The 67889-nt window shown below is 48.9% G+C and overlaps 5 protein-coding genes across 10 annotated transcripts; all 5 read right to left on the reverse strand.

The window, feature by feature from the left end:
• Positions 1–253: 253 nt before the first annotated feature.
• Positions 254–6548, reverse strand: LOC104369264 (keratin, type I cytoskeletal 14-like). The gene is made up of 9 exons (XM_033002094.2): positions 5880–6548; positions 5163–5245; positions 4392–4548; positions 3840–4001; positions 3384–3509; positions 2955–3178; positions 2055–2380; positions 1456–1557; positions 254–570 (listed from the first exon to the last, which is right to left on the reverse strand). Exons 1-9 carry the CDS (start codon positions 6504–6506, stop codon positions 545–547), a joined length of 1833 nt encoding a protein of 610 aa, XP_032857985.2. The 5' UTR covers positions 6507–6548; the 3' UTR covers positions 254–544.
• An 8520-nt stretch (positions 6549–15068) lies between these two features.
• LOC104369263 (keratin, type I cytoskeletal 19) lies at positions 15069–20444 on the reverse strand. Its single transcript, XM_009976746.3, has 8 exons — positions 19840–20444; positions 18856–18938; positions 18129–18285; positions 17535–17696; positions 16961–17086; positions 16560–16786; positions 15916–16046; positions 15069–15370 (listed from the first exon to the last, which is right to left on the reverse strand). Exons 1-8 carry the CDS (start codon positions 20326–20328, stop codon positions 15345–15347), a joined length of 1401 nt encoding a protein of 466 aa, XP_009975048.1. The 5' UTR covers positions 20329–20444; the 3' UTR covers positions 15069–15344.
• Positions 20445–25333: 4889 nt separating this feature from the next.
• Positions 25334–30667, reverse strand: LOC104369265 (keratin, type I cytoskeletal 19). Its single transcript, XM_033002095.2, has 8 exons — positions 30009–30667; positions 28948–29030; positions 28222–28378; positions 27811–27972; positions 27259–27384; positions 26912–27138; positions 26480–26625; positions 25334–25684 (listed from the first exon to the last, which is right to left on the reverse strand). Exons 1-8 carry the CDS (start codon positions 30591–30593, stop codon positions 25659–25661), a joined length of 1512 nt encoding a protein of 503 aa, XP_032857986.1. The 5' UTR covers positions 30594–30667; the 3' UTR covers positions 25334–25658.
• Positions 30668–37083: 6416 nt separating this feature from the next.
• On the reverse strand, positions 37084–41592 carry LOC116963965 (keratin, type I cytoskeletal 19-like). 3 transcript variants are annotated; one of them, XM_033002074.2, is made up of 8 exons: positions 40986–41592; positions 40531–40613; positions 40097–40253; positions 39838–39999; positions 39374–39499; positions 39011–39237; positions 37931–38033; positions 37084–37387 (listed from the first exon to the last, which is right to left on the reverse strand). In XM_033002074.2, the coding sequence occupies exons 1-7, from the start codon at positions 41517–41519 to the stop codon at positions 37946–37948; spliced, it is 1377 nt and encodes a 458-aa protein (XP_032857965.2). In that variant the 5' UTR covers positions 41520–41592; the 3' UTR covers positions 37084–37387; positions 37931–37945. The 3 variants fall into 3 exon arrangements, with proteins under 3 accessions (XP_032857965.2, XP_032857964.1, XP_032857963.1); XM_033002073.2 differs by having other exon boundaries at positions 37921–38033; XM_033002072.2 differs by having other exon boundaries at positions 37916–38033.
• A 5846-nt stretch (positions 41593–47438) lies between these two features.
• On the reverse strand, positions 47439–62020 carry LOC116959076 (keratin, type I cytoskeletal 14). 4 transcript variants are annotated; one of them, XM_042787263.1, is made up of 9 exons: positions 61681–62020; positions 51852–52194; positions 49987–50069; positions 49537–49693; positions 49116–49277; positions 48896–49021; positions 48563–48783; positions 48149–48198; positions 47439–47645 (listed from the first exon to the last, which is right to left on the reverse strand). In XM_042787263.1, exons 1-9 carry the CDS (start codon positions 61980–61982, stop codon positions 47548–47550), a joined length of 1542 nt encoding a protein of 513 aa, XP_042643197.1. In that variant the 5' UTR covers positions 61983–62020; the 3' UTR covers positions 47439–47547. The 4 variants fall into 4 exon arrangements, with proteins under 4 accessions (XP_042643197.1, XP_042643195.1, XP_042643196.1 ...); XM_042787261.1 differs by having other exon boundaries at positions 51852–52147; positions 61673–62020; XM_042787262.1 differs by lacking the exons at positions 48149–48198; positions 48563–48783; positions 48896–49021; ... (2 more) ...; positions 49987–50069; positions 51852–52194 and adding exons at positions 49725–49744; positions 53478–53484; positions 58150–58370; ... (2 more) ...; positions 59384–59540; positions 60099–60181 and having other exon boundaries at positions 47439–47638; positions 61473–62020.
• Positions 62021–67889: the final 5869 nt, after the last annotated feature.

Here is a 67889-nt window from a genome sequence, read left to right on the forward strand (position 1 = left end):
TAGCAGAACAGAAATGACTGTTAGTTCTCCCATTGCAGGGAGCACTGGAGCATTGTGCCTGGTAGTGTATTCTTCAAAGTTTTGCCCCGTTAGTCTTAAATGGTCAATATGTCGTTGCAAACTTTTGGGTCTTATGTGAAATGTGACATGTTATTGTGAATTCCGCAGGTAGGGCTTGATATTTGTAACTGATCCAAACAAAAATGTCTGCTAAAGGCAATTTCTCCCAGACATGGCTTTCTGGTTGCATCAGAGAGAAGCAAAGATTTATTAGCTTTTTTTTTTTTTTTTTCCCCCCCAGAAATACCAATCATGGTAGAGATTAACTTAGGTAACAATGATTAAGAACAGAAATTCAGATGAAAGAAGCAAGTAGGCCATCCAGAGAGTTCTGATGAGCCGCTGGAGTGAACAGCGCTGAGTAACTTGAACGGGTGTTTGCTCTCGCTCCTCGCGGGGGCAGGCTCGGGCATACTCGCTGCAGTCTTGCTTGGTCCAAAGGCCACTTGGAACGTCCTGCAGTGGAAGACGCTGGTTTTGCCAATCAGTCCTCAGACTTTCTAAAACTCCCTGTTGAAAGATGAAGGGAAGCAAGAATTTCTTTGAAGTGTTGTCTCATTCAGCATTTTTAATCTTTTTTTACTTCATAATTATAGACTGTGCAGTTTGTTTGTTTGGTTTTTTCCCATCATTCTGGAAAGGTTAAAACAGCGTCAGACTTAATATTTGTACAAGCATGTGTGTTTGAAGCTTTATCATATTAGGTACGTGGACCTGCTCTATTCTGAACTGTATGTGTAAATCACTCTTTAAATATAGAGTGATTGTAGCAGTGTAAATCAAATATAGATGAACTTAGGACCTGTATTTATGTGTGTATGGATATTTACAACAAATTTTTATAAGTTAAAGATGGATAGCATATAAAATATTTTAATCTTACCTACCAAGCATTAGTATATGTAGAACTGTTGCAAGTCAGGTAGGATGTTTGATAAAGGAGTAAAATTTTACAGAGGAGTTTGCAAAGCCTATTAATTTTTAAAAACTAGATCTCATCTACACCAAATCTTACCAAAACATTGTACTGATTACGCAAAAGCCTTCTGAATTCACTGCCTTTGTTTTCAGCATCAAAAGAGTCTGTGGTATTCTTACTTTCTATATTGATGGTTTCAGGCCTTTCGGTCTATAGCGCATACTTTCATGGCCAACTGTCTGTCTGTGATGGAAAATAGCATGTTTGTGAGACAGACTACATCTCCAACTATTATTAGTATCCCTGTTATTTCCTAGATAAGAAGGAATAAATGGAAGCTTCAAAGTAGGATCATTGTCCATCTTTTATTTAAAAATTCAGAAGTGGAAGAAAACCTTCTAAAAATTAAAGCTTCCTGTTCATTTTCAACATTTCCAGGCATTTGTCTGAGATGCTGTCAGGACCTGGAGCCTTACCCAATCTCAGCGTTTTTATGGCTTCGGACACTTCCTCCATTGTTGCTCCTCTCTCCAATGTTTTATTCCCTTCCAGGCAGAGCCTCATGTTTTCAGCACCTCCTGGAACCACAGCCGTGAAATCAGACATGGAGAATACCTTTTGGTCACTACCCATCTTTTGCTACTTCAGGATTTTGCAGCTAATATCCCTTATATTTAAAATGTCTTGAGTGTTCCAGATACCAGTTACATTTCTAACATTTGGCTTCATTCCAAAACTACTGATTTCTCTGGTTCCCTGCATGCTTTGGATTGGGCATTATTTTTTCTATTCCCCCTTCATTTCCTCTTTACAGAAACATCTGATACATCTCTTCTGATACAACTTCTGATACAACTCTTTGTAACATTCTATTCATTCAAATCACTTGTGAAAATACTATCATGATGATATGTTACTGTATAAGAACAAATGTCAGAGTGGACTTAAAACATGATTGGGAAAAAAAATAGCAAAAATATCTCCAGATTTCCAAATCAAGAAGTTGTCATATCTTTTCCTGCTATTGAGGGAGAAAAGTGAACGGGAGAGTATACTCTTTTATTCCAATTTTTACCTTGGCTTTCACAAGACTTGGCAGACTCAGACTGGGAAGATGAAGAGTGGGAAAGGCAGGATTTGCTCTCTCCTCCTCCACCACTGCCACCTCCTCCACCTGAAGTTTTACCACAGGTTCCACCTCCTGCTCTTCCTCCGCTCCCTCCTCCTCCACCTCCAGAGTAGGAAGTTCTTCCACAGGATCCTCCAATTTTTCCTCCACTGCTTCCTCCACCTGAGGACCAACTACTTCCTCCTCCACTACCTCCTTTTCCAGAAGACCAGCTAGTTCCTCCATGACCTCCTCCTCCTGAAGATCCGCTTCCGGCTCCTCCCTGTGAAATGCTAGAAGGAGGAAAGAGCATGTATATATAAGATTTATATCAACCCGACCACTGTCTGCAATCCTGTCAACTGTCTCAAGGCCACTGTCTGACTCCCTCTGAGCTCCTCGTATGACTGAGAAAGTACTATTGTGAGAAACATGTTCTAGAGAACTGTTTTAAAGTATCCTAATGAAGGACAAATTAACTGATCTGCATGAAGAAGAAAAAGAAAGATAATGGATGGCTTTAGAAGTCTTTCAAAATATGTATCTTGAGTATTTATAAAATACAGTTATTTTCTTGCTTACCTTTCATTTTCATATATAACTGTACAGCCTGATTATACTTAGGAGAAGAAATGGCAAATTATAGTTCTAATTACTTTTGTAAATTTTTTTGTGCAGTTCATAATAAGTATAGAATAATACAGCTTTGTACACTGCCAGATAAGATTTAGATTCCATATGAATTCTTGTGATTGTGGTAAACATGTTCATGATGAATTAGTTGCGCTAGTTCCTAATATAAATATTGCTACTTTCATCCTCACCTGTTTGCAAAGGTGGCATTTTAATAGATCTCACTGTACGTACCTAATATGTTGCCCTTCCTCAAGCAGTGCCCGGTACTGAGCGATCTCCTGTTCCAGGCGGGTCTTGATGCCCAGGAGCATCTTGTACTCTTCGTTCTGACTCTCCATCTCGCAGCGGATGCTGGCCAGCTCCTCCTCCAAGGGGCCGATCATACTCTGGATCTGCTGCAGCTGCATGTTATAGCGGCGTTCTGTGTCTTCCAAGTTGGATTGCAAAGAGTCTACCTGTGAATGGAAACCAAAATACAGCGTTTGTGGGAATGTGACAGGATTAGATCATTCTTATGCCCCAAATGAGAAAAATGTTACGTGGTGTCAGACACACCAAGCATCTTCATTAAATGGAGTGCTGGCTATAGGTGATCTCCTGTCAGTCCAGTGACTCACGTGCCTTTTACATACCGGAGGATCCGAAGCAATCGTTACCTACCATGCTGATCTGCGACTGCAGCTCAATTTCCAGGCCCTGGTAGTCACGTCTCAGCACAGAGATCTGCTGGTTGCTTGATTCCACTTCCTGGCCACTCGAGTGGACTTGCTGACTCACTTCCTCCATCTGAAAAGTTAATATACAGAATTGGAGTTTTTGAGTTTAACTTACAATGTCAGCGTGGTAGTTTATCATGGAAACATCTGGCAACACAAGAAGCTGAAGCATTTGGGCCACTTGTGACACGGAGGCTGTTTAAACTTGTTTCTGCAGCTCTGCCAGTGCAGTTCAAGCCCACTTGTGATTTTCTTCATTTTAATCAAAGGGATCCTACTGTTATACCCTAAAAACAATGAATGTCGTTGTTCAAAGTGTCATTCACCTACAGGACGTTCTTACCAAAAGTTGGTACAGTTTTTCTTTTGTAATGTGAACATTCAGATTGTAAGTATTTACCTTGCTTTCATACCACCTTTCAACCTCTTCCCGGTTCTTCTGAATAATATTTTCATATTCCTGTCTCATATCATTCAGTTTTTTCAGCAGATCCTCTCCTGGAGCAGCATTCACCTCCACGTTCACATCACCACTGGACTGTGTTTGCAGAGACTTCATTTCCTGCAGAGAAAACCCAGGCCCAAGGCAAATAAACAAAAATGGTGAAACTACTTCGTGGAAGAGTTTTGAAGTCAGTTAATTTGCTCTGATATCATATCGTGGATCCTTTCAACAACATATATATGTATGCTGGGGTTTTTTCTTGCAATTATTTGGCCTTGACTTCCCAGGCGTTGCTTGGTGAGCGGGGCCGTGCTGCGAGGTGCCCTGGCACAGCCCGGGGCTGGCAGTCAGCCTGTCTCAGGAGGCCCCTGGCCAAGGTGCCGCATGTTAGGAGGGCAGGGACAGCTGTTTAGTGCCCAGGATGTTACCTGCAAAGCCTGCCCGCATTTCCGATACTGTACGTGTTCCTGTTCTCTGAAGTTTGCGTTTCAAGGAGCTGGCTCTTACCTCCTCATGGTTCTTCTTGAGGTCAATCATCTCCTCCTTTAGAGACTCAAATTGCATTTCCAGGTCAGACCTGCTCAGAGTCAGATTGTCCAACAAGGGTCGCAAGCTATTAATGTCAGCCTCCACATTCTGCCGGAGGCCGTGCTCCGTCTCGTACCTGCGCCAGGGACAGTGCGGAAAGGTCAGCCCGTGTCTTTTGTTGCCAGTCCTTCTCCTACTGACTTCATTTATGAAAAAGTTCATGTATTCCAGTGTCTCGGTGTCTGCTTTTGTGTCTATACTTGGTAGAACATAGCATCTCTCAACCAGCAGAATTATGAAATCAGCAGCCAGTACTTAAAGTTTAATATTAATATTGAAGTTTCATAATATAAAGTATCATAAAGTTAAATAATATAATAACGTTTAATATTAAACTTTAATATTAAAATGTACTCTGTGGTCTTTTTCATTGTCTCTTCTTACTGTAGAGTTTGTGCAGGTTTCATCTGACTTTCCAGGAGAGAAACCCACAATTTTTATTTCCTTAAAAATAAAGCTGTTTTTAAGCTTTGACTTCGCAGCCGTAGGAGGTACTCCCATTGAAGATCATTATAGAAGTAATGAAGAATTTTGAAGGCTTACAAATTATATCAGTTATGCTGCCATGGAAGCAGGAGGAACCCTAGTCTCTGTGGATTGATATTTGTTTATGGAATGAAATTATGAAACTAAGTTGAGGAAAGTAGGAGAAAGGAAGTCAGTGCCTGAAAAAGATGAATATATATTTACTTTATCCTGAAGTCCTCTGCAGTCATCCTTGTGTTGTCCAGGTCCAAAAGTACCCTGTTGGTTTCCACAGCCGCAGTCACAAGCTAGAAGAGAAGACAATAAGCTGAGGAAGATTTTCCCTGTGAGTCTCTCAGGTTTGCACAAGGGACAGAAATATGAATACGATTGTCTTGTTATAATTCCCTGATCTGAGTGTCTGAGGTATCTGAGAGGAACAACATTTCCTACATACAGAGGCCTGGAAGGGTCATCTACAGTGCAAACCAGAGAGGTACCACTGTGAAAATAGCATCAGAACTGCAAAAATTGTTTTGTGAGCACAAGAGTCCTGTCAAGAGGCTTGGTGTCACCACCACAGCTCTGTCGCACCCTCCGTGCCCACGGGCCAAGGGCTGTACCCAGATGTCAGACACTGCACATCCCAGAGGGTAATTTTTACCATTAGTCCTGTGCTCTAAAACCCACTGCAGGCGCTCTGAGAGTCTGCACTTGCTGCCAGTGAACGGTCTGTGGCCTGTGCTGCAGGGGGTGTGCATTGTTTCTCCACCTGTAGTTGAAAATAGTTGGGTGCACGCACAGAAGGCAAAATTTCAAGCACAGGAGCCACATTCAGAGAGACAGTGAGGTGAGAAGTATCCATGCTGGGTGCCTCAAACATTTTACACAATCACAAAAAGTCTGTCAATGCTTAAACTTCTCTGACAAAGAGCATCCTACCTGATTCTGAAGGTCCTCGATTTTTCTGTAATAGTGGCTGTAGTCCTTTGCACCAGTAGGACCTTGCTTCTGGTACCACTCCCTGATTAACTGCTCAAGCTGAGCATTTTCCTTTTCCAAATTTCTGACCGTACCCAGGTAAGAAGCCAGGCGTTCATTAAGGCTCTGCATGGTCAGCTTTTCATCATTGGAGAGAATTCCCACATTCCCTCCATGAAAGCCACCGCCGCCAAAGCTGCCACCGCCGAAACCAGCACCACCTCCACCAAAGCTGCCTCCATAACCACCACCAAACCCACTCCCACCTGAGCCACAGCCCATTCCCCCTCCGTAATAACCACTGCTCATTGCTCCTCCGCAGCTACCGCCGCTCATTCCCCCTCCGTAACTACTGCGCCTGATCTTTCCATAACCACCACCGCTAGCTCCCCCAGCATAGCTGCTCCTGGAGCTTCCTCCACCACAACTGCTGCCAGAAGTCCTGCCACCACCACTTGTCCGAGAAGTGATCCTTCTTGAGGAGGCAGAGGAATACTTACTGCCCCCTCCACCACCACCGCTGCCAGCACTGCCACCGCTGCTCCCTCGCAGGCAGCTTTTAGAGGTCTGCTTGGAGCCACAGCTCATCGTGGCAGCAGCGACTGACTCAGGTTAAAACTCAAAGCTGGTCTTACAGTTGTTCTGGAATCATAGCTCCAAATTCCACCCTGCCTGGTCTGCATTTATACCTGAGACAGTGGGTGTCACCGTCGAAGGGAGTACCTTCTTTCCACGTGCATTCGCAAGCCATAGTTTTTCTGCCAAGGGTAATTTGCCAAAGGGAGATGTTTGACAGTGTCAGGAAGCTTAACCCGTACTCACAGTGTTCATGACCGTTTGTTTATTAATACAAAACATGTAATTTCTATTGGGTGGCTCTGAATCAGGTAGATCTTTTCTGTGATCTAGTCCACTGACTTACAGTCATCTGAATTAAACTCATCCCACTCACATCGTCCTGTTCACATCTCTTTCAGCACAACAATAAACTGTCATAATATGGGACAGCAATGAATGTTACTATTTCTCGTTTAATGTAATCATTCCTCGTGCTTTTTCCCCTTTCAGATATTTGTCAAGGAATCCTGGCTGATTTTTTTATACTGAAGTGATATTTTAATAGGTTCTGCTTTGTGGTTGCCTCATGCTGTATGCTCCTTATTTTTAGTCCTTTATTGCTTTATGCCTTTTGGAAACATATCGCAGGATGTATTTTGTAGGTGCACTGAACCACTCTGACATCTTTGTAATCTCTCATAAAAACTTAATGAACATTGGCAAATATCATATGTCAGCAATTTATTCCAAACATATATCTACAATTATGTTTTATAAATAACAATTGAACTATGAAAAACTGTATGACAACAACTACAAAACAGCTCTGTGTAAGACTGTCAGGAAAGGAAGTGTGACGGGATGTTGCAGGGAATAACTCTTCATGTTCTCAGACCAGACGCAGTTACAGGAGGGTCAAGAGACCTGGGAAAGCACCCTGGCTCTGGGCTAGTCCCTCCTGACATGTCTGTGAATATGAGAGGCATGTTCTCACTCCTGCAGGGATTTCAAAATTTCAGTCAGGATGTTTTCCTTCTACAGTGCAAATACAAACATACTTGCTCGGAGAGGAAAGGTTAAGTTCCCGGTTTTGGGATTAAGTCAATAAACTACACATCAAAATAGCATTTTCCCTTCAGTTTTGTTTTCCATTCATGGACACAGCATGACCTAAAGTAGGAAATATTTGCTATCTTGTATCTTCTTTTAAGATTGTCTCTTTTTCAAATACATAGCATTGGATAGTTCAGCTGAGAATCCGTCTTGTGAGCTCTTACAGCAACCTGAGCCTCAAACATTTGAAATTTCTTTCCTGACTGTCTCTCATGTCTGTCCTCCTGCCCAGGCACATAATCTTTAGCAAAATGCAGTCTGCTAGCTGTCATTCTGTGTAGGCTGAACTAGTCGTGTGATAACCCATTTCCTGTATTGATTTGGTATATTATTATTTTCTCAGTCAGCCTTTGTGATTTGGTTGTTGCTAATTTAGACTTTTGTTTGTTATGGCATATAGCAACTGTTTGTGGAAACATCTTTTTATAAATGCCCCTCCCAGCACACCCTCGCCCACACAGTAGGCCACACCTGAAGTTTCATCTTCTGCTAGACTTCATTTCTGAAATGTCCAAGGAAGCAAGGCCGCCTCTCGTTTGTAGAAATTTAAATGGTTCACTACAAAACGTAGTGGAGTCTAAGTCATAATTTCAGCTTTTTCCAGTGAGAAATCCTTTTCTCTTGAAGTGCATGAAATTTTCTTTTACACTAACAGCTACTTTGACTCATGAAACTTTTGGGTTATGTTCTGTTTAACGGTTGGCTTTCAGTTGCTGACACCCATGTTATAAGGACATGGATATGTTTCTGTGTTGTTCTGTGTAATTCTGTGGAAGGGTAAGGTTTTGCTTTTTTATTTTTTTCTGGAAAGATGTTTATTACATCATTTGTATGAGTCGTTCCTTTCAGGTGGACTAAGCTTCATGTCTTCCATTCACAAAAAAGAACATGTTTGGATAGTTTGAATATCAGTGAGGATGCTTGTGTGCAACATACTTCACAGCTTCATGCTTAATTCATGAAAGAAAGATTTAATGCCATTTTTTCCCTAGAATTCATGCAGGCAACATACCTCAAGCGTGAAGATTAGCTCCTTAAAACTGAAAAAGCCTGAATGATTCAGCGTATTTGGAAATGACTGGCCAGGATCAGAGAAAAAAGTTATGGAACAAATGGTTCCTCAAACAATATTTTATTTCAAAGTTTGCTGTAAGATGGGAGCTGTTTTATGAGATGGTAGTTTTCTCTGCAGTTATTTCTCATAAGATTGTCAAGGCATTTGCAAGCATACTAGGTTAACTGATGATCTTAGATAATGTTTCCATCAACATCTAGAGATAATGCTGCAGAAGAGGACCTGGAGGGCTGGGAAAACCTTAACATGAGAGAGATTTCAGTAAACTCTCAGGAACTGCAAGGAACCCCAGTAGTACCTGTGAGATGGGACACAGAAACGTTAGGAAGTTTCAGGCTGGTGTTGCTTACAGCAGCATCGAGCTGCTGCTCCACAAACACACCAAGGCACGTCCCCCCTAAGCTGGTGTGCCCTTTGCCATCCCACCCTGCGGCGCAGTGAGGACGGCCCGAGGAGCTGTGAGGGCTTCCTCTAGCACTGCCCGGCATCGCTCCGTGGTGCGATGCTCCTAACCAGCTGAGCATCTGAATTCACTTCACTCGCCTGCCTCAGTGGGCTTGCCAGTGCTGGAAACAGGCACTGACACATCTGACCACGCTGAGGGCGCTTCTCAGTCACGGGCAGGTGAAGAGAGCTGAGAAAACATCAGTGCCTGCGGCAGGGGGGGCTGAGAGGCAGCTCTGGCGGTGCCTGGGGAGCAGCCGGGCAGTGTGGCAAGGCAGGAGGCTTCATTTATTACCTGTGAATGTCTCTCATAGACTCTGTGTTGTGCATCCTGGGCCCTGGCTGCTCACAGGTGTTCAGGCAGAGTATCAAAGAGCCCTTCTGGATTCTCTCTGCTTGAGACACCTCTGAGAGGCTGCTCCAAAGAATCTGTGATCCTCTGTGTCTCTCACACTGGTATTAAAAAAAAAAAAGTGTGAACTGAACTGCAAGGTGAGATCTAAAGTGTGAACTGAACTGCAAGGTGAGATTTAAAGCACGGGACTCGTTTTGAAAGAGATTTTTTTTTTCACTCAGTATAACCAATGAAGAGAGCATAGAGTCACAATGTACCCTCAAAACTGAGAGATTAATGGCATTCAGGAAAATCTGCCCCTGCACATTGACTGGCATGCCTCAGGGCGCAGCCATGATAGGAGGGGGTGGAGGAGGAGGAGGAAGATGCCTTGGGGGCTGATGACACCATAGTTGTTTGCAATGAGGCCTCTTCCCCTTTCCTGTGATGAAACTGTTAGGAGCTCCTGCCCAGGGCAGGACGGTGGACTCTTTAAGCCTGAAAGGCTCACCCAAGGTGGGCATGAATTCACCCAGTGCACTTGAATGGCAGAATTATCGCGGGCTCTGCAGCAGCCCCGCTGAGTGTTGGCTGAAAGCAGAGGCCGGGGGGAATGGAGTCGTCTTCCCTCGGGCTGCGCGTGGCAGCACTCAGGGCTGAGGCTGCAGTGGCCTCGGTGACGGGCTGCGGCGATGGCACGGCCGTGGGTGTGTGGGCTGAGCACACCCACGTCAGCTCCCGTGGCACCACCTCTGCTGAGCTCTGCATCCGCTGCCTCCTGTGGACGGATGTGTTTGGGGCAAACTGCTGGGGCTGCCGAGCACGTTTGTGGGGGTACGACTGGACCGTTGCCCACCCTTTTCAGTACTTCAGTCATGATGAATCCTCTTCCATCCTTCCTACTTCTGGTCAGGCCTTGTCAGAAAAATTCAGTTTGCTTGTGTTGCTACACAGAGAAAAAGTGTGGAAGATCTGTCTGGGGAATATGACTCATTCTCATAATTACACATTATAAACTAACTTCCATTATATAATCATTGAGCAGTTTTGTTAACACCAGATAATCTTATAGGACAATATTTTTCTGTAGTAAAGAAGAAACCCAGTCCCTGAAGTATGACTGTGCCGGAGAGAGAATGCTGTTCTTGTTCTGAGGATATACACTGCTCTTCCTTCCATGGACATTCAGCTGCCTAATACTTTGCATGAAACTATTTTCCTCTCCACTAAACTTTAAATAACAAGGGTTTTTTTTCTTATCCTGATAAAAATATATATTTTTGAAAACTTCAAAATCTGAGAAAATTTGATTCAGACTAGTTGAAACATATTAGGTCTTAATCATGTTTATTATTTTAATACTGGATTAAATGAGAGTTCTAAAACAAAAGTAATTCCCACCTAAGGATTCCCAGTTGTTTACTCTCTAATGAGGGCACAAGGTGATTTGGAATCTTTTTTTCCCACTAACTCAGCTCTTGGTGCCTGGCAGCCATTTCATCCAGAAATATTTGAGGTTGAAGATGTTGTCAGTTCCAACTATTTCCAGTGAAAATTAGGATTTTCTCTAAATTAATTCTGTAATTAGAAATACTTCTGTCAAAAAACTGTGCCCCGTTCTTCTCCCAGCAGTGGGACACTCGACCAGTGGACTTGGGCTTGTTCCCAGAGCAGTTTGTACAACTGTCCTGAATCTCCAAGGCCCAGCAGGAGCATCTTCAAATATGTTTAGTATTACTTGGTGGAACAGTACACAGGATGTATTGTTCATTCTGTTTCTTCCTATGTATATCTATGGCTACATGTAACAAAATAAAGCAGTGTGGTTTTAGAGCTCAGTGAAATTCTATGTAAACCATCTGCTTATGATCATTCCCAGCATGCCAAAACATATTTGGGCTTTTTTATAAGTGCAGGTTTTGAAAATATCTGTTTTGAAGTGAGAAAGTAAGTCCCCACCTCTGCTGCACTCTTCTGCAAGACAGGGTGTAAGTCTTGGCATGTGCCCACACCCCAAGATTCGTGGTCACAGGGAAGAGCCCTGACACGTATCCTTGTTGTGACTGATGGTCCTGACACAGCACAGTCACCCACCCGACAGTCAAACCGGGGCTGCAGTGCGGGGAGGTGCTCTGCTGCCCCCCGGGTAAGGGCAGTCAGTAGTACCCAATCCAGCAAATATCTCTCCTTTAGGAAAAAAAATAATTCTTGCATACATTATGCTTGATCTGTTACTCATTCGTTATTGCAGAGACTAGTACTGATGAAACATTAAAGGCCACCTTCAAAAGATCCACCACCCAGTGGAATGATGGTGATTATGATAGGAACCATAATTAGGTGAGTCAGAGCTGTAAGAGACTTTTAGAGTACAAACCCTTTGGTTGGGAACTTCTTCATTCTGGATCAAAACAGCCCCTTGCGCAGCTGAGTCTTTGGGGTCTCAGCTAATGCTACTTCACTTTGTTGGCAAAGGGTCTAAACTGCATCTCTGCCACTGTAACGCAATTACAACCCCCACAGAGCCCGGGCTTCACTGCGCTCCTGCCTAACAGCATGATGCAAAACATTCCAGTGCCATTTGCAAAACATAAACAGGTATTAGCAAATTGGCGTAGCGAGTTTCAGCCTGGCGTCCATTCTGTGCACTTACACACAGGAGAACGCAGCTGGGGTCTTCCAAGAGGCAGGGAGGAAGCCTGGATCGTCTCCTGCAGCAGTCGCACGCACAGCATCAGGCCATGCCCACCTCACTGCGAATGGGGCCGCTGAACACGGGTGAGCGAGCTGGTGCAAGACGTCAGGGCTGACTGGTAGCTTGTTCCGTGTTGTCGGCTGGCAGGGTCTCCCCAGCACATACCGCAGACACTACTTCATCTGTTCAGCCAAGTATTTCTGTTAGAAGAAAATTAGCCAAGCAATTGGCGCTGGGTGCGCACGCCTCCGCCCCCGGCACCCTTCGGCAGGCTCAGCGAGAGCCGAGTGCCCTCTAGAGAGCAGGCTGCAGCCCGGGGCGCAGGGCCGGTGGTGTCCGTCCCTCCTGCATCCGCAGATATCCCGGGCAGCGACGCGCAGGACGTGTCTGCGTCGCTCCCCACCGCGGGCACGGGGGTGGGCAGCGCCAGGGCAGCATGCTTCCCCTCCCCGCTGCCCCCAACCATTTCAAACGCGTGCTAGAGGACTGCCCAGTGCAGGTGGCCCTGACAGTACTGACATTACTGCGTGTTACGTATCCTTACGTTTTTACAGGATATTATTTTGGTCACATATTATTGTACTTTTGTTGTACAGTCTAACAGCAACTTCCGTTTAGCCACAGAGAGCACCAGCCAAACTCATCTGCACCTCCTGGCCTCTTAGTAAAACATAAGTCCCCCTTCAAGCAGAGCGTCTGAGCTCAGTCCCGCGTACGGCAGTAACGCAGTGTTCGCCCTCCGTGGGTGGGCAGAACGAGAGCAGAGGGGACCGTGCCAGGCGGGGCACTTGGCAGCAAGGGACTGGCAGGTCGGCATTTCCTTGGGATCTGCCGGTTAACAACAGCTGACACCTTACGGAGAGACCTGGAAAGTACCAAGATCTGCCAGTATTTACCAGGCGCTTCCTCCATTTCCTTGGTCTTCAGCACAAGCAGCACTTGCATGTAATGATAATTTATTATTCGAGCTCCTCTTAAGTTTTCATTTGAAACCAAATACAGTGCTTGTGAAAAACTGCCTGAGCCTTGGTACAAGCTGGATGGACTGCCAGGTTTGCCCTTTCTTTGCAGCCAAAGACATGTTCAGTTTCTCTTTCCTCTGAAAAAGCAAAGCAAAGCAAAACAAAACAGTATAAATATTTTCACAAGTGCTTTAGGTCAATATTTCCTTGTGTGGTGGCAAGAGGGAAGTGCCAGTGCCATGGCAGTTAGAAAGTGAAAACTCAGATGCCAAACTGACAGGATTTTAGTTTTGATGAGAAACCATCTCTCACTTCGGGGAGGATTTCATTCACGGTGTTTAGCCGAGATCCTCAGCTGGGAGGTGCGAGTGGCGGTGGCACCTCTCAGGACGGGTGTTTTGTACGAGGGTTTGTGCCATGGTGGGAGCTGCTGGGGAGAAATCACAGTCTGTGAAGAGCAACATGACAAACCCAGCACAATACCAGATGTGATCAGCGCTGTATTATTTGCTCCACTGACTTTGTCCCCAATAAAACTTTTTTTTATATATACGTGGGCTTGTTTCTCACACAGAGGAGGTGTGTGCTGCTGGCATTAACCTCTTCCTCCCCCGGTGCACATCAGCCAGAAGCCCTGTGTCAGCCTTTTCTGCTTGCAGGCGCTGGATGGAGCCAGGAGAGGCCGCCCTGGGAGCCAGCCCGGCCTCTCCCAGCTCTGCCTCCCCTTCATCCCCAGTGCTGCTCACGGCCCTGCCCACCAGGGATCAGCCTTGTTGCTTCTCTGCTTCGAAGCCGAAATACCATTCGCCATCTGCTCCCCGTCTCTTTGCTTGTTGCAGTGCATAAACCGACCATGAGCAGAGGCAGAAATGCTCTTTTTCCAGGTGTGTGGTGTATTCAGGAGTGGGATCTGGGGAAACATTCTTGCTTTTATGCTTCAAATATTCTTTCATTTCATAGCAAAGGACTCCAAAATATTTTACATATGTTTAGCGGTGCAAAGTGTTTGTGCTATGCTACACAGGCTATAAAAAGGGCTTCCAGCCCATCTGCTTTTTCCATCCTGTGGGTGTCTCTGCACAGCTACAGATGTCCAACCACCCCTTGGTTATCTCAAGAGAAGAGGAGATTCATGACAAAATTTGAATGCTGTCAGCTCAGCACCTGCCCTCAGCTCTGCTTACAGCCACCCAAGAGCAGGGGCACTTGTGCTGCACGGTCCCGCTCCCCAGGCAGACGTCTGGCACAGGCGAGGTGGGACCTGCTCGGCAGGGAGGCAGACTCACGCGGCCGTGCTTACATTACAGAAGCCCAGAAGACAGGCGAGGTCAGAAGACACCTCCCTGCCCCCGGATGACTGCAACGCAGATGTGTTGAGACGTGTACGACTGACATCATTCTCCCCAGCAGCCAGCACATCTCACAGTCTAACGCCTTACACATCTGCGGAGCAGCTGGAGATGGGCACCGGGGATGGCAGCTAAGCCGATGGCTGTGCATGGGTATACGCCAGCCGGAGCTTGCTTTTTCATGGAAATTTCTGTCACTGATCTCTCTGCTCTCCTTTATTTTAGGAGCTCCAGCTCCACTTCCTTCCTCCTTTGCTGTTCTGCAATGAATTTTAGCAAAATGCTTAAATGTGGGAAGCACCCAGGCATCTGCCTGAACTGGCTCTTCACGCAGATCCTGGAGGATGCTGTGCAGGAACGGGCAACGTGCGCTACAGGCTTTGACAGGGAGGAGGTGGACAAGACCTGCACAGTCAGCGAGGTCGTTCTCTGGCTCCCACTGGCAAAGCAGCTTTGTTCCCAGCGCGGTACCATCCTGGCCAGTTTGGGTGACCCTTGTGGGGGGGTTTCCAGCTTTTCCTGGTGGGGCCGTTGCGGAGGCTGGCGAGCCTGGCTGAGGGTGTGGTTTGCACCTGGGTCAGCACCTGATTTTCTAAAGGAACTCAGTTTCCAGACACAAGTTTCTTGATTGCATCAGGCAGAAGCAAAGTTTTATTAGAGAAATTTTTTCACCAGCAGGTACATTAGTGATCCTGACTAACTCAGGTAACTTCTAGAGATTACAGCATTACAGAACAGAAGTAGCAGAACAGAGAAGAAGGTGGCCCCCAATGAGCCCCTGTAGAGACATGGCAAAGCATCACTGAGTTACTTCTACTTTCTCTGCATAGAGGCATGCAGTGAACATCAAGTGTTCTGTGGGTTTCTCTGTATGTCATCTTCTGGTCCGTTCCCCCTTAATCACAAATTCTCCTGCAGGTCACTGGGAAAAAAAAAAAAAAAATCCTTCAAATAACAAAAATTTGGTCTGTATAGTGCCCTTGTTTCATGAATAAACTCTGTTAAACAGAGCAGTTGGCAGACAACCTGGGAAACCCCAGAAACTCACTAAATAATTGTCTTTTAATGGGAATTTGCACTTGTAAAGTTACGGATTTGCTCTTCTTTTCACTCCTTCCAGACTTTTTTGCTAAGCTTTGTTTGGCTGCCATCTTATTCTACTTCCACAGCTTTTCTTTATGCCTCATTTCCCCAGCTTTCTCCACTTACTTCTACTGCTCCCTCTTGTCTCCCATTTGCTTTTTGCTACTCCATATTCAGTCAGTGCTCTCTTTAAACCTACTTCCTAGTGACACAGCCAGTTTTACACTGCAATTGGATCCACAGTAACAGATCGTACCTGTAGCATAGTAACTCTCTGAGAAGATACCAGTAACGTCTCCTAGGAGAGCATGTTGTCTCCTGGCCTTACTTCAAGGGAACAAACTTGAAAAAACAGTTTTCCTTTTGTGAAAACACAGCTCTTACCTTGTATATCTCCAGTCTTGCAGGGTGGGACTTGGGGCTGGCAATGGGAAGATGAAGTTGTAGTATAGGTGTGGCTTGTCCTAATGACTCCTCCTCCTACACCAGTTCCTACTCCGATTCCTCCTCCGTGACTAGTGGGAGAAATTTGGTGAGAGAAATAAGGAATTTTAGAACTTCACGTGAATCTGCTGACTGACTACATGAAGCAATGTATAAAACTGTGTCTTTTATAGGGGTTAGAGTATTTTACATTGTGTTCTTTTTTCACTTTCACAGTTGCTCTGCATTTGTGCTCTCCTTTGGCATGGAAATGCAATGCAGAGCGTTACAATGAATTCTTATTTTGACAGTTCTTGCCAGTCTTACTATAGAAAACAGATTGTTAAAAATGCTGATGTAATACTACTAGTAGTTACAATGTTGTACCTAGCAGTTCACAGGTTTGGTTTCTCTGCTTTGCAGATCCCAAAGAGGGATGTTTGATTCGGATTGTAATGTTCATCACAGTAAAGTTGCTCATGAGACAACTTTTTCATCTCAAAGAAGGCATTAAGATGGACTAAAGATTATGTCAGACTCCCAGTCTGTAATACAGATCCTTGATATTTTCATTTATTCTGTAGTGGATTTAGAGAGCTACATACATAAGGTCCTGCTGTCCTCCTTCCAACAAGCACCGGTAGGTCTGAATCTCCTGCTCCAAACGGCACTTGACGTCCAGTAAGGTCTTGTATTCTTGGTTCTGGCACTCTATTTCTGCTCTTATTTCAGCCAATTGCTGCTCCACACATGTGATTTGGTTCTGTAGCTCACCAAGAAGGGTGTTGTACTGGCACTCAGTCTCAGCCAGAGAGGATTCCAAATTATTTCTCTGATAAACAAGGCAACCAAAGAAACAGCATTAATTTAAGTGTCACCCTGGATTTTATTATTTCCAATCCAAAAATGAAAGAGCTATTCACCACCATCATGCTGGCTGGTAGGACTCACTGTTCGTGCTGAGAGATCCAGCACAGCAGCAGCTGTAAGCAAGCTCACCACCCACCTGGCTGAGCTGAGCCTGCAGATCGATTTCCAGGGCTTGCAATTGGCGTCTCAGTTCAGTAACCTGGTTGTTGCATGTCTCCACCTCCTGACCGCTGGTAATAACCTCCCGATTCACCTCCTCAATCTGAAAATCAATCCAGAAGAAAGACCTTCAGAGAATGTCTGTGCAAATGGGACTTGCTTTTACGGAGCAGAATACAATGAGTAGCTAGCAAAGAGAAGAGCGAGTGGGGTGAGTTCTCTGTGCACTGGGCGTTAACCGCCAGCTTCAACTGCTTACTCTTTTTACAAATCGCATTAACCTCATGGCTATTAAGTCTCTTTAATCCAAATGTGGGCTATCTCAATTCCAACAACACACCTTGCGGCAAATGCTGCTGTTCCAGATGAGACATAACAAACTGGTCAGACAGGCCCGTGTCTTCTGTGGAACACAGGCTATAAAGAATGCTGATCTTGAGCTTTACTCTAAAGGGAGAACTGCTTCTTGTCTCTGTGCCTGTTTTCTGAAATGCCTCTGTGCCCTGCAATGTGCACACCAGGCTGTTTCACAGCAGGCATGTGTTGCTTACCTTGCACTCGTACCAATCCTCCACTTCCTTGCGGTTGCGCGCTATCAGTGTTTCATACTGGCATCTCAAATCCTCCAAGATTTGCCTGAGATCTGGTCCAGGGCAGGCATTGACCTCCACACTCACATCTCCAGTTGATTGTTTTCTCAGACAATTCATTTCCTGGAAATATAATCCAGATCAGGCACATACTGGCTTTTGAAAGACAACATGGAAGAGCGGAGCGTGGTGGCTAAGAGCAGCAGTCCCTGCGAGAGGTGCCTCCCAGCTATGGCTGTAAAAGCACTGGAAGATGGTGCAAGTGTTTTCCCCAAGAAAAACGCTTGTTGGGTAATTTCTTTTCTCACCCACTGGAGTCAGCAGCGACTCCCACTCCCCTCAGGCACCCCCAGTGCTGGCGCAGCCCTGAGAGCACTGGCCGCCTCTCTGCCAGAGCTCCAGCGCCACGCAGACAGCTCTGAACCCCAGAAGTGTGGCATGGGAAAGCTGTGGCGTGATAAGGGTTGATCTTTACTTTTAAATTTAGAGCACACTCACGTAGGCAAAGTTTTATGTCAGGGCCAGGGTGCTCCTAGGGAAAGGGCAGGACCCTACCTCCTCGTGGTTCTTCTTCAGGCAGCAGAGCTCCTCCCGCAGCGACTCCAGCTGTGCCTCCAGGTCAGACCTGCAGAGCGTCAGCTGGTCCAGGACTTGGCGTAAGCCGTTAATGTCAGCCTCCACGCTCTGGCGCAGGGCCAGCTCCGTCTCGTACCTGGGTTGGGCAAGAAAGCCGAAATTCAGAACCGTAACCTCTCTCCTGTGCTCGGTTTATGCAAAGCTCTCCCTTCCCGACTGTGCTCTGAATTGCATTTTGTCGTCCAAGCTGAATGCACTGTGCATTAGATTTCTCCACTGCTCTTCCACTTCATGTCTGTTATGTGAAAGCTTTTCTTCCTCATCTTTTTTTTTTTTTTTTTTCCCTGCTCCTGATCACTGGATGTTTGATATCACTTATTCAGCTGTGTTTCTGTTTTGCTGATCCCAATCTGCACTGGTCTGTGGTGGAAATGCGCCAGCTACACCACCAAGGACCGCTCCCTGCAATGTCAGACCCCAGCCCTCCCCAGCAAACACTGTTGCCAAACGTTTTACCAGAGAATTCTAATTAAGGGAGGGCTGGTGACCACAAGCGAAACGCCTTTCATCACTCTGTCCTGTCCTAATGTGGGGTTGCAGTGAGACTTGCCCGCGGTCTCTGTAATTAGTGAGCTGAGACTCACAGGTGAGATGTAAAGGAGCAGGGAGGAGGCAATGGGATTCATCTGCACAGAGGGGCACTCACTTCACACGGAAGTCGTCGGCAGCCATCCTGCTGTTATCAATGTCCAGAATGATCTTGTTGTTATCAATGGTTGCACAGACAATCTGGAAAAGAGCAGACCATGAGAGATGTCTCACTTCTCTCTGCTGTTACACTCTGAAGGTCTACCTAGACTGCAGTTAGGTAGTAACTCCTCACAGTTTCCTTTTTCTGTTACCTTCTTACTTAAGCAACCTTGTTCCTTGAGCAGAGCAGTTGCAAGGGGTAGCTTTGCCTCATTAACTCACAGTCAGTAACGAAAAGAGGTCAACTGTGTAGAGGTTGGGAGTTACAGAGTTGTGAGATGGCACTTCCCCATTTTGAGATCTGAAGGCAAGCTCCAAAGATGCTTCACAAAAAAATGAACCTAAAGAACCTTCTTTAAGACATTAAATCTCAACTGACGTTCAAGCTGGTGTGTTCTGGGCTTCAGGCTTAAGGATCCTTAGGGAATATAGTTGGAAGGTGTCTCTAAGCCTTACGATCAGACATAGCCTTCATTCTGGACATGGTCGTGTCAAACTGTTATGCCGCTGTGGCAATCAATTTCAAACACTCAACTTTTCTCACTTAGAATTTATAATGCTTTGTTTGATACAGCATTTGATATGTGTGTTTTGCTCTTGATCTATAGTTCTCTTTGCTTTGCTTTTCCTTCTGGGCTGACACCACTACATTTCCTCAGAGCACACTTGGTAATATCATATTTATAACTGTATAGTCAAAACACAGCGTAACAAAGCATCCTTTTCATTTTTATCAGTATTCTCCCACCTGTATCACCTTGCAGCATGCATCTTTGATATGCATGCACACTCAACAGTGTCATGGGGGAGCTTGCCAAAATTTATGATTGTGAAGACATTTAACAGCACCAAAGTTACCTCTAACAATTGCAGTAGGTTCTAAATACAAATTTAAAAATGCACCTTAAACCGAGGAAGAACAGCTGAAAACGGGGGTTACCTGATTTTGAAGATCTTCAATTTCTTTGTAATAGCAGCTGTAGTCCCGGGGCTCGCAGGAGAGGCCCTGTGTAGCATACCACTCCCTGATTCTGCATTCCAGTTCAGCATTTTCCTTCTCCAAGCACTTCACCTTGTCCAGATAGGAAGCCAGGCGGTCATTGAGATTTTGCATGGTGACCTTCTCATCGCAGGATGAAAGCAAACAGTCGCCACCAAGACCACCAACAACCACACCACCTCCAAGGCCAAACCCAAGGCCATTGCCATAGCAGTTGCCACCTCCATAGCTCCCACCAGCCAAGCTACCAACACTCAGTCCCCCTCCATAATTCACTCCACCGCAGTAACTCCTTCCAGAAAAACCTCTGCCACTGCCTATCGCATAGGAAGAAATCCGTGCTCCACCACCACCACCAATGATACAGCTGCCACCACTGCTCCTGCCTTTGCTAGACACAGTAATAGTCTCCTTAATGTTGCAACTCATGGCGACAGCAGTTGGAAATGCAAGCAGAAGCCCAAAGCAAGATGCACAGCTTGATATTAAATCAGACTGCGAGCTGCCTGCTGCCACGAAACTCTATTTATACCTTCCACAGTGGGTGTCACCACTGTTTCTTCTTCCCATAAGGCTGGCTACTCGAGCCATTGGTGCCAAGAATAATTTCTCAAAGGGAAGTTTCCTTTCAAGAATCCTGGTAGACAAGGAAGATACTTTACATGTCTCTTGCTAATTTCAAAAATACATTAGCAATAATGTTTTATGAATCATCAGCTTTTTGTTTATGATGCAAACTTTACAACATTAAGCCAGGAACAACACTGTCCTAAATTATATACCAGGAAGAAATCATTAAAGGTTATTGCATCAAAGAGCTCTTTATCTCTCATTAATTTATTTTCATTTTATTTTGAGTTGAATAAGCAGTTTTCATGCAAGGTGCTGATGTTGGAATACGTAAGATGAAAAAGAAAGAATAAATATGAAGTTTGACTCTCGAATGATGTATGAGGAATGATGTAAGAACTTTGTGGAAAGATCAGAGAAACAGAGATTAACCTTTAAGTCTCTCCATTGGCAAAATGACAAATCCAGAGCACTCTGCTAGGAGACAAGTGAGCCTGAGGAGTGATCTCTTAATGGACGTGGATGAAACGTTCTTCATACATGATCATGGCTCTCCAGTAATTCACAAAAGATTTGTTTCTTTGTGTGGAGAGTGTAAAGTAAGGTAAAAGTACTTTAAATATTTCCTGTTGTTCAGTGAAAGATATTTCTGCAGTTTTCATCGTTATGGGTAGTGATTGTTGCTGGGGAAGGGTGGGTGGTTCTGAAACAGTGAATGGGAGTGGAAACATCCGATGGGCAATTTCGCTGTTAATATGTGCTGCATTCTAATAAGAGGTGTGGGACTGCTGTCTTAGGAAATATAAAGACAGAATTGCTGCTAAAGCTGGCAGAGCAATTGCTGCCCAGTACAGCTCTACACTGGCTTGCAGAAGATGAGTTAGGTACAAACTAGAGGTTCTTCTCTGTCACTAATGTCTCCAAGTCTTAGCTAGGCAGAGAAATTAAAAGATACAAATCCATTCACTCTTCTGACATTCAGGCTAAGCCAATTTTCATGAGATGTTTTGCTAGGACTCAAGAGCAATGGCCTTCTCTTTAGAGAGAACCTGTTTCTACTGGCCGTTGAGCAAGAGACAGGCGTTCCACAGCTTTCTGAAGCTGCTTGCTGTAAGAAGTCCTCCAAGCCTGCCTCACCAGGGAACATGTGAGCTCAAACTCTGGCTCAAACCCTCACTCCGTGTCAGGATAGTGGATTGGAATAGTTATTATTATGGCAAGTAAATAATCCCATTTACGGAAGAACTTGAATTATCCCAGTATTCATGGATTTGCCCATCATTTTTATTGTTCTTATTCTCCTTATTTCTGTGGAAAAGACACGTCCCCTTATCTCTGCACCCTTGGATGTTACTTATCCAGTACAATGAAAGTCAGCAGCATTCCGGTGCTATCTCCAGCAGGCTGGAGACAGGGGTGTGGAGAGACTTGCTCCAAGTGATTTACTCAAAGACAAAGAGCATGCCTCTGGCAGAGTCTGCAGCTGAACCTGCATCAGACTGCGGTGCCTGGATGTCAGCCTGCCCTTCCTTCTGAGTTGTGCTCTACTCAGTCCCTAAATACAAAGGAGCAAACTCAGAATAGGTAAAAACTCCAGTAAAGTTATTGTGTATAGGAAGGACTACCCCGATTTCACTACTAGGACTAGAGAACATAATTGGAGTCAGGGTGTGGTGGTGAGAATGAACCGAAACCAGTGTGATGCTGCAGTGCTCGAAGCGTCGCCTGGCTGCCCAGGACTCCACAGGAGTTTCCCAATCGCTGTCTGCAGCAAGCATCTTTTCTGAGTGAGCACACATTCCTTCCTCTGCTCCACAGTTATCATTTTAGCACATCAGAATAATGCAGGCAGAAACATGGAATGACTTACTCCTTTGTGGGAGTGGAGGATGTCTACATGCCGATTGCGGTAATTATTGCAGAGAGCAGAGGGGATGGCTCCTGCTCTTCTGAAACACCTCGGGCCCCTGTGGGCCTGTCGCTTCATCCATTAGACCCACCTCTTTCTGCTGCGGGCCTTCAGCACGCACCTTTGCCCAGGATCCTTGCGTGACACATGCTTGCCCTTTTTCTTGCTATTTTTCCTTTTTGTCTTCAGGAAATGTGTGCACTAGTTAAGCTAAAATAAAATAAAATTATTGTTTTGAAGACCTTAAAAAAATAAATTAAGCTTTCCCTCCTATTTTCATTTGGTTATTTGAACTCTTAAGCTTCCTGGGTCTGTCTCATTAGCAAAGAAATATGGAAATCTCATGGAAATGTAGTTTCCAGCCCAAGGTTTGCAGCTCCATAATTTGCAGCTCTTTAATATATGAGTTGTTTCCAGGGTGTTTTCTGCTGGGGAGCTGTTTATCACAAGCTACCTTCTCATGCTTTCCAGACACATCCTAACTTGTAGGTCCACAAACAACGTCACAGTGTCTTAGGAGCTGAGGCTGTAGCCCCTGGGGGCTTTCCAGAGGCATATTCATAAAGTCTGGATCATTAGAGTTCTTCTGGCCATGTCATTAGGTCTCTTTCACCTCTCAGGAATTTAGGCCAGCTCCTTTGTGAAAGTGCCTGCGTTGTGGCTGCCGGTGGGAAGGGTGGGAAGGCCTTTGGTACCACGCAGGGAGGCAGGTGGAGCAGCTAGATGTCAGCAGCAGTTTGCAAGAGAAGGGAACTAGCCCAGACCTGGTGGGAAGCAGCCAGAGCCCCCAGAAGAAAACAGCAAGCTTTTCTATATTGTAGGTAGCCTAGCGTTTCCAGAAGACTGAAAACTGGAAGAGCATCCATGCAGTATCTCTATAGTTTTAGAAATGAGAGTGCGAGTACTGATAGGTTGGGAAGGACTGTGGCCAGAAAGGGCAGCAGTGGGTTATCTTGCCGTCTGTCTTTGCACGGAACAAGGCAGGAGAAGGCAATGGGAAAGGAAAAGGGAACAATTTGCTTTCTGACTTCTTCTCAGTGAGAGCTCTGAGAACAACTGGGGTACACACAGAGGAGTCCAACCAGTGGAAATTTGCCATTATAACCATGAGAAGTATCTCTTTTGATTTGTGAAGCGCTGGCCTTACACATCTACTGAGAGAGAGATTTCTGCATCAAGTCTGGGACTTTTTGTGGGGCTGGAACTGATCTTTAAAGAAGTCTTCGTTTAAAAAATCTACCTATGGCCACTCTTCTGCGTCATTATTGCAGTTGTTCCAGTGCTGCATTTTCTTATTGTGCTCTGGCCCCTGGATACTGTTGGGTTTGGTGTCTGGTAGATGAAATGAAAGAAATACCACTGAGACATTTTCTCCCCATGGTCTTTTACAACAGGAGAAGGGCACCTCTCACCCGCTCCCTGATATATTAATGATTGAGCTTCTTCAGACACTTGCTACCTGCAGGCCTTGGAGATGCTGCTGTCCTGGAGGGTGTTGGGTTGTGTTAAGTCTATTTCTGTAGCAACATAGAAATTCGTGTCTATATAAAAGGACTGACGCTAGAAAAGTGTGCCACACTATACTGTACATATGGTCCTGAAATGTTTTTGTGTTTGTACCCTTTCTCCTCCTCCGAGTCTGGCTGTTCCATAACCTCCAGCTTTTGACAAAAACGGAGTAACCAGGAGTTTTGGTTTTCCAGGTCATCTCGTAAGTGAATATGACTCTTTCTGTAAGAGCCACATCCCAGTGTAGCAGAAATAACAGCAGCCATATCCAGAGCTGCTGTTTAGGCTGGAAACCTGCGGGGTGGAGTGGACATGTAAAACCGATCACTGCTTGGTTTTCTGGGCCATCAGACAATTTAATCCCCAAAACACCCTCCAGATCATCATGGCTTTTAACTGAAAATTCTCCCAACCCAGAATGAGTCTGCAAGCTCACCGTGGCTGGTTCCCATGGCTGCACCCCCCAGAAGTGCTCCAGGGCCCTCGTGTCTCCAAGCAGGTCAGTGGCAGGACGCACGCACGCTGCCCGGCCTGTCCACGCTGACTCAGCATCAGCTACGGGGCTGCTGCTGGAGGCCCAGAGCAGGGGGTGATCTCTGCCTCTCCGGTGAGGTTTGAGACCTAGTGGCTCTGTGTATCCAGAGGCCCTACCTGGCTTTTTGCTCCATTGTGTTTTCTGTTGAGCTGCACTTTTTTGGCCCCCATCCTGCCCTTTCCAGTTCTCCAAGGAACTTATGTTTAACGTAAAGATGATCTTTCAGCAGTTCCTGATGTTCAGGTTGAAACTCTTTGAAACAGAAGGGTGACCAGTAAATGACTCGGGCACTATGTGGAAATAGATAAGAAATAAACCTTTTGTCTCCAGTCCTTTACCCAATGGGAAGATTCCTATAAAATGAAAGGGATAGGTTGGAATATAAGCCATGTCAGCAAAATTGAATCAGTTGTGGAGATCAAGATTTCCTCTTCATCCTAGTCATAGTGCCCGGGCTGGATGATGAAGTATGCACAGCCCAGATACGTCTGCACTAGACTGGGGCCAAGGCAATCGGCCTCCAGATGTTCCATCACTGACTTCCAAAATTTTTCTAAAATTGTGTTTTAGCACAATGTTCTGTGGGAAGCACCCAGGCATCTGCCTGAACTGGCTCTTCACGCAGATCCTGGAGGATGCCGTGCAGGAACGGGCAACGTGCGCTACAGGCTTTGACAGGGAGGAGGTGGACAAGACCTGCACAGTCAGCGAGGTCGTTCTCTGGCTCCCACTGGCAAAGCAGCTTTGTTCCCAGCGCGGTACCATCCTGGCCAGTTTGGGTGACCCTTGTGGGGGGGTTTCCAGCTTTTCCTGGTGGGGCCGTTGCGGAGGCTGGCGAGCCTGGCTGAGGGTGTGGTTTGCACCTGGGTCAGCACCTGATTTTCTAAAGGAACTCAGTTTCCAGACACAAGTTTCTTGATTGCATCAGGCAGAAGCAAAGTTTTATTAGAGAAATTTTTTCACCAGCAGGTACATTAGTGATCATACTACTGGTTAACTCCAGCAATAGTTATGGCGGTTGGGCACACACAGCAATACAGACTAGAAAAAGCAAATAGCAAAATAAAGCCGAAGGTGGCCCAACGTTCTGCTTGTCCCTCTGACACATTGCTTAGCATTGCTGAGTAATACAAATGAGCATGCTCCTTGCCCTTTGCAGAGGCATACAGTAAATATTCTCTCTTCATCCATGGCTCTGCTTCAGGGTTCTCTTGTTGGATATTATCAATTCTCTGCTTAATCACAAATCCTTCTGCAAGGCACTGGAGAAATCAAAGGAAATATTACTTTGTTTATAGCAAAAATAGATTCTTTCCCACACTGTCATTCTATACATGTGATCATTTCACAAGCCAATTCAATTAGAATTTCAGATAAATACTGTCCCTTCCTGGAAAGCTCTGATTGTTGCCTGCCAGTCAGGCAGATGGGATTTGTAGCTAGCTGGAGCATGGTTTGCCCTTTTACATAAAAATGCCAAATGGTGGGAGCTGCAGACATTGCACCAGCAGCAATCTGGATGAGGGACCAGCACCAGGGTCCTTGCCAGAACAATGCCCCTGCTCACACTCATTCTCCTGGACCAACTGTCACCAGATTTCTTTCTTTCTTTTTCAGTTTGGCTGGAAGTTTCCCCTTGAAATAGCACTGCTGGTTTTCTGACAGTATTCCCATGATTCCTGCTGCTTTTTTTTTTTTTTTTCTGATTTCTGGGGACTCGTCTTTCTCCTACTCTTTCCTTTGTCTCAGATTTGATGTCAGTCCCTTTTCATGTTCTCTGTAGCTTGCCTGCCTACTGACTCTGTCCTTCTCCTTTCTATTCCTCTTTTCTCTCCTCCATTTTTGCAGTTCTCATGCTTCCTAGCAGACTCACAGCTCCTGAAAGCACTTGTAGCCACTCCTCTGTGGCCTCCCATCATGTATTTCCCAGTAGCCTCACAATAAAACTTTCAAACAGCACCTGTAAGCTACATGGGAAAAATCTTTGTTGCTGCCTGTCCTTGCAGCCTTAGAATAGAGCAGACTCTGGAAAACTTGTAGAGGGTTGCAGTTCTTACCTTGTATCTCCGCAGCTGTGCAGGATGGCATCTGGGAAGATGAAGTGTACGTGTGGCTTGTTCTAATGATACCTCCTCCTCCTATCCCACTTGTTCTTGCAACTCCTCCTCCTAGACCCGAAGACTGACCAATTCCTCCTTGCTGACTAAGGGGACAGGAAAATAATATTTTAGCGAAGGAAATGACCCTCAATCTGTTTCCCTTTTTGGCAGAAAATTAGCATAAGATTGCAGTGACCTCTCCTCTTGTGGCAATGGCTGGCGCAGGGTGGCGAAGCAGATTATCACCACTGACTGCCAGGCAGCCCGGGCAGGTGAGTAAGGACGAAGGAGCTGTGCAGTGCCTCCACCTGTTGTCCACTTTGCTGTTATGTTAAAATACCCAGGACACGGGTGTTAATGTATCTTTTGGTGCGTCTCAGGCCTACTTACATGAGGTCCTGCTGTCCGCCCTCCAGCAGGCAGCGGTACGTGTGGATCTCCTGCTCCAGGCGGCATTTGACATCCAGGAGGATCTTGTACTCTTGGTTCTGACACTCCATTTCTGCTCGCAGATCAGCCAGTTGCTGCTCCACGCACGTGATCTGGCTCTGGAGCTCAGCAAGGTGGTTGTTGTAGCGACACTCTGTCTCAGCCAGCGAGGATTCCAGGTTGTCCCTCTGAGCAGTGACATGTGGCACAACACAGATACAGGCGTGAGAACCGCTGCGCCCACTGCGAGTTGTCACATCGGAGCGCGACCGTGCGACCACCGAGCTTTACAGCAGCTCACCACCCACCTGGCTGAGCTGAGCCTGCAGATCGATTTCCAGGGCTTGCAATTGGCGTCTCAGTTCAGTAACCTGGTTGTTGCACGTCTCCACCTCCTGACCGCTGGTAATAACCTCCCGATTCACCTCCTCAATCTGAAAATCACCAATCCACAATAAAGGTGTTCAGAGAATGTGTTATATAAACCAGATTAAGGCAAGAGCGGAGAAGCGAGCAAAAAACATGAAATGAGAAAGGTTTGGGTGAACAATCTCATCCTAATGGAGTGTAAACGCTGCTCGTCATTCCTCTTGCTCTTCTAACAGTACTCCTGTCCAGTTCTTCTCATTACTCACTGCTTCGTAAAGAGTTCCTGCCTCAAGTCCCACTAACATGTAGCGTGTCCCGTCACCCCATGAAAAGGACACAGCGTGGCAGTATCCCCTGTGTCACTCAGTCAGTTTAAACTAATGCTAAATGCTGTTGCAGTATGTTGTGCGGTTTTTACGTGTAATAAATCACTGTGGAACCGTCGCCTGGGTGTTAGCTGGGGAAAGTCAGAGCTGCGTAAATTTGCTCACCTTGCACTCATACCAATCCTCAACTTCTTTGCGATTGCGTTCGATCAGCGTTTCATACTGGCACCTCATCTCCTCCAGGATCTTTCTGAGGTCTGGGCCGGGGCAGGCATTGACCTCCACGCTCACATCTCCAGTCGATTGTTTCCTCAGACAGTTCATTTCCTGGAAACACCACCCGGGTCGTGTCATTTTTTAAAAAGAAGGGAGAAACTGAGGGGGCTAAGTTCCCCTGTGGGGAAGAGCCGAGCGGCTGGCAGAGCCCCTCTCTGCTGGACGCCCGCAGCTCCTAGGTCACACGTATCCTCTCCATCGACCACTCCCCCCCCGCGCCAGCACCCCGGGGGGGGACGGACCATGCGGAGGGACCCTGCATGAATTAACACTTATGACACGAGAGGGGCAGGACCCTACCTCCTCGTGGTTCTTCTTCAGGCAGCAGAGCTCCTCCCGCAGCGACTCCAGCTGTGCCTCCAGGTCAGACCTGCAGAGCGTCAGCTGGTCCAGGACTTGGCGTAAGCCGTTAATGTCAGCCTCCACGCTCTGGCGCAGGGCCAGCTCCGTCTCGTACCTGGAGTGAGAACAAAAGCCAGAAAGAGTAGTCAGTGTCTGACACCACCGTCTGCGCTTTGATTTTTTTTTTTTTTTTTTTTTCATTTGGCCATCCATTTTTCTCACAGCGTTTTCCTAACTAGCCTCACAGGATGCTAGCAAAAGCAGACTGGGCTTGCTCTGTCAAATCTGCTCTCAGTCTGCCTTCTCTGGAGCTTCTTCACTGGGCGGAGGTGTCACTCCCCACATTTCTGTGCTCCAACAGGAAAAACAAAAGCCTCCCCTTTGAAAGACACCACGTGCCAGAACGGCAGCTCAGGTGAACCCACGCTGCTCCCTCTCTGCACATCCCTTCTGCTTTCTGAAGAAGTCTAATATCCACTCAAAAATATCTTGTCCCAAATTTTCCATCCTGGAACTGTCACTAATTAGGGCAGCTCTAAAGGCAATGGATGAAAGAGCTTTTCTGCAGAGCCTCCAGCCTGTCCTGAGCAGAGGATCACCAGAGACCTGTCTGAGAGCTCCCCCCCCCAGCCCTGCGAGCGGGAGCGCAGTGGCAGGGGAAGGGGACAGCCGGGGGGTACTCACTTCACTCGGAAGTCATCGGCTGTCATCCTGCTGTTATCGATGTTCAAAATGATCTTGTTGTTGTCAATGGTTGCACAGACAATCTGGAAAAAGAATATTTACTCCTAAGGTCTCTTCCCTGTATCCGCAGGGTCAAGTGTACCCATTGACCACTGCTACCAGACCTAACGTCTTTCTCTCTCTTTTTTACTTTTTTAATATTGTGTAGCAGGCATGGGGGAGATGAGGAGTGCAGCAGTCACAGGGTGTCTGCAGTGAAGTACAGTGAAGGCATTAAAATGATAATAAAATACATGGTTCAGGTGCAGAGAGTCAGGGAGTGTAATTAGTGCTGTCCAGCACCTGCCACGATCCACCTAACCTTTTAAATATAAATCTTACTTTCATGGATAAGAGGTTTAAAAGCTTTGTTTCAAGACTTAATTATAAGTCTGCCTCCTTCTGTTTCCTGGATTCTTTTCACTTTATTCTTCTTTGTGCGTTGACATTCTAGAATTTTTGCCAAACTCACTCTGCAAACGTTTTTAATTTTAAAATGCATGCTCCAAATGCATTATGGCAGTGCTCTCTTTGTTCTTATTTTTAATTAGATGTCCTATGTTTCCCAATTCTGTATGAAAGAGTAAATCTGTAATAAAAGGAAATAACATTTAACTGGAGTTCTGCAAGACTGATGACAGAATAATATGAATTCAGGCAAATTAATGCGATTCATTATTTATTATTTATTTCTCTTTTAGTTGCGTTCTTGGCATGTATCTACTTAAACACCTTGGCATAAACCTAATTCAGAAAGACTACTGAACCAGTCCAGATGTATTTAATGAAGATAACATTTTCCCCTTTAAAAATATCTGATGAATAAAAGCAATGGAAACAGTCCAAACACTCAGGGTTTTTACCTTTGAGCTCTAGGGCTTTCTACAGGCAGTTGTCTTAATGGCTGTTTACAAAAAGCATTTTACAACAGTGAAATGTTACTCTTGATAACTGCATTAAGCTGTGAGCCAACACTGTGGGAGAAGCTTACAAGGGAGAAAGCAGCTGAGAAATGATGTTACCTGATTTTGAAGATCTTCTATTTCTTTGTAATAGCAGCTGTAGTCCCGTGGCTCACAAAAAGGGCCCTGCTTGGCGTACCACTCCCTGATTCTGCACTCCAGGTCAGCATTTTCTTGTTCCAGGCACCTCACCTTGTCCAGGTAAGAAGCCAGGCGGTCATTAAGGTTCTGCATGGTGACTTTCTCGTCACCAGAAAGAAGAATGCCATCACCAGCAAAACCACCTCCAACTACCCCTCCACCAAGACCAATGCCAAGGCCACCTCCAATGCCACCGCCAAAGCGAGCACTGCCACCGCTGAATCCAATGCCTGAGCATCCTCCGAGGACAGCGGCTCCTAGGCCACCTCCATAATTTCCACCAACCAAACTGCCAGTGCTCAGTCCTCCTCCATAATTCACACCACCACAGTAACTTCTACCAGAAAACCCTCGGCTACCACCTATCCCGCAAGTCGTGTATCTTCCAGAAGAGACTGAGGAGATCCGTGCTCCTCCACCACCACCACCGCCACCAATAACACAGCTGCCACCGCTGGTCCTTCCCCTGAGAGAGCCAGTTGTCTGCTTAATACTACAACTCATTTTGAGGACAGCTGCAGATCCAACCCAAAGCCCAAAGCAAGATGCACAGCTTGATATTGAATCAGACTGCAGGTTGTTTGTTGCCGCAGATCTCTATTTATACCTCCCAAAGGGGGTGTCACCTATAGCGTGTTTCTTCTTCCCACGGGGCTGGCTAGTCTTGCTGTTTATGCCAAGAATAAACAGCCCATAGGCAGTTTCCCTCTAGAAATCCCAGTTCACAAGGAAGATACTTTACATGTCAGCACCTTATTCCAAAAAGTAAAATAATGTTTTGTGAGTCATCAGCTTTTTGTATGATGCAAACTTTACAACTAGTCAAGAAAAAAAGTTGCCCTCGATTATGTACAAAGAAGAAACATTGGTATTTATAACATCAAAGTGCCTTTTATCTTTTATTAATTTGTATTTATTTTATTCTTAGTCCAATAAACATTTTTTATATCACATGCTATGGTAGACTATGTGGAACAAAAATGGAAAATTAACATAAATTCTCACTGCTGAAGTGTGAATAATAGGGACCGTAGTAGTGAAAAGACCAGGGATATCGAGGCGTAGATGTCTGTCACCTGGCACAAGGACAGGCAGTAGGTCTAATACATGCTTTACTGTGAGATTTCTTAAATCACTGAGATAATTCCCCCGTGGGTTTGGTTCCCCATTTGTGGCTTATATTTCTCTGGTCATGCGAACACAGCTTGCTCACAGTCTGTGAAGATCAGGCCTGCTAAATGTTGGGAGTCCTCTGTGTCCGGGTGTTACGGAGTTGATGGAAGCTAAAGTGTGTGAAGTACCACTCTGAAGTTATTTTTCAATTACTTTAATTGCTCTCCATGCTGCCTCAATTTGTGGTGATTGTAGATACAGAAGGAGGTGACAGGAAAGGGAACATCCATGGGCGATATATCCAGTTCCCTGGATGGACTGAGATGTGCTCCCGCAGGTCTTTGCCGTTACTTAGATTGTGGCCAGCACAAAACAAGGAGGAGAAAAACTTTCCACATTTCTTAACTGAGTTTGTGAGAGTAGTAGCAGGCACTAGCACAGCCTGGCTAATCGCGATCTCCAAAGCCTGGCAAGCAATAGCCAGAGGAGTGGTTGGAGAACTGGCTCCGCCAATGCAAGTATCTTTCTCCAGCAGACTGTTGTAATGAGAGGATATTCCGCTCTCCAGGGGACGAAGGCTTCTGTTCCCTACAGGGTGGATTTTCCAAGCAACTCTTACTCACAAGTAACCTTTGACTCAAGTATGTCCATGGTTATAGGAGCAGTTGTGATAAATCCTCTTTGGTGGTGAGTGTGACACCTGACAGGGAGCCCTGAGAGCAGCCATCACCTCCGGGAAGGAAGGCAGAGAAAACCTACGCTCATCTGCTCAGCCACCTCTCATTTACTGGTGGGCAGTTAGGTGCCTTCTGTCACCGCGGTAGGAGAGTGTCCCCAAGCATGTATAGATGTGATCATCGTCTCACCAGCTTAAGTTAGGACTCTCCACTCTCCAGTGAGATAATTTATTTCTTTACTTAGATCAGAAATGATAAAAAGACGCCTACCCAAGGCTGGCAGCATCCTAGAATATTCATTATTCATATGGTGCAGTGAAATAACTTGCTCAAGGACAGAGCCAGAGTCTGTCAGAGCTCAGATTCCTAGTTAAGACTGCAGTGCTTGAAATACAAGTCCATCCTGCCCCTAGAAACACAGCCCCTCAGCTCCCCACAGCCTAGACTCACAATAGCGAAAATCGTGAGCAAAAAGGAGGACAGGGAGTAAATCTGGCTTTCATCCGTCATTTTGAGGAATATAATTGAAGGCAGGGTGTGGCTGTAAGAGCCAACAGAAATTAATATAATGTCTGAATTGCTTGAAGCTTTGCTTCTGCTGTGTAGGTTTTCAGAAGGAGTTAGCTAACAGCAATCTGCAGAGAGCAGAGCTCTGGGTTGAGGTTGCCTTTCTTTCCCTTTCAGAATCCTAGGTTTAGGAGGAGACGCTGCAGATATTGGACATTTCTCCACAGGCAGGCAAAGAGCACCTACACCTCCTTCTTTCAGCAATTACCTACTAGGAAGAAGGAATAGGTTTTGCTCCACAAAACAAACTGGTTTGCAGCATTGTACAACTGTTTACATATGTCCTGGCAGAAGGGTCCACGGGCTACCGAATCCCATTTTACCAGTGAAGATTAGAAACGATCATACAGTTCCTCCAAAGTACTCATATTTGGGATATAATGAAATTCTCTGGAGCTTTGCTGTGCTCCTGACGGTTTTACTGGGACACAGAACGAGGGACTGGGACAGCAAATGCATCCAAAAGCCAGTCCCTGACCGACCAGCCTCTATTTGCCGGCCGGTTGGATGTTTTCCTCGCTGTGCGCGGGGCGGTTTCCCTCCCAGCAGTGCGGTGCTGCCCCGCGCCGATCGGCACCGAGGCCGAGCCACAGAGCCGCAGGGCTGTGTGCGTGTTTGCTGGCTCTATGGCTCTCTGCTTTCCCCGGCTGTGAGGCACCATCTTGTTCTGAAACATCTGGCAGTACCGGCTTTTTTTCCCCGCTAAACTGATTTCTCTACCTCCACTGTTGTTTTTATTTGTATTCCTGTAGTCTAAGGGCATAGCCCTGGGGCAGAACACTGTGTAGGAAAGGACTGTGCATGTCTAAGACATAAAAATGTCCCAGAAGGATTTACAACCGAAATGTAAGACAGGAGGAAGCAAATGCTTCCATACAGATGGAAGTAAAGGAAGCAATGACAGGCTATTAGCCAGAGTGATTAGCAGTGGTCTCAGCACAGTGTCAGTGCAAACGCCGTTAAGTCTTGTGGGCGTTATGGCAAAGAAGGGAGATCTGAAAGTGGACAAAAAGGTAATAAGTGTAAATATTGACACGCAATGATGGGCAGCTCGGGAGGAGGCAGGGAGGTGTTACGGTGTGGGCAGTGGAGTTTGGTCCTGTGGGAACTGCGACTGTCCTGGTGCACAGCCTCTCTGCAAAACGTCAGCCTGTCTCTTCCACGCTCTGCTCACTTTTCTTATCAAAGTTGATAATGTTTTCTTGTGTCAACTACAAGAAGGGTGTGTCTAAATTGACAGGACTTTGCTTTCATAAGCATTGCTTCAGTGATGTTTGTGCAACCACACTGGAGTATGATTTTATCTTGTCACTTGTAATTACCTTTAATAATTTGCATAATGGCCATTGGGCATCACTGATTAAACATTTCTTTGATGTGATACTGAGCCGGCACCAGACCTCATGCTCCCATCTTTCAAACGTCGACCATGACTTTTTTCTGGTTAATGACTCATTGGTTTATACCACCATGTTTAGCAAAATTCCTGTAAGGCAAGTGAAATAATTATCACAACAAGTTTGGAAACAGCATGAGCCTCGGTCTTAAATACGCCTCAGAGACCAAGGTGATTATTCTGTTTCAGTTTCTTTCTTGCTGACTGTTCACATCTTCAGACTACCTCTGAACATTTGCTAGCGATAAAGTAGAAGTTCAGCAGAACATGGAGGTGGGCCGAATGCGATTTCTTCCTACTGAAGCTCACAATCTTCCCTGATTCATTTTGTGAAGGATTTTAATTTCCTTCCACCACCTACCAGATGATGACAGTGCAGCCAGACTTCCCGGCATTTGCATCTCTGGAAGCACTACTCATTATCATGGCAAGGAAAAGTACCAGTGAATTTGTATTGGGACAGATGGGAATACTGGTGGGTGAATGAAACTACAGCAGTTTCACTCCTGCCTGGACAGCTGAGTGCAGCACAGGTAGGGAGGAAACCCAGGGCTTTAGCCTGCTGGCAGAGCCGCCTGGGTCAGCCCCGAACCCGAAAGCAGAACTGGAGCTTCCAGGTGCTTCCTGCACTCCGATACCCCAGAGTGGTACAAAAGAGACGGGCAGCCAAAGGTGTGGGCCAGCCAGAGCCTCCCTGGAGTGTCTTCTTTTTATCTTCATTTCCTACTTGTACTAAAAAGTCTCTTAATTTCAATACACTTTCAATATGTGGTTCATGCTGGCAGTTTAAATTCTTTTACTCAGTGTACTGAGCCAATAAATCTCCTGCTTGATCATAGTAGTAGTTTGCTCATCTGTATAATTCTTTATAAATGTTACACAAGCCAGTAAACAAAAATACAAACCCCACAGACAGCTACTATGGGTGTGAGTGAGACTGTACCTGTCTGCGTACTTTATAAGATAGACTTTTATAGAGAAATTATAGTTTATATATCACACCAGAATATAGGCTACTATTTAAAATGCATAGTGCCTGTAATCAAGTATAATTGCTTGTGCAGTGCAGTCCTTAACTCACGGCTGATTTCCAGCATTGGCCATTTGCAAAACTAGTTGTTTTCTGTTTCTTCACTGGTGTCTTAAATGTATGTATGTTCACTCCTCGGGGACTTTTCCTGATGGTGTTGGAATTCACATGTGTCTGCTCTCTCTGTAAGACAGAGACTGTATCTGCTATAGAGTAATCACAGTGCATCTCATCTACAGCCGCTGGTGGTGACACTGAGACCTTCTGCCCCCCGGTCCGAGCGCTGATGTAACTCCCTCTCTCCTCTCTGGGGCACCCACCCTTGGTCTTTTTATCCTTAGATTCCTCTCCCAATCTTTTACACTCAGCCTAAGCCTGAACCTTCAGTCTAAGGTCTGTCTGTCTGAGATACTCATTCTTGCTTTGCAGGATTCATACATTAAAAGAGAGAAGAACAGGCTCTTAGAAGCTCCCTGTGTGCTAGCGCGAGTGGCTGGAATAGAAGTTTGCCTGCAGTCAGTGTCCCAGCTCACCTCTTGTCCTGCCGTCCCATGCACTGCGTCCTCTGCATTTCATTTATCTTCTCTTCCCCGTCTCTTCCTGTGCTCTTTCCACAGTCGTCATTTCCCATCACTGTCCAGGTTATAAACTCATTGGGTAGGGAAGGCATCTTTTTATTTCTGCATAGCATTTAATGCGGGGACCTGAGAGAGGCTGTGTAAACACTGAGGCAGGTTAAACAACACTGAAATGCACAGTGTAATTAGTGTTGCAGAATGGGAGATACAGGACTTAGCAGAGAAAGCATTTAAAGCGGAGCCTTGACCAGAAGCTCGTTAGAGCAATTACCCCCACAGGGCTAAAGTGTCTGTTACTTGGCCGTGCCCCAGAGCTGGAGCCCTCCCGGACCGCGTGGCCCCTGGCCCTCCGTGCTGGTGCAGTCCCGCAGACATGACGTGCGCTTGGAGTTGACAGCTCAGAGCAGGAGGTGGCACGTGAGCAGACGAGGGTTTTCTGCAGAGCCACAGCATGAAACAAAAGTCCCATCTCTGCTGCAAGTTTTGCCAGGAGAATAGCTGTCTGTGGTCAAGCTTTGGCTTCTCCCCTGTTGCCATTCCAGACACACCTGAGCTGTTTCTTCCCTTTAGAAGTGGACGCTGATTCAGACTCATTGTATCCCCTAAAGTCTTTTTGTTAGAAGCCTTCACGCTAGACCTCTGTATAAGGTTAGTTGTCAAACACCCTCTGATATTTCATTACAGGAAGAGGCTAAAAGAGCCACATAATGAGGAGCAAAGATTGGAAGCACCACTCACAAATGTCTGACACGTTAGACACTGCTGCCGGTGAGAAGGGGCAGGCTGGATCTTGAGTCTTTGCTTGCACAGGCAGCAAAATGCGGCTGTGTTCCTGAATGTGTCTGTAATTCCTTTCGCTGTGGTAATAAAATACCAGCATATTTTTTTTCCTGGCTGTTTATTGTATCTTACTTTTAAAAAAACTCTCTCCCACATAATAATTTGTCTCACCCTTTTATCTTCCCACATGTTGCCAGCTGGTTCTTCCTGTTTGCCTTTTTTTTAAATCCATTTAGAAGCTCTTTATTTAGCATTTTCTCTGGGAATTACTTTCCTCCACAAGAAGGGTGTGTCAAGTCCAGCAAAGCCTTGCTTTCAAAATTACTACTTCAGTATTATTGGGGAAAACTTGTTGTTCTTGTTTTTATCCTGTTACTGCACATTTATAATAACTCAAATGTGTTGTGTATTGTATTATATTAGCACACACCTACTTTAATGAAAAGTCGATTTTCACTCAGCAGGCTCTTTCAGTGTAAGACTGTCAGTCAGCCTGCCTTGAAATTCCTTCCCCGCACTCTGTCCAGCCTCCCTCAGTGTTTCTCTCCTCATCACCTTCTACTCCATCTCTTAGTTCATGCTTCCTCCTCTGGCAGCCAACATCCCTTTCCACAGCATCAGCTGGTCCCTTTCCTCCATCCTCCTGCAGCCACTGAACTCAGCAGGAGCAGCGTGTCAGATGGGAACATTGCTTATTTTTCTTTTACCTTTGTAATGATTGCTTTGTGGATATAGATCAAAGGTGGGTTTCTAACCGAAGGTGTATGATAAATATAACTATCTGTGTAACAATTTTTTCAATACTCGTGTATTAATTTACTTCTAGAAATTATTTCTCAGGTTCAAGGCTATGTCAGTACTAGCAAAGTTTTATTAGAGACAAGCTTTGGTAGTTGTGAGACAGCTGACCGCAAAACAGATTAGCCCAAGTGAAGACTAGTGATTAGATCAAAGCAGCACCAGAGGATGAAGGCAGCAGGCAGCGTGGGTGGCAGGATGGCAGCCGTTCTGCAAAGACCCTTCCGACTGGTGCTATAAGCAGAACTGAGAACTGTCAGGTTATTTTTGTCTTGCTTTTTCCAAATGGTTTGTTCCTTGAGACTCCTCAGGGGGACGTGCAGTGGGGCTGGCAGAGAAGCTTTCTCGTCTGCAGTGACCTGCCAAGGGAGATCAGGAAGCATTGCTTTGTCAGGCCTTTCGTCTGCACACCACGCCTTTCTCTTACATCCCCCTTGCTCTGGTACTGACCCTTCTTTTCCCTCTTCTCCCTAGCTTGCTTAATTTTATATACTTGTTGAAAGACTTGTGACTGTCTGATTCCCCCTGCCAGTTCCTCATTTTTGTGTGCTGAAAGTCTTATTTAAACCCATTTACTACTAGTAGACCCCCAGTGTCAAACAATTTCTGTGCATAAATTCATAAATGCCCCATAGCTGCATCCCTTGCTACTGCTTTCTACCATCGCTCACTTCATCCCCGGGCTCCACCTCCACCTCTCACAACTGCGATCCTGCACGGCTGACTCCCTGCACTGCCTCTCTCCAGGAGACAGACTCTCTCCAGCCCCTCTTCACCACACAGAAGAGCCTGGAGATAGATCTCTCATCCTCCTCTTCCCCAGGTACGCAGTGGGTCGAAAGAAGCAACTCACGGTCCCGCTCAGAGGCTGCTAGAGGACACGTCACCTTACCCATCCTCACCCAGAGCGCCCGGGCTTAGGGCAGGCATGGCTGACACAGGCTGGCTTTCAGCCCCCCGCTTCTCCCGGCTGATGCCGCAGGGACTCCTCTTCCCGCCGCCCCTCTGTGGAAAGGAGAGACAGCTCCGGTGACCAAAGCCCCATCACTCCCCCCTGGAGATCTGCCCCGTGACCTGGAGCTGCTCCTAGCATGGGCTTTCGCTCCGTCTTCGCTCCCTGTCGGACTTTTCCCCTTTGAACCACGAGGGTCATGAAGAGCAGCAGTTCGCGCGTCCTCCACGCTGCCCGTCTGTGACAGCTATTGCTTTTCCATCTTGACACGCTCAGGATTACCCCGGGCTCTGAGACAAGCTCTGACAGTCTCATTTCATCCATTGCAACTGGCATTTTGGCACAAGAACTGATTTTTCATGTAACTAATTTAGGACTGGATGGTCCAGGAGAGCCCACCTCGGGGCACCACCATTAAAATACCTCTTTTTCCAAACTAATGGAGCAGGTGGGTGCTCCGGCTGGTTATGTGTGTATGCAGCCATTTATGAGATTAACAGCATGCCTCATTGTTTCAAAATCTCAGGCACTGGGAGGCAAGGAAGAGCCAACTGCTTTGCATACAAATTAAATTCCCCAAACTTTAATTAAATTGTTGTGTGAAACTGAAAATGTTTAGATAATTTATTGTTTCGGTTAATTTAACTGCCAGTCCCTAATCCTGTCTAGCTGTGGCAAAGCCAATAAAACTCAGTTACATGACAGTGTTCATAAAAGACCTTGCCCAGCTCCCGGTGGAAGCCGCCCTGCAAGGAGCTGGGAGCTGCACCCTGCCCGGGGGCTGGGACGGCTCTGGGGGCCTCTCCCGGCCGCCCTCCCTGGCCCAAGGAGGGGAATGGTCCCCAGCTTGCACTCTGGACATAGACCAGAGCCAAATCCTCCGACGCCTCGTGGCACCTGTCTGGTAACAGGTCAGTACTGGTCCCTCACCACAGTGTTGCTTTTACCATTCGTATCACGGATTTTCATATCCCTGTAAGTCAAAGCATAGAGATTTTACTGCGCCCGGGTCTGTCTGTAGTCTGCGTACATGATGTCGTGCTGTCCGCCCTCCAGCAGGCAGTGGTAGGTCTGAATCTCCTGCTCCAGGCGGCATTTGACATCCAGGAGGGTCTTGTATTCCTGGTTCTGGCACTCCATTTCTGCTCGAATTTCAGCCAGCCGCTGCTCCACGCAGGAGATCTGATTCTGCAGCTCAGCCAGGTATTTGTTGTAGCGACATTCGGTTTCCGCCAAAGAGGATTCCAGGTTTTCTTTCTGAGAATGGAAACAGCACAAAGGTACGTGGGCATGCTGCAGTCTTAGCCCAGCTGGTTATGGCTACGACTCTGTCAGGCAGGTTCCTAAAGAGAGCTGCGGAGTCTGCGAAGTGAATCGCAGTGGCATCACCTACCATGGTGAGCTGGGCCTGCACATTGATTTCCAAGGCCTGCAGCTGGCGTCTCAGCTCAGTGACCTGTTTGTTGCTTGACTCGATCTCCTGGCTGCTTGTGACGACCTCCAGATTCACCTCCTCCACCTGCAAAGTTAGAAAAAAGCACCCCTTTCCTCACCTCGCCACAGCATCTCACTGGGCAAGGAGCTTCACTGCACTGCTTGTGCATGCCCTGCAGTGCACCTGAATATTTCCAAATCTGACGCCCCCCCATTTATTCCACTGTGCCCCTGTGCCATCATGCAGTGGCCCCTCTGCCATGAACAGAAGAACACCGAAATTGGGCAGTACAGTCCGATGCTGAGCCCATCTGCTACACAATTGCTGATATTAAGACATCTCCAGCAAGTATTCTCATTCTCTCATTTTTCCCTTTTCCCCTAACAGGCAGAGTAGGGTACAGCTCTGCACACATATAGTACCTTGCAGGCATACCACTGCTCAGTCTCTTTGCGGTTGCGCTCCATCAGCGTTTCATACTGGCACCTCAGATCCTCCAGGATCTTCCTCAGGTCTGGGCCGGGGCAGGCATTGACCTCCACGCTCACATCTCCAGTCGCCTGTTTCCTCAGACAGCTCATTTCCTGCAGACAATACGTGCACCGTATCAGTAATACTGACACTCGGAGGACTTCCCCTCTTCTTTCCTCTTAATTCTCTAAGAGTAAGGGGCAATCTAACCTCCTCGTGGTTCGTCTTGAGACAGCACATCTCTTCGGTCAAAGCCTCACACTGTAGCTGCAGGTCGGTCTTGCAGCTGGCCAGCTGGTCCAGGACCGGGCGTAAGTTGCAAATGTCCGTGTCCACGTTTTGCCGGAGACCACACTCGGTCTCGTACCTTAAGCCACAGGCAACAAAGAAAGGTCAGCATGTCAGTAAGCCATGGCAAGCCCTTGAGTCGAGTTTACGGGGAAAAAATTTAGAATCAAGTTCTTCTTTTGCTTCAGGCATGCAATGCTGTGAACATTGTCAATGGTATCCACACCTTTCACAGAGATCTGCATTTTAATACAACAGCATGACAAGCCGAGGGCCAGGGTCTCCCCACCACCACCGCTCACCTACCCTTCCACGGGCAGTGTGAACCCCTCAGACCCGCACAGGACCGTACTCACTTCACTCGGAAGTCATCAGCAGTCATCCTGTTGTTATCAATATTCAAAAGGATTTTGTTAGTCTCCATGGCTGCACACAGGATCTAGAAAAAAAAATGTAGGAGAGAGATTTGGGCTTGCAGCGTCCTCGAGCTACAGCAGGCTCTGGAGGAAACACCTAGGTGGGATAATGCAACCCACTCATTTTGTAGTGATTCCATATATTGGGATTATTAATCAGTTAGATGGCATTACAGTGGGGAAACCCATGTGCCAGCTTGGTGGAGCAGGCTGTGCTGAAACTTCAGCTCTCTGGACATGCAGTGTCCTCCCTCCTCAAACCATCCGTTTCAGGTACAGCATTGCTTCATCCGCACGGCCAGAGACACAGCTGTTGCCTCTGCCATTTGACACTGGTCTATCCACATGTGAAAGCAAAGCCCAAAGAAATATTTTCTTGAAAAACAATGGTTTACCTGGTTTTGAAGGTCTTCGATCTCCTTATGAAAACAGCTGTAGTCCCGTGGTTCGCAGCTGGGCCCTACCTTGGCATACCACTCCCTGATCTTGCACTCGAGGTCGGCGTTGTCCCCCTCCAAGAGTCGCACCTTGTCCAGGTAAGAGGCCAAGCGGTCGTTGAGGTTCTGCATCGTCGCCTTTTCGTTGTTAGCAAATAAGATCCCATCACCGCAGCCAGCGCTGGCCCTGGTGAAGCCGCCACCAGCGCCTCGAGTGCAGATGCCTCCACCGCCGAATCCAAGGGCGGAACAAGCCCTCTGCGTGACTCCGAAGCTCCCACCAGCAGCACTGCCGGCGCTCAGCTGCTTCCCAAGCAATCCCTCGCTTAAACTGCCACCGGAAAAACTGCCAACCACACCGCCTAAGTCATAGGCAGCGTGTCTTCCCGAGGAGGCGGAGGAGACCTTTCTTCCACTACCAGCTGCAGAGCTGCCCACGCTGCTCCTGCCCTGGGAACAGGTAGGAACAACCTGCCTGACGGCACAGCTCATGGTGAGAGCGCGAGGATCCACGCGGCAAGCTGCACGGGTCGCTGCGGGATCCGATTGTGATCCCTCTGTCCCCATAGTCCTCTATTTATACCATGCCTTGTGGATGCTGCCACCGGAGAAGGGCTGTTTATTCTTCCTCCTTGTGACCTGGCTAGCACTATTTTTTTTTTTTTTTTTGCAGCCGGAAATATTTCCCCAAAGGCATCTGTCTCTAGAAATCCCACAACAGAAAGATGCTTTGGTTAACAGAAGCGTGTTTCAAAACTACATCAAAAATGTTACTTCCTGAATCATCAGGTCTGACTTGTGATGACAACTAAACAGTGACACAAAAAACAACGATACCCGAGAGTGCCCGGGGAATGAAACATCATAGCAATTATCCATCCCTGACGTAGGCGAGTCTACGCGGAAAGTGAAAGCTGTGGGAAAGTCGTCCTATCTGACAGAGCCTGTTGGGGCCCTTTGTGAGCAGAAGCGAGGTGCCCCCTCCTCCAGCTGCCCTGCAGGCGGGGGCCGGGGCCGGGGACCCCCTGGACCGTGCTGCCCTGCAGGCGCCCCCGGCGAGGGCCCGTCCCGCTCCACGGGGCCCTCAGTCGAGGGAGAACCTGCCCAGGTCTGGCTCACGGGCCCGCGAAATGCTCTTCTCTTGGAGAGCACAGTGTTGCACCTGAATGTGCCACTGATTGTTTGTTTTTTCCCTTTCTCCTGCACACGTCAAAACATCCCCTTTCAGAGGGGAGATCCCATGATATTTGTTTTGACTCTTTCAAGGGCAGACAAAATATTCAAATATTTATCCAAAATAAAAGAAAATAGGATATTTCCTGAGACTCAAATGTTGCAGTTAACTATAAATATTCAGTGTCAAAAGAGAACAGCCACATAAAATGTTTCGTGAAATCTGTAGAACAATAACGTGGAGAATTTCAGAAGCAGCCTGATCTGTATAGGTCTGACCCAATTCCAACCAGCACCATGGAAATTCTCCAAATCTAATCTAGAGGAAATGTGTTACATTTAGAAAAGACACTAGAAAATATAATTTTTAAAAAGATATTAAACCTATTTTTTAGACTTGGAATTCTGAACTGAGGAAGAAGGGAAATAATTAAAATGTTTTGTCATCTGAATCTTTCATTTTATTAATGCTGTTAACACAGCCATGCTAATATTGGCTGACATTCACCCATGTGCTGTTCAGCACTGGGTTTGGCATCCAGGTCACCCGGACACATCACATAAAGGATGCGTCAGGTGCAGCCAGTTTCAGAAATATTGCTTATGCCGTTTGGGTAAATTCATTAGTCTTGATTTTATCTTGGCACCTTACATGTGGTGTGGGTTCTGTGTATGTCCATCCTTTGTTCCAGCCATAATTAGCAAGGGAAGCCCGTGCCCCGGTGCCGCGGCGTGCCTCAGCGCCGGCCAGCTCAGGGTCAGGAGGAGGCACCTCGGCCGGGGAGCAGCTCGCTGCTGGGGCCGGAGGCGGCCGGGAGCAGAACGGGGCAGAAGCTGCCTCTTTTCCGTAGCACAGCTGTAAAATTGATGCTGAGCTAACGTTTAATTTCCTTTAATTGAGAAATACATAGTCCGTCATTTTTCAATGAGAAAAATTAAAATACTAATGAGTGGGGGTTTTTTTCAATTATTGAAAACTAAGCAGAAATGCTCACATTTCTTTCTTACTTTTGAACTTCAGACCTTGCAATAGGTGTCTGTAGCCCAAGGTGATTAGAATTCCTACAGCTTTTGTAAAGGAGAATAATAATTTCACTCCTGATTTTACTGGATTTGTGTGTTCTTCACAGTAGCTTTTTTTCCTTCTCAAAATTTGAAATTTTGATTGAAAAATAGCTTTCGCTTTTACACCAGAGCATACCTCAAGATCTGCCAGCAGTTACAGTCCTCATTTTATTAAAAGAGATTTTCATATTTTTATGAGAAGATCTGTTAATGACGGTATCTGCATGCGTAATGGAAGGCTCTTTCCAGAAATAACTTTTATTGACTTCCAGACTAGAGTCTAGAGATGGAAATTTGCTCACCACAGCCTTGTAGCCAGCCACGGGCAATGCCTCTGATGAGCCACCCCCGGCTGACTTGGGAGCCCCTTGCAGACAACGCTGTGCCCCCAGGGAGCAAGAGGAGGAGAGAAATGATGGTGTACGAGGAGGATTTCCCGGCAGGCGTTTCAGAAATGGCAGTGCAGGCCTGACAAGGAAAAATTATTACTTCAAGTAACAAATGAGCAGAAAAACCTCCCCTAGGCAAAGGTGCTGCTCCCGTTTAATTAGCTTTATAAAAAATAGAAAGAAAGGAATTGTACTTCAGCTTTACATTTCCGTCTTGTACTGTGCTTCATAGGGGAGAGCAGGATGGTGGCAGGGGATGGGCACTGTGGCCTTATTTCCAAGGGTTGTTCTGCTGCACAAAATTATCAGGTTCAGAAAGGCCATGGAAATGAGAAAGAAAGATTAGATTTCCCCAGAGGGAAGTCCTTTGGTAGTCTCGGGATATTTTAAGGCTTAAGTCTGTTTCTTAAGCTAATGCATATGAAGTAGAGAAAGCGTAATGTGCCCCCAAGAGGGAGATCCAGCATTTCACGTTTTTACAGACGTTCCCGGAGTCACTGGCTGCTCCCACGTCCAAGACAACTTCCCTGGAGACTCGGTGACTCAGACACGACACCAAACGCCGCGTCCCCGCGGGCGCCCAAGCTGCTGCCCGTCACCCCGCGCGGCTGCGCGCCCAGCCCGGCGCTGGGCTGGAAGCAGCTGCCAGCGAGTGCCAGGGCGGGGGGCTGAGCGCCGGGGGCTGCCGGCGGCCGGGACACCCGCCTGGGGCTCCCGCGCGTCCCCCAGGCTGTGCCCCCGGCCCCGGGAGCCGTCCCAGGCTACAGGACAGACCTACACCCAGCCCCAGCTCCTGTCTGCTCGCTGTCGGCTAAGTTTCGGTGTTCCACCTATGGAGAATTCTTGGGTTTGCTATTTATGAAGTATTTGCTTATCTAGCTATTGATGTAATTGTCATTCCGCCTTTTTTTCTGCGTGATACTGGCTGTACCGAAACCAATCTCCATCTTGCTGATGGCACCGGGCGCTCCAGGGTGCTGAGCCCAGCTTTGCGAGTCACTCTAGGCAAATCGTTCAGCTTCAAGTCTCAATTTCATGCTTTGTAGGGTGGAAACGATAATAACAGTAATCCTTCTTCTCAAGAGCACTGTGAAAACAACTGTCTGATGCGAACATGGAGCTTTAAAGGTGGGAAACATGATACTCATTTTAAGTATTATTCATTGTAAGTATTCTTGCTATTATATACTAAGTTTGGCACTGGCACATCCCACATATTTCTCTCTGTGTCTCAGCTGATGAAATACCTTCCAAGGACGTCCTTGGTTTTCCTTTTTTTGTTTTGTTGTCCATTAAAGTTTCACCATTATTTGATTAATTTGATATTTTCCTTCTATAATTCCTTGCTGAACCCTAACAAGGCTTTTCTTGTTCTGCTTGCATCTTGCAGAAAATTTGAAAAATCCTCTCCAAAAACAGTGTTTGTCCGTCTCTTGGAATGGATAATTTGTCCATGTTTCACAGATACAAACCTCGTGTAGCAAAGAGTAGTAATAAAAAATAAATTGCCTAATAGTTATGCGGTATTTTCCTTCCTCAGAGTGCTGTAATGTAGCACAGTGATTACTTGTGCTGAGCTTGGACTTCTCTCTTGTTTGTGGTAATAGGGTTAAGTGGAGCTGTATGCAGAATTTAAGCCTTTTTCCTTGATGCAAATATATGCTGATGAATAAGGAAAACTCCTGATAGGATCCTCCCAGTGGAATCCAGTGATTACAAACCTGGGCTTTCCATCAGCTCTCCCAGCTATTCTCCCAGCTCTTCTCAGGTATTCATTTCGGGTACGTGGATATCTTACTTAGCACTGGGTGACATACCAAAGAGAGCTAAATATGCTGCTTGATAAATCCCTCCCTTGTGTCCTTTCGGCTGCAGAAGTGGCCATGGCATACTGTGCTGCCAGCAGAGCCAGATACTCTTGGACTAGCCTGTTCTTTTAGCCTCCTTGTATTTAATCCATAATGTTTGTGGTTTTCAGAAAGCCTTTCTGTATTCATACACTTGAGGCATTCTGCAGATGATGCAAAAGTTAAAAAGCTGCCATTATCAGCTGAAATACAACAAATCTCCTCTAATGGAAAAAAAAAAAAATAATCACATTTTCAGTTTAATCAGAATTTCCAGCCTGCACCCTTGCCCGTTGCCATAAAGTCTAAGTCAGCTTGATGCAAAAGTACATTGTTGCTTGATTTAGTTTTTATTTTTGAGATGGCTCTAGCTCACTTGGCTTGGGAGACTTCCTGTTTCTGCAAGGAAGGCCTCTGCTATTCCACCCAAGAAAAGCGTGCTGCGGTCAATGGACTCTGCACTCTGCTCTGTGTTTCATTTCCTACCCTTTTCCTTAATTGCTGAACAGTAATAAGAATGATAACATCTCGTCACACTCCCTTTTCTGGAAAGACCTGGCAGGTTCCCCACTTCTTCGATCACCTTCCCTCTCCTTTGCCCGTCCTGTCATGCCCAGCGTGACACCATCAGCTTTCTTCAAGAGTCTGTTCAGGCCAGGGAACGTGCCTTTGTAATTCTTCAGTAAGGACCGGGATGCCTTTTTGGAGGCTGAGGGACAATAAATCATCAGAATAATCCAAGAGACAGGCATGCTTAACTTCAGCCGCAGAAGCCCCTTCTACGTCCCTGTAAGCAAAGGGAAGCTGATTTACTGTAAACTATTAACTTTTCCTTTTGTCTAAGGCCCAAATCTGTGTTCTGGAGGCGGGTGATGAACATGAGGCCATGGTCCAAGGCTGGACAGAGCTCCCAGGCACCACCGGCGAGAAAGCGTGAAGTTGGATCTAAGTGATTCCATCGGGCTTTTGGGTCTAAAATGATTTCCTCTCCTCTCTTGCCCTCAAGACACGTTCGGCGGGCGTGCGGCCAGCGCAGCGTCCTCCGGTTCCACGGCCACACTGCGGGACGTGGGTGGGCAAAGGCCGCTGCGGTGCCTGGCTGCCAGCGCACGAGCTGCGTCACCTAATCCTGGGCGGCAGCTTGCCTGCAGACCTTGTTGACATACAGTAACTAGCTCGTGTCTTTAAAGAAGGATTTTAGCAGTGATCCACTAGATGCTATAGTGATAAAAAATGATTGCCACTCATCCCTCTCGGATTAAGCAATGGTTGCTTTGGAACTGTTAAGTGCAGCCCCAGGGCAACATGAAAAGTCCTGTATTAAGTTCTCGTACCATGTGCCTAATAGTGTGATTTAAAGGCAGTCAAAAAGGACAGAGGGCATGTATGCATACGATGTGCCAACCAGTCTGGTGCTGTGCTCGTGTCTCAGAACGGTGAACATGACAGTAGTAGTCCTGATGAAGTCATTTAAGTTCAATTTACATTAGAAAGTGATACTTTTATGATACCAAGGGTTACAGAGCTGAGCTTTATTTTGTTGGCTTTAATTATCAGTTGTGTGACACATTGACCTCAAGCATCATCCTTCCATCATTGCTGTCATTTTATATCAGACTTATCTGGTTTATGTCTCGGTCAGTCCCGTGTATTTATGAGCAATGAGTTCAGCAGAAAAAGCTGTCTCAAGTTATTTTTGTTCCAGGTGGAGCCCATATCCCTCCATTCCCCTCTCGCTGGCTTCTTCTTGTGGTTTCTTAGGACTTTCCCTGGCATGAACACACAACCCTGAGGCTTCGAGGGCTCATGTATCAGTGACAGACAAGTCTGCAATTGCATGAATGAGGAAAAAAGCTTTATTAAATGCGTACAGAGTGCCCAGTGGCACCTGCATGAAATGGGGGGAATACAGGAAGGAGGAGCAGATGAATGAAGCCGACTGCTTTCTGTGACACGACCCCGTCGCCCACGGCCTCAGCCAGTGCTTGGTGCAGCTCGCTGCTCTCTTGGGCCTGGGCTCGAGGCCCCACGGAGCTGCTTGCCCTGCTAGCGAGTGGTGAGCGCAACCTGCTCCCGGGAGGAGACCACCTTCCCGTCCTGCACCTCCTCAACGATTGTGCGGACCTGACGGGAAGATGTCATGACTGCAAAAGGAAAACGGACAATTATTCAGAGGGCAGCAAGGAGGGAAGTTTCTTAGCACACTATCAGATATTGCGTCTTTTTCAGTAGATGTCAGAAATTCCGCAGGGTACTGGAAAAATGCTGTTTTAAACAACCCTGCGTTGGCTAGGGAGAGGGAAGAGCAGGCTGATGGGAAAGCCCAAGAAAGGAAAAGCCACGCTTCTTAAATGTGTGGTGTCGCTTGATTCTTCAGGTCTGTGTAAAGCCAGGACGCTGGCTCCTCAATCACAAGGCCCGTTTAGGGCAAATCATTCTTGTGGTAAAGTCCCTTCCTGACAGCTTTTTCCTGTGGTCAGCAGCTGTAAGATGCACACAAGCTCTCTTGACAGCTGTCACTGATCGAGCCAGCAAGGTGGCACAGCGCGCCCGAGGAGTGATTTTCACTCCATCAGTCGGGGGGCTGCTCTAAAAGCAGCTCTCAGAGCTGTTTGTTATAAATGAGCGTGGCAAGACAGGTTCTTACCATCTCTGCCCGAGTGTGAGGACATCGCGGAGGAATACTGGGAAGAGATGCTACGAGAGAAGGAGAAAAACAAAGAGAAGTTTAGGAACAAACTCTTTTTTGTTGTTGTTGCATAAGCTCTGCATTCAGGCAAGAGGAAAACAGAAAAGGCTCAGCAGCTCCTAAAACTACCGCTCTGCCCAGCGTCTCCCGGAGGGCAGAGGGGCCACTGCCCCCCCCAGCCCGGAACGGTGCCCGCGAGAGCCGCGCACTGCAGACAGGACCCAGGGACAGAACCGCTGGGCAGCGGGGCTGCCGTGAGCGTGGAGATGGACCCTGAAAGCTGCCACTGGACCGAGTCCCCGGGCAGCACATTCCGTGTCCGCCACCCGTCCCCTCCCGGAGCGCCGGCCCCAGCGCAGCCCCGCTACGTACTGGGCGTCCTCGCCCTCCAGCAGCCGGCGGTACGTGGCGATCTCCTGCTCCAGGCGGCATTTGACGTCCAGCAGGACCCTGTACTCGTGGTTCTGGCGCTCCATGTCGCAGCGCAGCTCGGCCAGCTGCTCCTCCACGCTGGTGATCAGCCCCTGCAGCTGGGCCAGCTGGGTGCCGTAGCGGGCTTCCGTGTCGGCCAAGGTGCCCTCCAGCGCCGCTTTCTGCGCGCAGAGGAGAGGGACGGGCTCAGGGGGGCCCGGGGGGCGGCGGGGCTGGGGGCACCCGCGCGGCCCCCGGCCCGCGCCCCCCTGCGAGGGGGCCGGCCCCTCGTACCGTGCTGAGCTGGGACTGCAGGTCGATCTCCAGGCTCTGGATGGTGCGTCGCAGCTCCGTGATCTCCGTCTTGCCGCTCTGAAGCTGCTCCGTGTTGATGGCCACCTCCCGGTTCAGCTCCTCCGTCTGCAAGCGGGCAAACCCGCGCCGTTAGGGCACCGGCGAGCGGGCACAGCCCCGGGCCCCGCGCGCCCCGCGGCACGGCCGGCAGCCAGCTCACCTTGCTGAAGAACCACTGCTCGGCGTCCCTGCGGTTCTTGTCCGCCAGGCTCTCGTACTGCTCCCGCATCTCGGCCAGGATCTTGGTGAGGTCGATGCCAGGAGCAGCGTCCATCTCCACGCTGATCTCGCCACCCACCTGCCCGCGCAGGGCATTCATCTCCTGCCACACGAGACGCACAGGGTACATGTCAGAGTGAAATCAGTGTATCATCGTGACAAATTTCTTATTTGCACCCAGCACACCAACCCCACAGACCTGGAGGTCTCTCTGAAAGGATTGTTTCCCTCCCCCTTGCCCTCTTGAGTGTCTCACGACACCCCTAATCGCCCAGATGCTCCTGCGTGTTTGACCTGACCACTTTCCACTGTGCACAAGCTACATTTTGTAGGTCCCAGTCTGAGCCCGGCTCTGTGCTCACCTCCTCATGGTTCTTCTTCAGATAAGCCAGCTCCTCCTTCAGGTTCTCGATCTGCATCTCCAGGTCAGCTCTGGCCAGGGTCAGCTCATCCAGGACCCTGCGCAGGCCGTTGATGTCGGCCTCCACGCTCAGGCGCAGAGCCTGCTCCGTCTCAAACCTGGGGGGACACACGCACACACACAGCTGATACCGGTTTTTTCTTGTTGTCCTTTCCCAGTTTGGCATATTTATGCCAAGCATCTTTTATTAAATGTGCATGCACAGCTCCCCACAGTGCAGGAATGTCAAGGCAATGCTGGTCCAGGAAGAGATGTACCCTTCCCAATTGTCACACTCCTAGTGAGCAGTGACCTGGTGGAGCAACCTCAGTTGCCGAAAGCAAAGAAAAGCTTTAAACAGAGTGGCTTTTCCCTCCCTTCCCATAGGAGCTCTCAAAGGCATTGGACTTACTTGGTTCTGAAGTCATCCGCTGCCAGCCTGGCATTGTCAATCTGTAAGACGATGTTGGCATTTTCCACAGTTGCAGCAAGAATCTGGAGGGGGATAAAAGAAAACTAGAGAGTGAAAAAGTACTTCCAAAAAATGCCACACTGCTGCCTGAATTCCCGTTCAGAAGGACTGGAGCAGCACCCAACCTCCTGCCCGCGGGGCTGGACTCCCACATGGACTCTGCAAAGACACACAGGCTACTCGTGCTCCACCTCTCGTTGGCACCGAGTCCGCCGCGTGAAGACGCTGGCACGCACCCATGCCACAGCCTGCTGTCCCCGCTGGGGCGGCATCTCCAGGGGCTCACACCACGCTCGGGGCTCTGCCTGGCCGTGCTGAGCAACCCAGCTGGGAAGGAAAAAGGGGTTGAGGAAGGAGTGGCTTGTGCCTGAATTGTTTTGCTTTCGTAATTACACCTGAGGTGCAAATTCTTGTTCTGGGATTTTGAAAATGATTGGCCATTTAATGAGCAGTAATTTCTGTAGCCACAAGCTAATAAAAAGCTCTCGCTGAGTTCTGATGCTTCAGGGGATATCCAAGCAGTAATCCAGGAATATGGATGTGGTAATTTCCCAGTTGTGGTACGGAAGGGGAGGGAAGGGTCTGCCTCCCTCTGGATCATGAGCAGAGGGTTTCTGTGAGACCCAGCACTTCATTGCTCAAATCTGGAGACAGCATCTGCCTCCACATGTTTCTGTGCTCCAGATCAGAGCACACCTGACAAGCTGGAATTTGAAGAGAAGTTTTGTGCATCAAGGCAAGAGCTCTTCACCCCGAGGTGAAGCCCAAGAGAAGGGTTAAAGGACTGAAAAATGCTAGGTATGTGATTGCCCCCAGGGGCTGACCCCTGAGCCTGCAGTCCTGCCCCATTTCCCTGGAATTTACTCTCACAGACAGGTACTGTCATTACTCAACCGCCCACGCCTCCATCCCCTGAGCTTACTAAGGATGCTGTCACCACACACGTAGGCAGTGGTGAAGGACCAGGCAATCAGCTCCGGATGAGTAATGTGGGCAGGGGGAGAACAGCGATGGCAGGCGGGAAGGGAAGGACAGGTTCTGGTGCTTTTGTTCAAGGGCCTTTGCCTAAAATCAGCCAGGGAGCTGCTAAGAATAAAGAAAGAAGCTTGGCCATGATTTCCTCCACTGCATTTTAGAGCAGGGCACACACTTGACTTCTGCACCTCTGAAGCCGCCTACCACAGCCCAGTATGTTCCGACTCCTGGATTTCACTCGTGTCTATGTTTGCACCTCCCAAAGAACAACCATCCCATAGTGCAGTTTCTTTCTTTCTTAACCTCTACCTTGAGCCTCCTATCAGGCTACAAAAGATGTGATCTGTAGGATATTTATGAGAATGACTTATCATCTCCATTTGCATATCGTTCAGTGGTGAACAGTGCCAAAGAGATAGCGTGTCCCTGCCTGCAGAGTGCTTCATCGGGAGCCCGGCGGAGGGAGCACATACGTGGGACATAGGAAGCATCGAGGAAGGGCAGGGGAGGACCGGCGTGGCAGCACGCTCCCCGTGGCGTCGGGCAACCTGAACCAATGTCTGGCCACTGCCTCCTGCTTTCCTGCCCTGCCTTTCTCCCCGCCCTGAAGCAGTCAGTAGAAGACCCATCTTTGTGCCTTGTGCAGGACATGACCAAGAAACTGCTGTTCATAAACTATGACTGTTATTTCCAAGAATGCTTTTTCTGTTTTCCCATCTCAGACCAATTACCGGTCATTTGTTAATATGCTTCCCTTCAGCTTGTAGGAACAGGGTCATCTTTTTCAAAGTGACTCTAATGAAGATGTCTTGGTAATCACAGCGTCCTACCTTGTTCCTGAGCTCCTCAATAGTCCTGTAGTAGGGGCTGTAGTCACGGTCTGGACCAGGTCCCTGCTTCTTGTACCATTCCCTGATCTTGACCTCCAGGTCCGTGTTGGCCTCCTCCAGGGCACGCACTTTGTCCAGGTAGGCGGCCAGGCGGTCGTTGAGGTTCTGCATCGTCTCCTTCTCGCCAGCCGGGAGGATGCCATCGCCGCCCCCAAAGCCGCCCCCAAAGCCGCCCCCAAAGCCGCCCCCAAAGCCAGCCCCATAGCTGCCCCCAAAGCCACCGCCGAGGCCCCCTCCTACGCTGCTGCAGTAGCTGCCCCCGTAGCCACTTCCGAGCCCCGAGACGATGCGGGAAGAGACGGAGTAGCTGCCAGAGGCGCCGTGGACGCTGGGGGCTCTGTACCCTCCTCCCCCAACACGCACGGAGGAGAGCCTGCTGGAGCCTCCACCCAGGCCACCGAACCCCTTGAGGGAGGTGGAGGAGGAGTATTGCCTGACCGTGGTGCTCATGGCGAGGGCTGGCGGGGGCTGGCGGGCTGCGGAGAGACACCCGGCTCGGCAGCGCAGGCAGCGAGTGCTCGCTTCCCCCGGCCGGGAGCCCTTTATAGCCCGGGCGGGAGGCGTTGCCGGCGCTTTTTTTTTTTTTTTTTGTTGCATTCCCGATGATTTTCATCACTCCTAAAATCCGAGCCAACTTCCAGAATCGTCATTTTTGCCTTTGTTCTATTAATGCTTTTTGTCATATTCCACTAGAAACTTTTTATCTCACAAAGGGCGTCTTTATGATTCTTCCGTTTCCAAGTAAATAGTCAGGTGTGATTCAAAGTAGGACACTCCTAGCTCAGGGCTACATTTTAATACTGCTTTGTACTGTTAGCTCTGAAACAGAGCTGTTCAGACAGCGTTTCGATGGAGTATGTCAGCATCTCCTTTACTGTCTCTTTTTGTCCCAGCTCCTACGGTTTCCTGTCTGTCCCTGGGCCGTACACACAGCACACCTGCAGGGACAACAGCCGTGCCATGAAACCCTGAATGTACACCTCCAGTCCCGTGAGTAAATGGTGCTAGAAGGAACTTGGCTACCAAGCCTGGAAATACAAGTCTGCTCTTTTATCCACAGAGAGGGATGTTCTGTAACGAAACAGCAATGCAAAGGGAGTTCATGCTTCAGGGCTCATTCGGTTCTTCGCTTCGTTGCAGAGACCACCCAAGAGTGGAGGAATACGAACAGGCAATAAGCAGGGGATGTTTTGTGTTCTTTTCTGTGAACGAGAGCCTGGAAGACCATCCAGAAAGGGCAGGGTATGGCTACTAGATGGCATAACTTATAAATTTTAAGATGCTCCAGGAAAAAAATGTGGAATAGCATGAAGTAAATGAAGGATGTAAGGAAAAAAGCTGCTGGTCTCTAAGCACGGTGAACAAGAGCGCAAAGTTGACAGTAACATATCTTAGCAGCTAATGCTAACGATGTTTTCTGTGATGAACATCTCAATCAGTTGTGACCAGGGAGGGCAACTTCAGTGTGAGTTTGGAGTTTATGGCTCCCATGTAAACAGAGCTTCAGGAGAGGAACCGGTTGCCTCTGAAGAGCAAAAAGGCTCAAGAACCGGGTGCACCAGGCACGGTCAAGCTCCGCTGTCTGTTCTCTGTGCTGACCTTGCGTCACGGGCAGAAACCACAGATCGGAGTGTCACTAGCTAATAACGCAGGGTGTGGAGGGGAAGATATTTTTCTTGTGTGTACACAGTGAATTGTTTGACTGTCTTTGCAGACAGGCCCCAACAACCCCTTCCCAACAGCCAAGTTCTTCCTTAGATCATCTGCCAAAGGAGGGGGGAAAGAGTATGGAAATAAGGAACAAAGGTACGTTTCTGAGTAGCTTTAAAGAGCACGACTCCCTCCCCTCTATCTGGGGAAAGCTGGAACCGATACGGGAGTGGGATGTGTCCTTGGAATATCGGGAGTTGGCTGCAGTGGAGGAGCCACTGGGGAATGGAGACAAGTCTGTACGACTCGGAGATCTGGAGAACTGGAATCTCCACCGTGTTTGCTCTGGCCGGAGGACGGGCTCAGGCTCTTGGCGGCAGCAGCTTCGTGTCGCGCCAGCGGCAGGAGTCGGGCGCGGAGCCAGGGACGCCCACTCTCTGCTCGTCCTCCCCAGGTGTGGACGGCAGAGGCGCAGCAGCGTGGGGCGGCCGGGGGCTGTAGCTGTGAGGAAGGTGCTTTCTCCCACCTTCATCTCCTCACCTTCACCCGGGCGATGCAAAAGGGCAGAACCCGGGGTTTGTCCGTGCTGCATGTGGCGGTGGCACGGAGAAAGGCGAATGTCAGTGATAAAAACAGCACAGAGCCCCCCTGCGAGTCCAAAGCCTCAGCCTTGTCAGGAGCAAAGCCTTGCAGAGCGGCCAGCCGGAGCGATCAGCTCCCCACAGACCGGCTGTAGGATGAATTGCTGTCACGTTACAAGCTTAACAGCATATTCTTTCTTTATGTGAAATTGCCTTTTCTTTCATCTTTTGTTTCCTATTTAACTGCTGTGTCATAAAAATACACATTGCCCAAAATATCTATGATATTTTTATAATACCACAAGGCAGCAATTAAAATCATGAAGTGTTAATTAAGACTTAAAACAACATATTAAAAATTCTAAGACATTATTTACATGAGCTCACATAGAACACAACCACAAATGGCTGCATATTGTTTGTATCACACTCTCTTTTAAATGAAAGGCTGACTATTAAGTCAGATTCTGCCTCTGTTTCATGAGCACATGCACCCTGTCAGTCTATTTTTTATACATTTCAAATTCAGAATGCCGGCTCTATGGCATACCAGTAAGTTCACAGTAGCACCCTGGTGTTTAAACATGCAATCCTGTCCTACTTCAGGAGGAAAACGGAGGCAAAGCTCTGGCTCCAAACATATTTATCAGCAGGCCCAGTAGATGAACCTACCTGGGCAAAACCACCTCTCTGTTTATTTTAGTGAGTTTATAAAGTTTGCCCCAGTACCAAATTACCATAGGAAAGTTCCCTAAAATTAGCTGAGAAGCCACACCTTAATGTCTCTTTCTAAAGTGGTCTTTTATGTCAGATGAACTCAGTGTACCCTGAGAAGTCAAAACTTCTTTCTGGAATAAAATACCACTTTCTGAAACCTGCCTCAAGCTGCCGCTGCCTGTCTGCATAAGCCACCGCCTGCAGCTCCCTCCTCTATGGGTTTCTTGAGGTCAGGACTAATTATTAATGCTTAAGGCAGGAGAGAATCAACATCTGTTTTCCACACCTCCCTCGCAATTTGCAGTAGCAGGAGTAATAATACTTTGCTAACAAAATCCCCTGCTTTAACGAGTGATTAAAACAGGGGATTTTGTTAGGGAAGTATTACTTGTCTCTATAGCAATGCGGGTGCGCCCAGATGTTTCCAGGAGAAAAGTTTAAAGCAGGCATGAATTCCAGTGAGGCACCTTCAGCATCCCCACGCCGGGTGTCGCAAGGGGCACAACCACCGCGGGGATCCCAGGGGAGCTGCAAGAGGTGGTGCTGGTCCCTGCAGCATCCACGGGGAGAACGGGGGGACCCTCAGCGGGGACCTGGGGACCCCCAGCTGCTCACTGCAGGCCGGGTCTGTCCCTACCTGAGCCTGGGCTGCTCCACGCCCGCGCCCCTCCAGCCCCGGGGCCCGGGGGGTCCCTGGGGTGGGGGCCCGGTGCTGTGCGGGGCTCCCTCGCTGGGGTGGGGGAGTGGGGAGCGCGCCGGCCGTGCGACGGCAGAGGTGCCGTGGCTGGAGGTGCCTCGGGTCAGGAGCTGTGCCGTTATTTGCCGCGGCCCAGCCGTGATGCACCGTGACGGCGTGCAGGGCCAGGGCGGTGGGAGCCGCTCTCCCGACCACGGCGCTCCCGCACTGGGCTGTGTTTACGTGTCCTTTGGTGGAATCGGTGTGGAAATGAGATCCCTGTTCGTCCGTGGCGAGCTTCAGAACCGGAGCCATCCCTACCGCGGGTCGGTGGACGCTGGGAGTGCTTCAAGCCGGCTGGCTGAGGGCTGCTCGCAGGGCGCATGGGGCAGCTGGCGCCGCGCACGAGCCGGGGAGGCCAGGGGGGATACAGCAGCGTGGCCACAGCACGGGGTGCCTACGGACTGTGCATCCCTGCTAGCTCAGCTTGTGGTGCAGATGATGCACTCCAGGGATCCTTTCAACATTTAAAAAAAAAAAACAAAAAAACAAAAAAACCAAACCACCTGAATTCTCTCTTATCTCCCCACAAAATCCAGGCATATTTTCTGGAAAGGGGTCTTAAAACTGTGTGGCCAGCTCTATCACACACATTCAGTAGCGTTTCTCTGAATCATCCCATCGACTTAGAAGTTGGATTTATGAAGTAATAAAAGCGTCAGAATCCAGCCAAGAATGTGTCTGAACTGGCTTTCCAGGAACGGCTGGGCCAGCGTGAACCTCTGCGTCAGGAGCAGCCGCTGGCAGCCAGCAGGCCAGAAGTAACTCCCAGAAGAGTTTTATTCTTTTTTGCTTGTATAGACCATACCCACCACTTACCATCGCTTGTTCTCCTCACCCGTCAGCGGTGCCTTTGAGAGCAAGAATTAAACTAAGCTGAGTTTGTATTTCTGGAGGGGCGTCAGCTGGTGTATCCCTGCCACATCTACAGCTTAACTTCATTCTAGCACAGAGCCGTTCTCCGGGCTGCACAGCAACGGCTGAGGCAGAGCTGGGAGGGGAATCGTTTGCAGGGTCCTGGCTGGAGGACCTGGGCTTTGTTGACCTTCTTGCTGGGACTCGCTGAGTTAAGAGCTCCAGCTCTGCTGCTGCTGGGTATGGCAGCCGGGGAGGCAGCACCTCGTCCCGGCCTGGACGTCACAGTGCCACACCTGAGATGAAACACGGGGACCCCCAGGAGTTTCCCCTCCCGCAACCCCTGGGATCTGTTCCTTTGCAGACCTTCACCCGCATCAGCTGTGGTCCCTGCAGCAGCCGGGTCTCGGCTATTACAGACGTGTAGGTGTGCTGGCCCCCCATCCGCGTACTAAGGAGGGAGAATATCGCTCCTTCCCGGGAGGAGCTTCGTCCTACAGCTCCGGGAGTGAGACAGCCTGGCTCCTCAGAGCAACGAGACAAGACCCCGGTTTGCACGAGCGCAACGAAAAGCTTTATTTGAGTTCTGAGCGCGGCATAGCGCTTAGAGAAAGGGTGAGGGAAGCAGGGCTGTGATAAAAAGAGAAGATGCTTGTTTTCGTGAGCCACGGAGCCAGAGCACCTAAGCTGGAATCTCCTTGTGCTTTGCTCTGCGAGGTTTGCAGCAAACCACGCAGCCACCTTAGTGGGCAGCCTGGGTGATCTGCTCACGGGAGGAAATCACCTTCCCATCCTGGACTTCCTCAAAGATTGTGCGGATTTGACGGGTAGTTACAGGTACTATGACAGAGAAAGAAGGAACCGTTATTGACAGGGAAGGATGGAGGAGCTGTCCTAAAGATTTTCATGGGTAGATTTGTTATTACCAACCACTGCTCAGAAACCCAATATAACCACCACCTTCCTGCCCCTAAATACCTTATTGTATAGATTCAATCTGCACAGATAATCTTCTGAAACATGTTTTGGTGTATCATAAGAGTGGTTTATGTCAATTTACATTTTGAAAAGATAATAAAATAATAATTTTAGTAAATTAGTAGAAAGAGTCTGTGCTAAGAAGGTGACTAAGGATATGACAGAGCTATGTGTGATCAGTGCTTCAGCCAACACATGTTCTTACCTTCTTTCACAGACTGCGAGATGTAGTGAGAAGACATGCTACAGGAGGAGAAAAGGGAAAGAATGGTCAGAAACAGAGAAAAAAAGTGAGTAGTCTCTGGGACAAAATCATTATTTAAAATCCTGCCTTTTCTTCTTGCACCAGTATGTGATTGAAAATGCCTTTTGGAAACTGCCTAGTGATAAAATTGAAAGGCAGGAACTGGAAAGGATGTGTGTGTGCCACGGGGATTCAGACAGAATGGCAGCAGGCAGCCCCGGCGGGGGAACCTGCTCCCTGCCCCGATCACACGGAGGCGGGAGGGGCGGGAGTGGATCCGGGGATGCTGCAGCGCCGTGATACCCGCTGGGCGGCTCTAGGCCAGTAGGAGCAAAAAGGGAGACCCTCTTGCATGCTCTGGCTCAGGAAACGGCTTCACAGGATCCTCCAGGGAAGGCAGGTGGCTCAGTTTTTATTTCCTTGGCTACTACCCATCCCCTCCCGGGGCGCCGGCCCCAGCGCAGCCCCGCTACGTACTGGGCGTCCTCGCCCTCCAGCAGCCGGCGGTACGTGGCGATCTCCTGCTCCAGGCGGCATTTGACGTCCAGCAGGACCCTGTACTCGTGGTTCTGGCGCTCCATGTCGCAGCGCAGCTCGGCCAGCTGCTCCTCCACGCTGGTGATCAGCCCCTGCAGCTGGGCCAGCTGGGTGCCGTAGCGGGCTTCCGTGTCGGCCAAGGTGCCCTCCAGCGCCGCTTTCTGCGCGCAGAGGAGAGGGACGGGCTCAGGGGGGCCCGGGGGGCGGCGGGGCTGGGGGCACCCGCGCGGCCCCCGGCCCGCGCCCCCCTGCGAGGGGGCCGGCCCCTCGTACCGTGCTGAGCTGGGACTGCAGGTCGATCTCCAGGCTCTGGATGGTGCGTCGCAGCTCCGTGATCTCCGTCTTGCCGCTCTGAAGCTGCTCCGTGTTGATGGCCACCTCCCGGTTCAGCTCCTCCGTCTGCAAGCGGGCAAACCCGCGCCGTTAGGGCACCGGCGAGCGGGCACAGCCCCGGGCCCCGCGCGCCCCGCGGCACGGCCGGCAGCCAGCTCACCTTGCTGAAGAACCACTGCTCGGCGTCCCTGCGGTTCTTGTCCGCCAGGCTCTCGTACTGCTCCCGCATCTCGGCCAGGATCTTGGTGAGGTCGATGCCAGGAGCAGCGTCCATCTCCACGCTGATCTCGCCACCCACCTGCCCGCGCAGGGCATTCATCTCCTGCCACACGAGAGAAACACATCATCAGGCAATCCAGCAACCAGCGTATAAAGCTGCTCTTCTTAAGATAGAGTTCTTCAGGACAGGTAGCACCCTTCGGCAGCTATTTCTGGGACAGATCAACAGGGAGCAAACTGGGACCTTTGCTCTGCAATCAGAAACAAAATAGTCCAATTTCTTAACAGATTTCCCTTTGAGTTAATTCTTCGGAGGATAAATCAGAGCCTGTAGCTGGCTTCGTTTCTCAGGAGATAGACCTTCCAGGCCTGAACCTGCTGGGACTGTTAATAAATGTCTAACAGCTACAGCGGATGTTACTGAAATAACCAGTGGTGAATGGATTCTATCCAGGCTTCAGAGGGGATGACTGTTAGCCAGAATGCATCACCTCTACTTCCTTACCAGCACTTCTCATCTTCCCTCCCAGCAGTTCAAAACTCAGCATAGACTTAAAGGTTGGACCAGACCTCATATTTCTGGGCCCGGTCTGGACTTTTTTGAGCCTGGCTCTGTGCTCACCTCCTCGTGGTTCTTCTTCAGATAAGCCAGCTCCTCCTTCAGGTTCTCGATCTGCATCTCCAGGTCAGCTCTGGCCAGGGTCAGCTCATCCAGGACCCTGCGCAGGCCGTTGATGTCGGCCTCCACGCTCAGGCGCAGAGCCTGCTCCGTCTCAAACCTGGGGACACAAAAACAGCCATGAACGTTGCAGGAGATCTTGCCCAGCCGGGGACAGAGCACCTCGGTTTGTTGTTCCCTTCCTCCATGCTGCTGCTGGCCTCGTGGCAATACTGCACGAGCCCGCGGGTGGAGGGACAACCTGCTGATGTGAATGCTAGTGAACGCAGGGGAGCAACTGAGAAATCAGTGTCCATCCGAGTCCATAACATCCCCTTGCTCCTGATATCCCTGGGCTTTGTCACTGGGTCTGGGCTTTGCTGAGCTTTACACACACAAGGTAAATTCACCACAGAGGCACAGTGCAAGTTCTCTGCAACAGGAGAGGTCGTACCACAGAGGAACAAGCAATGGGAATAAAATAGTGACGTTTTGGATGGAAGCAAAACAATCCCTAAGCCCCTGTAAGATTTAGGTAACCATCTGCTTCGGAAATTACACCTGCATTTTGGAGGCTTTGTTTCCACATTGCCTTTTTGGGGTTTGGATGGGATTTTCTCCTCATTTCATCAAACGTCTCTGCAGACTTTGTTCCATTTTTCCAGGAAATGTGGCTTACTTGGTCCTGAAGTCATCGGCTGTCAGCCTGGCATTGTCAATCTGCAGGAGGAGGTTAGCGTTGTCAACTGTGGCCACCAGGACCTGGAGAGTGGAGGATACAGAAGCACTAAATGAATGTCAGGAACCCCTGGCTGACTGAGCGATGGGAGCACAAGTGAGACTGTCGGGACAGGAAGAGTTCTGGGGAAGTCTGGGCTTTCCTTAGCAGAGGCAGGACAAGTGAGACACGGGTGAGACTCACTGCAGGAAGGGGCTGATTCCTCTGTGACCTCCCTTTCCAAAAATCCGTCAGTAAGGATTTCAAAAGGCAGCATGAAGCCACGTAAGATGTGTGAGATCTGACGATGGCATTTGTTCCCATGCTTCAGGGCAGGTGCTGATTGTGCAAGGGTCAAGGAGGAACCTCCTGCTCCCCCTCCACAGCACCCAGCGGCTCTTCTGGCAGGACAGAGGGACCAGGAGGGTGCTTGTGCTTGGTAAACCTTGTGCCCATTTGCTCTGGGATGGATTTTTAATTTCTTGACTGCAAAAATGGAACAAAATGCAGTGAGCAGGTGCCTACAGCTTCTGATTTTTGTATTACAAAACCAGGAGCAAATAATCTACACTGGGAGAAGATTTAAGTCAGAGTTTGGGAAGACATCTGTTACGGGGCCAAGGAGAGGGGGAGAAAATGGATTCCCTGCATCATTTGCCAGCAATCCTGCAGCTCCAGCTGTGCACTGCCTTCCTTCATGTTCACTGGGACAATTCATATGTAAGAAGTAACAGAGAAGAAGAAAGTCAACTCTTGAGTACTTCCTGCAAAATGGAGTGATGGGAATCAAATCAGATCTGAGACAAATCCTCTCAGAGCTGCCTGGGTTGGTGGGTTTGCATCAAGGCTGGCCCTGGGGCAGTAGCTGCCAAGAGGAGGCAAAAAAATCATTCTTGGCCAGTTCTATATTTTCTCTTCAGCACCTAAATCACATCAATAAGGAGAAGCTGAAACAAGTTTGCAAACTCTTTGACTGAATGTTTACAAATATGACATCAATGTTTCACAGTCTGTGCACACCTGCAACTTTCCCTGCACATTCATCTTAAACTCCCCAAAAATATGCCTTAGCAATTCAGACTTGTCTCTTATTCTTCATTTTTGCATTACGTCCTTTTACAGCTTCTTCTTCCAATGAAAACTCCCATTTGTTCCATCTAGAAGGATGTAATCAAAAGCTGAGATTGAGACATCTCTGAATTTCCAGTCTGGCGCCCTGCATGTGCATTTGATTTACATCGTAGTTAGTGTTTACTACATCCAGAGGTAGCAGTCAGTGCTTCTGCTTCCTCTCTGATAACAAGAGGTCCCAGTGCGTTACTCACAGCGTCCTACCTTGTTCCTGAGCTCCTCGATAGTCCTGTAGTAGGGGCTGTAGTCACGGTCTGGACCAGGTCCCTGCTTCTTGTACCATTCCCTGATCTTGACCTCCAGGTCCGTGTTGGCCTCCTCCAGGGCACGCACTTTGTCCAGGTAGGCGGCCAGGCGGTCGTTGAGGTTCTGCATCGTCTCCTTCTCGCCAGCCGGGAGGATGCCATCGCCGCCCCCAAAGCCGCCCCCAAAGCCGCCCCCAAAGCCGCCCCCAAAGCCAGCCCCATAGCTGCCCCCAAAGCCACCGCCGAGGCCCCCTCCTACGCTGCTGCAGTAGCTGCCCCCGTAGCCACTTCCGAGCCCCGAGACGATGCGGGAAGAGACGGAGTAGCTGCCAGAGGCGCCGTGGACGCTGGGGGCTCTGTACCCTCCTCCCCCAACACGCACGGAGGAGAGCCTGCTGGAGCCTCCACCCAGGCCACCGAACCCCTTGAGGGAGGTGGAGGAGGAGTATTGCCTGACCGTGGTGCTCATGGCGAGGGCTGGCGGGGGCTGAAGGGCTGCGGAGAGACACCCGGCTCGGCAGCGCAGGCAGCGAGTGCTCGCTTCCCCCGGCCGGGAGCCCTTTATAGCCCGGGCGGGAGGCGTTGCCGGCGCTTTTCGTCACCCCTGACAGCCAGAGCCAAATTCCAGAATCATCATTTTTCTCTTCCCCGATTTCACGTCTTTTGTCACATCCCACTAGAAGCACTACGGCACACACAGGATCTCCTCCTTCCGCTTTAGTTCCCAGCACCCAGCGTGATTCAGACCGAAGGCTCCTTGCTCATGGCTATGTTTTAGCATTTCTCTGTTGCACCTGAGCCGCAGAGGTGCTCGCTCCAGCTCCACCCCGCTGCTCCTCCTTGAAGTAACACAAGTGGATCCTCTGTGATATGCCAAGTTGCCCGCAAGTGTCTTATATCATTAAAAATCTACAAATCTATTTATTTGCTTCTTTAAAGAGTCTAAAGCCAACAAAAGCTGCTGACTTAAGAGCTCTGCACATCCATAATCTTTATATGGGCCGACCCAAAGCCAGATGGAAATGTTCCCGCCGGGACCTCCATCCCAGGGCAAGCACAGACCTGGCGGTATCTGTGTACTGATACTGTATTTGGCAGGAGTCTTGTAGCTCAAAAGAGAAGAAACTCCAGTAATTTCTGCTTATGTGCTGGTCTGGGGTGAATCTCTCTACAGAGACTGGAAAGTCCCTACAACAGTGGTTTTTCAGGCAGTTTAAAAGGCAGATGTCTGATGTTTCCCAATGGCACCTGCTTTGCTGCATCACCTTTCACAAGCTCCACGGAAGCAGTCTGACTTCTCAAAGGTTTCTAGAAGCTAAAAACTTCTGTGCCACAATTTATTGTATGACATTGCTGAGGCAAGTTTGAATGCTTAAATAGTCTAAATCAGAGAAAAAGAATTTGAAGCTGCATTAGATACCCACTGCCAGGACACGTTACGTGCAACTTCCAATGGGAAGAGTGATCAGTCCTTATCAGGGTTTATGCCCGTGTGCAGATAGGCTTTTTCTACAGATTTGCAGCTACAAGACACAATGCTAGTGTAACTCGGCAGGACCAGCAGCGCCTGCATCAAAAGTACTGATGGGCAAAGTGCAACCCAGGCAGCAGTGAGGAGCTGGAACACCGCGACCACCTGCGAAGCAGAGGGTTTAAACAGGACAATGCAGAAGAGATGTAGAGATGAGGCAATGCAGCCACCCTGATAGCCACACCTGCATCGTGCTATTAAGGGATTGAGCATAGTGATTATAGTAATGCAGCTGGACAGGTATTAGCGTGAAAAAAAGCAGCAGAGAACTAGGAAGGGAGACACTGCACTGTTTTATTCTTTGTTGGGAAAAAAAAAAAAACAAAAAAAAAACAACAAAACAAAACCTTTTCTGATGTGGCGCCAGCTCTTGCAGTATACAGTGGAAAATCGCACACCCAACCTGCTGGCCTGCCTGGCTCCAGCGATGTCATTCTCCTCTAAGAGAAGTTATTTCTTCTTTTAGGCGAGGTGCCTGTGAGGTAGTGAGTGTTATAGGGATTAGGAGCTCTTTTGTGCTTTCTCTCCTGTCCTGATCTCCTTCCTTCCCTTGGCCCCTCTGGATGTTTTCACATTCTAATGCGCTTAACTGATTTTGGAGTTGCTAGGATGTTCCCAGAGCCTCACCCTTGGTAATTCACAGTGCCTCCTTTCTTTCATCTGTTCCCTGAAGGATACAATAACAACAACGCTTTATCTGCATCCCTGTTAGATCTCAAGGACTTAATAGGGAGTCACGTTCTCTTCCTTTAGCATCTCCAGGAGAGGTGGTGTGATTTCTTTCTGGGCGGCCACCAAGGAAGCAGCTTAAGCAGAAGGAGACTCCAGATCCTCTTTGTCGAGGGCTCAAGTCCCTGGGCAGCACTGCCTCAGTACCGATTGGCTTCAGATCTGGATTTTTGACTCCTCAAATTCCAAAATCTGGGGATTTGGGATGCACATGTGCCCCATCCCTCAGAGAGCTGGGGAAAAGGAGGGGAGCTGGGAGCAACCCACCGCTGACAAGCAGCAGAGCCTGCAGCCGACTGTGCTCCACTGGCGGCGCAGGCCTGGGGCAAGCTGGCAGGGCGAAGCTCAGGTCCCGCTGGCCCGTTTCCCTCCGTGGCGGGGGGTACGGGGTTGCCCAACAGCCGTCGTGTGGGAGCCGTGCTCAAGGGCCGTCCCTCCGCCACCCCTGCTACCAGCGCTTCCCGACGTGCTGCCTTTGCTCATGTTGGCTCTAGCAAACACCCTCCTGCCCCAGGCAGTTCCCATGTTGGCCGTGAGCCCCTCCCGTGGGCCAAAAACTGTGCTGTGAGTTCCGTGCCCCCCTGCTCGGGTCACCTTCTCACTTTAGGCCAAGCTATGAGTCAGCCAGAAGGCGACAACTGCCTGGGAACGAGGCAAAGCCCTGCCACAGCCCCACAGACAGGGAGTATCTGGAATTAGGGCCTTTCTTTCTGTATTATCATGACCTCAGCCCATGTTTAAGGTCTTTTATGGTAGCTGGCACAGGAGCCTAAGAGGAGATCTGGAGACTGTCCTGCAATATCAGCTTTTTCTGGTCTTTTCCAATCAATGTTCTTGCTAGTCAGCTGCTGCCCTGACCTCTGGCTGAGCTCCTAAACAATAATCCCCAAACCAGCCCCACTCTTACGTGAGAAGCCCTTAGCACAAAGTTCCCCTTGCGCCGGCTCTGTTGACAGGGCATGATTATACAGAGGAGCATGCACCACTTCAGCTATTTTATGTTACCAGAAGAATTTAGTCTCCCAGGCTCTCCTCAAACACTCACCCACAATAAATTCCCTTGAGATAAAAAAAAAGAAAACACATCATAATGTTCAGGAGATGGTATCAGAGTCTGTTCCAGCAAGAAGCATGCCGTAGATGCTATCTCTCCCTCAGATGTACTGCAGGGGGAAAGAAGGAACTGAACTCCTCCGCTGGCATGGGAAGGGAGGTGGAATTATACCTTAGGAGTGGACAAGCAGCACAGGGTAACCCAACGTGGTGAGGGCTGGTGTGAAAAGGCCAGGTCAGTGTATTGTATTTCCTTCAAACAATAGCACTTAATTGTGCTTTTGATGCCATGAATAAGAGCTAATTAGGAGTCATTGGGTTTCCCCTGTGGGCCAGCTCCTCCCCAGAGCCTTTCCCAGCAATTCACAGCTCAGTACAAACCGGCTGAAGGATGCAGCCCTGGGAAAGATGTCTCCTGCACCTAAGGAACGGCAGGCACAGCTTCACCCTTGCTGACAGGTTTGCTCTGTAAGTTTGAACAACACCAAAATGGGTAACAAATATATCAAGGCGTGGAGTGAAATATGCTGTCTTTGCTTCTCTCTCTGCTGCTGATTCTTTATCATCTGCCAGGACATGTCCTGACAGCCCCCTGCCATTATCTGGAAAAGAGCGATCCTAGATCTGTTACCATGAAAGGAAACTTCGTGGTGTGTGTGCAATGGAAACTCCCTCGGGGCAGTTAGCCACCAGGCAGCGAGCCGAGCCCAGGCTGGCCCCAGCGGCGGGGTGATGGGTGATGGGTGATGGGTGATGGGTGATGGGTGATGCTCACCCGCTTTGGTCCCCTCCTGCCCACTGCGCTGCAGGACAGGCAGCACGGTCGGGTTGAGTCCCTCCAGCTGTAGAAGGGGAGGGGGCAGCAGCAGGGGCAGGAGGGTGAAGGACTGGCTGGAGGGAGGACAAGGGGAGTGACCTATTGTCCTTCTCTGGGCTCCAGACCGGGTCCTGCCAGCGCTGAAGCCAGACCTCGCTCTGCCCGGGGGACCCAGCCAGCAGCCCCCCCCCGCAGCCCTGCATCTCGACCGGCCCTTTTCTCCTCTCATCAGTGTGGAAGAGGATGCTGCTCCCCCACGTTGGCCCATGCCCCAAGCTGTTTGCAGAGCACCAGGCGAGGTCCTGGCCCCGCGTCATTTGACGCTGCACAAGCCACCTCCACCAGCGAGCACCTCGCTGGAGCACGGACCCGCTCCCGGGCCCGAGACCCGCTCTGCCCATTTCAGCACCGCGTGTGCCAAGGGATCCCCTTACGGGAGCGATTCCCAGTGAATCAGCGCTGCGAACACAGCCAGTTCACACGCTCCGTCACAGCTCAGCCAAGGGGCTGGGCAGTGCAGAGCCACGCCGTTATCTCGGCTTTGCTTCGGGGACCACAGACCCGTCTGGCACTAGATGATTTTTCAACAGATCCTTCAAGCTCTTCCCCCCCCCCCCCCCCCGCCCGGGTCCTGCTGCAGTTATTCTTCCTCGCAGCCACCCAAGCGCTGTGACCGCTCTGCTGGCGTGTTTTAGCAGGAAACATACTGAATGGCTTTTGGTCTTGTCTCCAAGGACTGGCTCAGCCCTGCTTGGGGACGAGGAGCCCATTCCATAAAGCTCAGCGGTGTGAGCAGCTGGGCTCCCTCTTACCCTGACAGGGCTCTCCAGTGACATCCCAGCTCGGGCGCAGGCCAGTAACAGTATGGAGAACCATGGCCCAGAGATGGGGATTCCCTGGTCCAGAGCCCAAGGGGCAAGCTGCTCCGCACTGGAGGGGGACCAAGGCTCTCCCTGTGAATCTCTCCGAGCTGCAGTCAGAGGCATGACCAGAGTCCTTCCAGCTGGCAAAAGGAGGACAGACAGACAACAAATCAGTGTTTGTTTTACTCTAGACAAAAGCGTATTTTTTGTGTCTGAGCAGAGCCAAACTCCAAAGCTATCACGAACTGCTTTAGCTCTATCTCCACAGCAAACTCCAACCTTTGAAGTTTCCCACGTTCTTTCTTCAGTGTCTGTCTTCCAGATAGCAAGCAGCTCTTGCATTTCCTCACATCTCATTCTGTCAGTGTGGAAATACGATCACACCCTGTCTGTTCATTCCTCGCCCCTCGCTGAGCACAGCAGAGCAGGCAGGGAGTTGCACACGTACCTTCCCATGCCAACTGTGGGCAACAAACAGCAGCTCTGTGTTCACGCTGTGGCCACACCTGCTGTGCGTTTTTCTCCCTGCGCTGGGGTGCGGCCAGTTGGGCCAAAGGACGCCGGGTGGATGTGGTGGTGGACCCGTCGGTGGTGACAGGGACCCCACCAGCCCTGTGGCTCCTCCGCCGCAGCCTCTGCTGGCAATTAGTGCCCTCCCGCTCCCAGGGCTGGTCCTGGCCTCTGCGCAGACCCACGCACACAGCCCCGATGACACGGGAGGACGGGAACGAGCGATGGAAACAGCCCCCCCGGAAGGTGCTCTCTTTGTGGGCAGCCCCCCTCCCGGGTGGGCTCCTGGCTCCCAGCTTGGTCCCTCTGCCGCGGGCGCTGCTCCCCTCCCAGCCCCCCTTTCTGCTGCTCCCCCAGGGACCACACGCTGCCCCACAGCCGCCCCACAACCAGGCTGCGCTGTCGCTTCCCACATGAAGATCGTAATTACTTGGCTGCTCATTAATCCCTACTTGGCAGGCAGTTTTCTGAAGTCATTAACAAGACCAAAACGGTCTGTGCCTACTGGAGGTCTCCAGCCATAGACCTCCCCCCGTCCATCCCTGGCTTCCCCCCCCGGGCTCGGATCCCCCCAGCCTCGCCGCCCCCGCGTGCGGAGCCCCCGCTGCAGTCAGTCGGGACCCCGGGCCCCGCTCGGCCCTCGCGCCGTGCCCTGTGGCTCTCCTGGCTGGGGGCCACGGCCCCACCTCGGAGCACTAATGATTTTCTGTACACGAGTTCAAAGAGACGAGACAAAGCCGGGCTGTCAGCGGGTGTCTGGCAAGAGGCGCTGGCCTGCCCGGGCCTGGCACAGTGCTCAGCTCCGCTCTCGCCCGGAGCGCAGCGGATCCTCCTGATATGCAACAGTAATTATGAGCTGCTGCTTTGGAACCG

The sequence above is a fragment of the Tyto alba genome, unplaced genomic scaffold, assembly GCF_018691265.1.
Source record: "Tyto alba isolate M040663 unplaced genomic scaffold, T.alba_DEE_v4.0 Super-Scaffold_12, whole genome shotgun sequence".
NCBI classification, from domain to species: Eukaryota; Metazoa; Chordata; class Aves; order Strigiformes; family Tytonidae; genus Tyto; species Tyto alba.

Excerpts from the sequence above, each read along its gene's own strand:
- LOC104369264 (XM_033002094.2), bottom strand. The coding sequence starts at position 6,506 with ATGAGCTGTGGCTCCAAGCAGACCTCTAAAAGCTGCCTGCGAGGGAGC. Across the intron at positions 4,549-5,162 it reads GCAGAGGACTTCAGGATAAA|GTACGAGACGGAGCACGGCC; the intron begins GTAAATATATAT and ends TCCCTGGCGCAG. Across the intron at positions 3,179-3,383 it reads TGCAGTCGCAGATCAGCATG|GTAGACTCTTTGCAATCCAA; the intron begins GTAGGTAACGAT and ends TTCCATTCACAG.
- LOC104369263 (XM_009976746.3), bottom strand. The coding sequence starts at position 20,328 with ATGAGTTGCAACATTAAGGAGACTATTACTGTGTCTAGCAAAGGCAGG. Across the intron at positions 17,087-17,534 it reads AGGATTGGTACGAGTGCAAG|ATTGAGGAGGTGAATCGGGA; the intron begins GTAAGCAACACA and ends ATTGATTTTCAG. Across the intron at positions 15,371-15,915 it reads CAAGACTGGAGATATACAAG|TGACCTGCAGGAGAATTTGT; the intron begins GTAAGAGCTGTG and ends TTTTTTTCCCAG.
- LOC104369265 (XM_033002095.2), bottom strand. The coding sequence starts at position 30,593 with ATGAGTTGTAGTATTAAGCAGACAACTGGCTCTCTCAGGGGAAGGACC. Across the intron at positions 28,379-28,947 it reads GCCGATGACTTCCGAGTGAA|GTACGAGACGGAGCTGGCCC; the intron begins GTGAGTACCCCC and ends TTCTCACTCCAG. Across the intron at positions 27,385-27,810 it reads AGGATTGGTATGAGTGCAAG|ATTGAGGAGGTGAATCGGGA; the intron begins GTGAGCAAATTT and ends GGTGATTTTCAG.
- LOC116963965 (XM_033002074.2), bottom strand. The coding sequence starts at position 41,519 with ATGAGCTGTGCCGTCAGGCAGGTTGTTCCTACCTGTTCCCAGGGCAGG. Across the intron at positions 40,254-40,530 it reads GCTGATGACTTCCGAGTGAA|GTACGAGACCGAGTGTGGTC; the intron begins GTGAGTACGGTC and ends CTGTGGCTTAAG. Across the intron at positions 40,000-40,096 it reads TCAAGACGAACCACGAGGAG|GAAATGAGCTGTCTGAGGAA; the intron begins GTTAGATTGCCC and ends TATTGTCTGCAG.
- LOC116959076 (XM_042787263.1), bottom strand. The coding sequence starts at position 61,982 with ATGAGCACCACGGTCAGGCAATACTCCTCCTCCACCTCCCTCAAGGGG. Across the intron at positions 52,195-61,680 it reads TTTGGGGGCGGCTTTGGGGG|CTCGGGGCTCGGAAGTGGCT; the intron begins CGGCGATGGCAT and ends TTCCCGCATCGT. Across the intron at positions 48,199-48,562 it reads CTGGAGGGCGAGGACGCCCA|CATCTCTTCCCAGTATTCCT; the intron begins GTACGTAGCGGG and ends CTTCTCTCGTAG.